The sequence below is a fragment of the Lathyrus oleraceus genome, chromosome 4 (genome assembly GCF_024323335.1).
Source record: "Lathyrus oleraceus cultivar Zhongwan6 chromosome 4, CAAS_Psat_ZW6_1.0, whole genome shotgun sequence".
Lineage (NCBI taxonomy): Eukaryota > Viridiplantae > Streptophyta > Magnoliopsida > Fabales > Fabaceae > Lathyrus > Lathyrus oleraceus.
Genome location: NC_066582.1, coordinates 99,088,295 through 99,160,383, shown reverse-complemented (window position 1 = coordinate 99,160,383; position 72,089 = coordinate 99,088,295). Strand labels below are relative to the sequence as shown.

Sequence of the window (72,089 nt, the reverse complement as noted above, 5' to 3'; positions counted from 1 at the left end):
CCGACTGTCAAAAGGTGCTTCAGTACCCACTCCTAATCGGCGGTATATTCGTGGTCATCGTGTCCGGACTCGGAATCGCAGGATCGCTGTTCGGAATCAACACGGCACTCTACAGTTACCTTCTGGTGACATTCTTGGTTGTGGTTGGACTCGCTTTCTTCACCGTGTTTGCTGTGTTTGTCACCAATAGAGGAGTGGGAAAACAGATATCTGGTAAAGGATATGGTGAGTATAAAGTCGCGGATTTCTCTCACTGGTTGCAACGATATGTTGTGAATGAAGACAATTGGGATGAATTCAAAAGCTGTTTGATGGATGCTCATGTTTGCCAGAATCTCGCCTTTAATGGTGGTAGGAATAACGACTCTCTCATCTTCAAACACTTGTCCACAACCCAGGTTTTTCTAACTTCCATTACTGTATGAGAATATCACATGTCTTAAAATAATTGCATAAAATTTTGTAACATCTATTGTTTTTTGTAGGCCGGGTGCTGTAAGCCACCGGTGTACTGTGGATTTACGATGAAGAATGCTACGTTTTGGGAAGTTCCGAAGTCGGGTTTGGCTTCGAATAACTCTGATTGTGCGACATGGAATAATAGACCAGACAAACTGTGTTATGAATGCAATGCATGCAAAGGAGGAGTGTTGGCTAATATAAGGAACCAGTGGAGACATTTAACTGTGTTTAATGCTTTTGTGCTTGTACTTGTTACTCTCATTTACGCCATGGGATGCTATGCCATCAGGAACAACCGAATGGATTCGCGCATCGAACATCCTTAATTAGTTTATGTGTTAAGTTTGTTATTAGGGAGAAGAGTTGTTATTTATGTTAGTTTTTAAAGTATGCTAGTCTTTAGGATTTGTGTGTGTTTTTTATATGGTGTTGTGTAAGTGCTTTGGTATTTTGGATCTCAAGACATTCAATTTCACTTGACTTAACTGTTTTATTTTTGCATAGATTTGTTTTTGTGCTCCATTCCTATCTTTTTTTCTTCATTTCTAACATATTCTTTGTATTTTAGTTTTGAAAATCTTGAATCTAAGCGGTTATCAATGGTTGATATGATATGACATGAATTGTGTTAGTGTTAACTATATAAAATAAAAAAACCTTTGTTTAAATAACTTTTGAGACACAGGGTTTAAAAAATATTGGGATATTTTTAATAGTAGTGCTATGGTCTATGGTGATGCTATTCTTCCGTGCCTTTGACAGGATCATTAGGCACAAGTCTTGGACAAAATTATTTGCCCACATACAGCCTTGACTATTTTAATGATATTCTTGGTGAAATACCTCTCTAAATATTGAAAATATCTAATGGTAACATTGTTGTGAGTTTTGTGCTCCTCATAAGGAAGTTTTGTGCTCCTCGTAAGGAAATATTTTTATAATTTTACCGATTATTATTAGAAATATACATTGTAAATCAAATATATTCTAGTTATTTCTTAGAATTCTCTTAAGAAAGTTCTATGACATCGAAATATTAACCAAACACTTTTTATTTTATTTTATATTTTCCTAAAATTAGAATTACAACCTTTATGTTCTTGAGAATAAATTATATATTCGACAAACAAATATACACACCCCTAAAAGAATATAAATTTTGATGCTCAAATATAGACTAAATATTTTAAACACTATTACATAAATCGAAAAGCATGATTTGATTTGAGATACAATTTTTATTTTATTAGGATCATGTTATAATTAGTAATACATCTCTTAAACATTAAAATATATATACACTTCCAAATATTTTCCAAACATCATTTATTCAAAATCTCTTATGAAAAAATATTTTTTTTAAGATAATCAATTACGAAATTGTTCTCATCCTATAATCAATTATGGATATGATATAATTGATTATGAGACACCTTATTGAGTAATCAATTATGGTTGTTGCATAATCGATTATGGTGTAGATCTGAAAAAGCATTTCTTAAATCTCTTTAGAATAATCGATTACAGTCATGTCATAATAGGTTATGGACTATGTTCCGTTATGGAATCAGAAATGTAGAGTTGTTTGCGGGGGAGAGAGTATAAATAATTGTCCCACTACTTTTTCGGTGGGAGTTGGTTCTTTTGGTGCCGACAATTCGGGTTTTCGAATTTTTTTTCTTGAGCCACTGTCTTTTGCAGACCTGTTCTTTTTTGTTACCCCCTTCATCCCAGGGCTCACGTAACTGTTTGCAAGATTGAGTCGGGGGTGGAAGGTAAATGTAAGCCATTGTTTTTTCGTTGCTAGTCGGCAGAGCATTTTCTTTTGGAGAATGACTCATGTTTATGGAGAAAGTTAATTTATCGTTGAGAATTCTTTCCATAAGAAGAAGTTGTTGGATTTTGTTAACCACTTAGGTTATGTCAGGGGTGTAGTTCCCTCGGATGAGGCTGATAAGAAGCGACATAAACACTTGATAGATGTCTCCCTGTTGATGGAGTCTCGTTCTCGTGAAGGTTGTCAGATTGCCTTTGGTAAGCTCGGAATTCTTTTTACTCTTCATTGTTGGTTTTCCTTTGTTGTGCTTGTCTTGGAATAACAATGGTATTTCTGTGTAGGTGTAATGGAGGATGAAGTAAGCTTCTAGGTTTTAAACCAGGGAATACAACCACCTGGCCATGTTATGGGTCTTCTTCCTTCCCTTGAACTTTCCTGAAATGTTGCTCTCCCGGGGTCACATGTGGATCTCGACGACTCTCGCCTCTACCCTTCTCACGATCATTGTGATTCACTTTTTGATGATAATTGGATATTCTTTGCTGGTATCTCTGGGAAGTCCTTACGGAAGGAGTTAAACACCATGGACTATTCTGCTAAGAAGACTTCCATCGTTTTATCTATGGCTTCCACTAGAACTAGAGTACTTTAGACAAGCCAAGGGATCGGGAGTTGGTTCTTTTGATGCCGATGGTTTGGGTTTTTGAAGTTTTTCCTAAGCCACCATCTTTTGCGGACCTGTTCCTTTTGGCTACCCCCATTCATCCTCGGGCTCACGTAACTGTTTGTAAAATTGAGTCGAGATGGAAGGTAAATGTAACCCATTGTTGGTTGGCGAAACATTTTATTTTGGAGAATGACTCATATGTTTATAGAGAAAGTGAATTTACCATCGAGGATTATTTTTAGAAGAATAAGTTGTTGGAGTTTGTTAATCACTTAGGTTATATCAGGGGTGTAGTCCTCTCAGACAAGGCTGATAAGAAGCGACATAAATATTTGATAGATGTCTCTCTGTTGAATGAGTCTCGTTCTCATGAAGTTTGCCGAATTTCCATTGATAAGCTCAAAATTCTTTTTACTCTTCCTTGTTGGTTTCCCTTCGTTATGCTCATCATGGAATAAAAATAGTATTTATGTGTAGGTCAATGGAGGATAAAGTAAATGGACAGGTTTTAAATCAGGGAATACAACCATTTAACCATATTGTGGGTCTTTTTTCTTCCTCCGAACTTTCTCGAAATGTTGCTCTCCTAGGTCCACATATGGATCCCGACTCTTGCCCTGACCTTTCTCGCGATCGTCGGAATTCACTCTTCGATGATAACTGGTCACTTTTTCCTTGTCACTTTGGGCAGTCGTTATAGGAGTAGTTGGACACCCTGTCCCGTTTTTCTAAGTAGACTTTCGTCGCTTTATCCCTGGTTGAATCCGACTGTTGGGAGGCTCTTTGGACAGATCATGCATGAGGAAAGGATCTGGCTGGAAAGGAGTGGGAACTGTTTGACATCCCAACGGGATACTTATTTATTAGAACCACAGAAAGCATATGTTTCTCTACATGAGGTACGTAAAGCTTTGGCTTTGTTCAACCTCTCTGGTCTTGTCGTCGGTCAGGTGATGCATGTGCCATGAACGTTGGAGGAAAGGACCAGAGCTCTTTAATCTTCTCAGAGGGAGTTAGAGTTCTTACGCAAACAAAATGCTTCATTGGCTCAAAAATTGAAAGATTATGTCTATGTGAATCCTGGGGAGGTTGTGGATTCTTTTAAAAATGCATTGCAACAAGTGAAGTATTTTCACCGTCTACTGATTGTTTCGAGAGAGCAAATCCGTCTGGGTCAGGTTGTTCAAGATGGTCGGATTGTCTCTATCCTTGAATAGAACTCATGTGCTTGACTCTTTTTTTAGCATTTGCAATTGTAATGTGTCTTCGTTGTTAGTGGAGTTCTTCCTCATCCTTGTTTAAATTGTATATGTTCTGCTTTTAGATGTGGTTTCACCTCGTGGTGTTGCGGTTCACTCAAATGCCTGCGATTTAAAAAAAAATCAACCATAAAAACTATTAGAAGAAAAATATTAAGTCGTAAATAACCTTGCATTGTGCCAGCTATTTTATTTTCGAGTGAACGGTGTTAAGGTGTGTATACTTCATCTGCCAGACGTTGATCTATCTCGTCACAATAATGTTTGTAATTGGGCGCTGAAGAAGGCACTAGGATTTTGTCCTCTGCACCTTAATAACATTTTTAATATCATTGTCTATTTGTCTATTGTTATTGGCTAGCTGGAACCCGGGGAGAACTAGGATCCGAGGGGAGCTAGGGCTTACTTTTGTGCCCTATAATTTGCATAGTTTGTTTGCTACAAAGAATAGAAAACAATATTTGTTTAAATTGTAAATGACCTTAAGTTCTTGTGAGGTTGGGTGTGGTTGTTTCTCTTGAGAGTGTGCCTCATTAAGATGTATGTATTGCCTTGATGGAATGCCGAGGTAGTGGGTGCAGTTGTACTCAGAATGCGCTTGTGTAGAGGGAGCACTGGTGCAGTTTTGTGTGTCCATATGTCAGATCAAAGTTAGTGAAACATGAGCTCGACTCTGGTCGTTTATGCTCATAATTGTACTTGTAAGTATTTCAGGCCGACCAAGTAGGCACAAATATGCCTTAATCATATTTATATGGATAACACATGAATCTAGTTGATTGTGGTTATATTTTAAATTATACTTACATACGAGAGAGATGGAGCCGACTAAGTGTGACCATACTTTGAAATACGCTCTATGTCACAAAGGATCTTACCCGACCAAAGGTAGAGGATCCTTGTCCCTGCCCTCGAGGCAATAGCTCGGATCGAGGTGAGCTTTACCACACTTTCCCTTGGATTGGCTAGATGCAAAAGGGATGCGCCAACTACGCGTGGAAGCGTGTATTTATTGGACATGGGGTATTTGAATGTTGTATTAAGACGTGCAAAGTGTCTCTGATAGCACCCTTAGGGGATTTTAATATTGTATTAGGATGTGCAAAGCGTCTCCGACATCTCCCATGGATTCTGAAGACATACAGGATGTTGTAGGGAATTGATTGTTGTAGTCGGGCATACAAATTGTTTTCGACAGTCTCCTTGAATTATGAAGGCATGCAAGACATTGTGGGGAATTGATTGTTGTATCCATCCATACAAAGAGTTTTTGACGGCACCCCTAAATTTTTGCGTCAGATGTCAACTGTGTTGGTTGTGCTCCACTTTTACAGTTCCTGTCAATAATCACAAAGGAACAAATATTTCAGACTTTTATAACTGTATTATAATGGGGAATTGTATTTCTAACATACACTAAAGCTTATACATATGAGTTTACATATATGAATACAATAAAAGAATAAAATGAAACATAACCAAATGGATATCTCTATACTTGTTTCTCATGATGAGTTTCTCTTTTCTTAGCCACATTTTGGATTACAAATGTTTAAGTTTCAGAGTTTCCATATAAGGGGGGTCATGTTGATCTCCATATTAATACTTTCCCCTTGATCTCGTTGAAGTTAATTATGTATCTTTTTTGCTGCTTTGAGATCAACGAGTAAGATAGCTGGCTCTCCATGAAATTTGTGGTATTTGAGCTTTAGATGCATAGGTGAGGCCATAGCGTCCAATGCTGCAGTGAAGGGCCTACCCAAGATGGAATTATAAAGGCTCATTCGTGGGATGAATAGGAATTGGGTATTGATGAATTAGATATCTCTTCCCTCCCCCACATATGCCATTAGTTCTATATATCCCTAGGGATGAGTAATTGTCTCATTAAAAGCTTATAAACCTGAATCCTCGTACGATATTAGGCTTCCTTGGTCTAAACTAATATTTTCAAATAATGATGAGTAAACGATATCACACGATCTTCATCCATCTATAAAATCTGTGAGATGTTGAATTGTCCCATAGTAGTCGTGATTACCAATGGGAATAATTTTTTGGGAATCCTACAACTTTTCCGGAGTCTCATAACTCCAACATATGTCAGTTGTGGATGTCAGACGGCGAGTTACCTCCGCCCTTGTAAACAGCCAACATATTAACGATTTTCTCTTGACCGTCTCTTTAGAAGGGGGATTTTCCCGAGGTGTCCTGCCAGTGAAGGAGATAATATATGGTTATTTTCCCTTGCTAGCTTATCCTTTTTCACTGACGGGAACAGATTCAGGAACTTTTGCATGGGATTTAGTCTTTGGTGATTCTTCTCAGTCCTGTTTACTGCCTCAGACATATCCGGCTAGCTAACCTTTCTTGACAAAAGATTCAATCGCATCCTTGAGCTGAATGCAACTGTCAGTTCTATGGACATACCACTTATGAAAGAGGCAGTACTTTGACTTATCCGTCCAGAAGAACTCACGTACGATATTAGGGGGTCAGATTCTTGCTTTTCTAAAGTCGGTATTAGCACACTCTCGGTAGATTCTCCCCTGGGAAGTGTTCAAAGGCGTATACATGTCGTATCGACCATATGTTCCTTTATCGGCATCTTTTCTTTGCCTATGTGGATCCTTTCCCAACTAGCGTTCATAGCTAATATCGGAAGATTAGGCTGGATTATCAAAATGAGTGTTCATCTTCTCCTCTGATGTGATGTATGGTTGATCTAGGTTTAATATCTCTTGATTTGTTCTCACATTTTTCTTCCCCATCTTAGTGTAGAAAGGATGATCGTGAAGGAGGTCATTCTCGAAGATTCAGCATTAGAGAGACTTTTTGGTTCCTTCTACCTCTATCGCGACTTAAGTGAATTGATTGATGTATGATCACATGCTTTCTTTTGCTCCTTGCATGATGCAACTAAGGGCGGCTATAGTAACCAGTTGCCTTTTTCCGTGCAATAAAATATGCAGTAAGTCGATTGTAGAAACTTGTCCATGATTCGATGCAAACGTCTGGAATGTCGTTGAACCATAACCTGGTCGGTCCGACTAGCGTCAATGCTAATAACTTTCATTTAGAGGCATCATTGATGAAGTAGTAGTTGAGTCAATGTTTGTTGACAAGTTGCATGTGTTCGTCGGGATCTCCTTTTCCGTTGTATTCCTCCAATTTGGGAGGCTCTTGCATGGATTTGGGGATTTTTCTTTCCAAGATCCAAACACATGGAGGATGTTTAGGTTGTGCTCAGTTTAATTGATGTTCATTACAATTTAGGAATGAAGCGTAACTATCTCGATCCCCACCCAGACTCCGCAGAGGAGAAATACACTTTCGTCCTTTAGAGCGCTCTTTTAATTTCTAGATTTTCCTTTCTTCTCTCGCTACCGACGGATCTAGCCCTTCAGAATGATTTATTGCATTGTATTCTCCCGGGGTTGAACGTGCTGGGTACTTTCTTATAGACGAAGGAACATGTATTCTAATACTTTGGAGTTTTGTTGATGAACGAATTTGTAAATTCCATTTATCAACTCAATCACGCCTTGAGATCCAAGGTTTGCCTCTAGAATGCCAAAATCGCGTGATATCTCAGGTCGTTCCATGGGAATTGGAGATTGAATCTAGAGCGATGACATCTGGATACTCTTTTCCCATGGCGGAGGGAGGAGCGGGTATCGTTGTTGAAGAGCATAGGAATCGAGGTTCACATCGCCAGCAGGAAGAGTTATGTTTGGCCGACTGATGGCTAACGGTGCTACACCAGCATCGACTAGAGCAGCTTCGCGTAAGGTGACAGAAGGAATAACTCTTGATTTTTCCATTTCAATGGATCAACTAAGTTTAGAAGAATTGAAGATCAGAGATCTATTAGTGTCAAATTCGATTTAGTTGAGCGCAACTGAACTTCTTTGATTCGTTGAATCCTTTGTTTCAAAGTTAAAGAGGATTCCACACTAGAATATTGAATGTAGAGATGGAGAATTGTAGAGTACAAGGGAATCAATAATCGATTCCCACAGATGGTGCCACTATTGCATTGCGGAACTAGAAATGTGTAGAGTTGCGGAAGCTACGGTGGAGGAGAGTTTTCGATACGAAGGAGCGGGGGGTGTAACTACAAGGTTAACACTTTAATGCTTAAGTCATGATGTTAGAGTATTCAAATTATGTTTGAAACTTGTTACCTGAAATGGTGCAATGCGAAGGATCGTTCGATGCATTGGAGGTTCAGTGGCCAGGAGAATATCCAAGAAGCTTAGTAGATGCCTGATTTGAATCAGGGACGTAACGTTTTGTGATGGTTGGACTAAAAGGGGATATGAACGGCCCGAAGTAGTCCGATGTGTTTTTGTCTTATGGTGGTTGGATCCCTAGAGATGTGGCTGAATCGAGATGGAAATGGTCGGTCCAGAATATTCTAGATATGATCTTTTTCATTGTTTCATTTTATATGAAAATTTATGACAACTTAGTTATATAAAAGGCTTGGGTGATTATTTGAAAAGTACACCAGATGATTGAAAACCTTATAAAAAGTCTCATCTCCATCCTATACTCTGTTTTATAATTTTCATACAGTTAATATATATTTTTGAGTTAAGGGAGAAACAATTAAATAGATATTATTTATAACATTTGTTGTTATTATGATCTTATTGTAAAAAAGCAAGAGAGACTTATTATCTTGAATTTGTATGATATAAAGGTTGTAAGTTTAATATGTGTTAAAATGTTGGTGTAAAGGTTAATTAATAGTGGAAAATATCAAGGTGTTATTCTTGGGGAGGCCTCGTGGGTTTGGGTCGAATTAGGATAAAGTTTGGTGCATGTTTTTTTATCTCCCTGATCTATTTTATTTTCTTAGTTCATTATCTCTAATCTTACTCCCCACTCTCTTCTTTGTAAAAAAGATAGAAAACCTTTTATTTTTTAATGTTTTTGAAAAGTTTTCTAATACACAATTCACTCCCCCTGAAGGAGAAGGGCGATCCAAAACGCAGCGGAATTTTAAAAAAAAATCTCCTTTAGTGATCCTTACGAATGGGCATGATCAGTGATAGAATCGTTACCTCTTGTGACGATTGAAACCTTTGATGCAGATCTATGAAGCAATCACGAACGTTGAACGATGACAACACGTCTACTCAGTCCACACGAACAAATTCCTTCAATCTCAGTGCTAGCTGCTACGAATGAAGGCTTTGAGTGAGAGAGAGAGAGAGAGAGAGAGAGAGAAACAAAATTGCAACTGCACAAATGCTTCTGCACAAGAGTTCTATTTATAGAACCACTTGTGTGGGCTGCAAGCTAAAAGACCCACTTAAATGTATGTGGCCCATATCTTATAATATGCCAAAATCACTTAAGCGCGTGATACCTTACCATATTTCGTATTCTACTTAAGTACATCGTACCTTACGATGTCCTACAATTCACTTAAGTGCATCGTACCTTATGGTGTTCCTTAGTTACTTTATCTCTCATCAATTCGTCCTTTTGTCTGTGACCCTGTAGGTTTTCGCGGCATTGGCAATTATATTAAATCACGTATTTAACATAATAAATAGTGAGCAGTATCTAACAACACATCACTGCTATCCAAGACACGAAAATGTCATGTGATATGACAAATCCTTTTGTGATAATACTTATGTGTACAATTACCCTTTTGCCCTTATGTCTATATTGAACACAAGGCATAGACCGTGTCATCCTTGTCCAGTTCAATATTGGGCCCATAGACATTTATCCTGTTACGCAGGATGGGAAAATTCCATCTAGGTCACTCATGTCCCTTAGCATGCTTCGTGGAGTATCCATCAACTGTCTTTATGGTCATCCAGTTACGGACAACGTTTGATCAGCAATAAGGCACTCGACTCTACATCTAGGGTCCATAGTGGTTTCAGGTTGAAGGGTGGTATACACCATTATCACCATGAGAATAATTTATGACACTTTGCATAACATTCTATATAGTATTCTCATAGCGGGTTAATCTAGTATAAATATTACTCTTAATATTCATACCTATGTTTAAGACTTGATAACTCCTTATCCATGATCCATGAGATGTGATCATCAGTCTATATACATAATAGTCTTAATGCTTTAATGTTATCCCACTTCACAATAAGGCTTGACTACGGATACTTTAAGAATAGTGTCCTTATGTTTAATGTGATCTCATGATTAAGTCACACTTGATACATTAAACAGACTAGTTATTCTAGGGACTTTATTAAACAACCATAATAAAGAAAAAGTCTTTTATTATTAATAAACAATTCGATACAAGTACCAAAAGTATTGGCCTCTAGGGCTTACACCACCCCCTCCTCCTTGTGTTTTAAATCACTTATTCAAGAAGTGGCATCAAAGCCTAATTTTTGCGTACAAACTAATCATTATAAGAGGCAAGATGATTTCAAACAAATCATTAAACAAACCACCATATTTCAACGGTGAAGAGTATGCTTATTGAAAAGAGAAAATTAAAATATTTATTGACGGGATGGATCGTTGTTTAAAATGGTTCATTTGTCTCCTTTCATCAAGTTAATGATGTACCCATTGAAAAATCTAGAAACCTATGTACCAATATTTTTTTTGAAGAACTTCCGAATTTTAAAAAAAAAAATCTGGAAAGTAGTTAGTAGATATTTGAAAAAAAAAACGAAAACAAAATTAACCTAGTGGATTTTTTGAAAAATTCGGTATGAACCAAAAGTTCTGAAATTTTGAAAAGTCTAGTAGGCAGTAATGAATTTTTTAAAAACATTTTTAACTTTTTAAACAAATTTAAGCAGATAAAAGATATGCATATAATACAAAAGTGAAATTATATCATTACAAAATAAATTATGTCGACTTCCTAGCTACTTCTTCCTAGTTCCTAATACGTCATGCATATGTTGATTTCCATGCTCTTGCGACTTGACTACAATTCTGTCTCCATTAATTTGTGACGGGAGGCAAAGGACAATCGAGTTTCAACTTCACATGCATCAATGATTGTTGTTAACAAAACCAAATGCAATTATTTTGTGTCTACTTGAAACTATGCATGGAGCTATCATTAATGAAAAAAATGTGATGTTAAGGTTCATGGACAACCAAACCAATATAATATTGTATCTATAAGTAATTGGGTAACCCATATCAGAAATCGTCATCCACTTCTCACGACCCTGCACGCCAAAGCCATCAACCCACAATGCACTCCTAACTTTCGGCATCGTGTCATAGAACAAATTGGAATACAGTTGAGGGTGTTGATAAACTTCAGTATCTAACTATGTCTGAATCCAATGCCAAGACTTTTTTCCCATCCAAGTAAAACTGCAATTGACCTAAAACCATAATTTCCATCACTTCTCACATCAACAATGTCATCAATATATTGATACAAGAAAATAGGAAACTGAGACAAATATTTTAGTTTTGAAGACACGCTATTTCAATTGGTTTTATACATGATCTCTCCGTACTCTGACTTCCCTGTGACCCCTCAACATACTCCCACTGTGAAGGATCATGATACATATCACTCTCTTCACCCTTTTTACTCTTCTTGTTTCCATTCCTTGGTTTGTACTTCAACGGTGGTGGACACATGAAAGTTATGGATGGATGTGTTAGTTCTCGCATTTTCTTCTTTATCACTCTCTGGTCTATAATATCCATTGTACTGAAATACTTCTTCAGCTTTTAACACTCTTCTTCTAAATCGAGTTGTATCACATTATCTTCTCCAATTACCTCATGCTTTTCAATAAATAATTTTTTTTCCAAAACACATGTATTGAGTCTAATAGAATAGGCCATCCTTGTATTTGATACCATGTAAGTTCACACGCACAAGGTAACCCATGGGTTATTTTAATGAAGCAACCATATGCGGTTTTGTTACAACAAGCAAATTTTATCCTTTCTAGATAATTTTCAATGTGTTGCATACACTGTCTTGAAACAAAGCCGTGTAATCTGGAGTAAAATTAAGTGTTATATCGATGCTCAATGTTGCATACGCTTTTCTGAAATATCAGCACATACAACTTCAAAATGCTTTAGGTGTACCACAAAACCAGTCTTGGTATTCGAATATATGATGTTGTTCCACATATCCATAAGATGCTAGCATCTGTGTGATTCAACATACTCCTTACACTTTAAAAATAACATTTTTTGAAATATGGAATTGACATGGCAAATGAGTTGAATTTGGAAACACAACTTTCACAACATTCATCAACGCCAGTTCACGATCAGTAACCAAAACATTTGGTAGCAACTTCTCAGAAGTAAACAACTCGTTTAGCTTTTCAAGTACCCACATGAAGTTTTCCTCCTTTTCATGTTCCAGATATACAAAACAACCAAAAATCCCAACTTCGTGGAAATTACATCAACAATCTCAAGTAGTGGTAGTTTGTACCTTTTGTTTTGTACGTGCATTAGATCTTCAACAACCCCCAACAACTTCTGAAACAAATAAATTAACATAGAATCATTTGGCATAAGAAGTACTTGTTTCATTTGTATGTGCAATAAAAAATTAACACAAGATGAAACATGTTCAAAAAACTTCACTGAATCAGGGTGCGTTCGAGAGATATCAACAATAATATTGGAAGAGTCCTTGTTTCTTGTCTAGTACATGTATTTATCTTCATGAATAAGACTCAGTAAATGTTGCATCTTAGTCAATGAACCTCTCTTGCTCGCATTGTATGCAGACCTAGCCTTGTAAACCTGGGTAACGCTCGTTAGATTTTCTATATCTCTATCTTTCAAAGCAACAACTATGTATTTGAGAGCCATATTGTATTTGGTCATTGTCATTCACAAATTTTCTTTCATGGTCTTTTAAACGACCTAATACGTCATTCCGATTTAAGTCATTAGATATCATATGATTGTGAAACCCACATTTGATCGTAACCTTCCAGCCACTTTCACTTGGTATAGATCTCAACATAAATGGACATTTCACTTTCATAGTATAATTCTCTGCAATCACATCCTTCTTCTTGTAATTTTCTCTTGTCTCATAAATCATAGTCAATTTATCTTTCCTCCCTCTCATCCCATTTGCGGTATCGGAACGAATAATAACAACAACAATATCATATTGTTTACCAACGAACTGCGCTCATTCCAAAACGACAGCCCGAGAGAGAAATATCTAATGTTTATATCGTATACAAAATAAATTATCAATGTATGAGATATCAAAAATAAGGAGCACACAATTATGTAAAAAATAAATATTTATTTAAAACATACTGCATCACTAGTGAAAAACTGAGTAAAATCCACTTAGGAACCATCAGAAACATGACCGCGCAATTGGAGCATACTAAACTACCAAATTTTTTATCAACAAAAAATCTGGTGCACCAGACTTTCCAAAATATCCGGTGGGTTTTTCAAAATCTCCGATAAAAAAACTTTACAGAATTTGGACTTTTCGAAAAATCCAATAAAACTACAAACGATTCTAATTGTTTCCCAAAAATACGAAAAAATTAAAGATATTTCTAAATTTTTCAAAAAAAAAAATCAGTAAAACTTTTAGGAATTTCCGATTTCTTAGAAAATTCCAAGTAATATTCAGTAAAACTTCAAAGTATTTCCTGATATTTTAAAAGAATCTGGTAACTCCCAAATTGTTATCCTTAAAACATGTTAGAAACTGTATGCTTTCTTCTAAAAAAAATTGATACACAGTTGACGTCCAAATTATGTTTGAAATCACTTGTGATGTTTGAAGTCACTTATCACAAGGTGACAATTTTACATTCCCATAAATGTAAAGAATAACCAACAATAATAATCACTTCTACATTATTTTAACTCGTTTTTTAATTTAAAACTTCAAAATTATAAATAGAATAAAATTTAAAAATACTTATGGTAATTTTAGTCCATCAAACAAATCCACTCTAAACAAATCGAGATCTAACTCCTAAGAATTAATTTAATTTTTTTCAAAATTAGTGGCGGGTGTCAATTGATGAGCCACTTAATTTTCAAATTCCATTCGTACTATTTTTTAATTAGTTTATAGACTAAATTTTACTAGAGATGATGTGGTGACGTTAGGAGCTTGTTACTCATCTCAATATGAAACAAAATTAGGGCAAGTTAGTCACATCGCTGAGTTCAATAACCGGTGTAAAGTCGCGTATCAAGGAGGATTGAGGAACATGCTCCCATAGCCAACCGAAGTTTAGCCAAAGAACCATGGTTAGTAATATCTATGCTGACAGTAGTAAGTAGGAAACTGAGGCAAAGCCAAAAATATGTAGAGTTTGATAACCCATTAAGAGTACAGTACACTGAATGAAACTATGGAAGAATACTTTCCACATTTCACTTGAAAAAAGTACAACCAACAAACAAGAAAAAATAAACTACTAACGATGTTAAGAGTTCAAGGGTCCAAGTTGGGCGTAACAAAATTGTTGGAATATTGGGTACCAGCAATGAGCCAGAGACCCATCCAGCTACAAGAGCTCCAAACCTACAATTGTTCAATGCAGGAAAATTAATTGTTAATAACAAAAATCAAGCGAAAAACATAAGTTGAAGCAAGTTGTGACACTTACCCAATAATGAATGCTCTAGCCAGACTCTTGGTCTTTTCGTTAAGGAAGTATATGCAAGCAGCCAAAGAGATTGCCACCTATAGCAAAAGAATTGGCATTTTCAATATGCAAATATTCAGGCACATGGTGACAAGGAGTGGCAGAGTGAGAGAGCAATAAATTTGTTAAAATATGTCCTCTTGCGTAACTCCAACAATACATGAAACTTAAGATTAAATAGTTCAAACTTTAGATGGAATAATTTTCAAGTGGCATTATTGCAATTTCTTATATAGTTTTATTTTCAAGAGTTGTGCATTTAATTATACACCGTGTAACAATAAATAATAAAAGAAACTCAAAGCAAACCTGAAAAGCAGGTCCAGTTTCAGCAGAATTCATAATGCTCCAGCCACCCATGAAGGCAAAGAGAAATAATCTTCTGAGGATAATTTCAGTTGGTGGAAATTCAACAATGTTTAGCACGTTCTTAATCCATGGTGGGGACTCCTCTACTTTCTTCTTCAACTTGCTTTTCAAATTAATTTTTGTTTTCCTTCTCTGTATGAAACTAGCCATCAATATTTTTTCAAAAGCAGCTTCTATTGATTCTACACTCCTCTCATGTCCAGCATATTGTTGCAACAGAAAATTTCTTGACCCCCAAATCTCTTCTTCAGAAGCATCACGGCTTACCCCAAGGCGTCGAAAGGGATCCCAAACACTGACTCGGGGGAATTTTGGGACATTACCTGTAGAAAAGGGTGCATGTGTGCACAGATAAATTCATCAATTCCATAAGTTGGAAAATTGAAATAGAGAAGTGTAACTATACAGTAGAAACACAGACTTTATGATTTTATATGAATCATGAAGCAATGATCCAAAAGTCATGTTAAAGCCAAAGATAGATAAATTCATCAATTCCATAAGTTGGAAAATAGAAATAGAGAAGAGTAGCTATGTAGTAGAAACACAGACTTTATGATTTTATATGAACCATGAAGCAATGATCCAAAAGTCATGTTAAAGCCAAAGATATTTCAAAGTTCAAATCACCCAACAAGCTACAAGGAAAGGACATAAAATTAGTAAATGCAATGTTGTATTTGAGATTAAATGCTCAAATATAAGATCTGAATTTTTTATATGGCCATTACTATAGACATCAAATCAAAAAGATCAAACCCTTCTTCAACAGAGACAGTTGAGCGTTAGCTCCAACTAAACTCAGAGAATGAAACTACAATCCTGATTTTTCAGTTGTTCACAACCACTCTCCCTATTGGATGGACTATTATACTGCCCCCTGTTGCCTCCCCATTAACCTTATATAGTCGATGTTGCTATTCTCTGTTCCCTGAAATCCTGCCCTGCTTAGTTTGGCCTTTTGCAACTTTAAGTACTCAATTCCCCTCCCCAAAAAACATAACCTACAGACATACTAATCAAAGCCTCTTTTGCTTCTTGGCATGCAATATGAAATGTTTAGGGAATAATGCTGAATGTTTTATAAATGAAGATAAAAGTCTAGGCAATCAAAATTTCCATATGTATGATAATTAAAACAAGGAAAATATCACTGTCAACTAAAACATTTAAACGCCCAAGGTTGAGGGATACTACTAGTTATATCCTCAAGGGGGAGATTCCGGAGAAGGGAGGGTGAGCAAACGGAGCTTGACTAAGCCATAAAATTCAGAAGCTTGTCAATGGTGGATAGCAAATTTTTTGTCATACAAATGCGGTTGCAACCTAAGGCGCTGCCATGGTAGGTGGTGCTTCACAAATATGCCATGACGACTACTTAACAGCACTGGTGATAGAAATGTGGGGGAAGATTGGGCCAATCATTGGTGGATGAGGGGACTAGGCCCAATGTGTAGAGAAATTACCGTAGGAAATGTTGCAAGGGAGGAAAAGAAGCTAAAATGACAGGGAACGTGGTTATGGAATGAGAAGTTAGTTATATAATGGGGAAGGGAGAGATAGAGATTGGGGTATAAAATAACTTTTGTTATAGAAAGAGTGTTCATCAAGATATTCTTGGTGAGGGAAGCCACTTGGCTATGGGCCTGATACAATATCCTTCTGTCAGATTTTTCTTACTAAATCTGTAATTGTTCATCAGGTAGAGGTACAATTCACAGAGACTATTCATCATTTGTTGTCACTATTCTATCAACTGACTTGAGCAGCCGAGTTATGGGAAAATAACCTAAAGGATAAACAAGTGTTATTAGCGTATTAAGGAAATAGTGATATTTGTGTACAATATATACCGAATAAATAGGGCTTCAAAAGAATTGGTGCAATGTGACATGATAACTTGGAAACTGATTACATGGAGATGTGGAATTAATCATAAATAGCAAACCATAAGAATGGTTGTTTGTTACATCTCGGCATGTTTTTACTAAGAAAACAATTTCACCGCTTCATTGCCATTTTAATAATGAATCATTTCGAAGAAAAAATGTTAAACACAGTATAAAAAGCTCCAACATGGCTCATTTAAGCCTCCAGGCTACGGTGTGTTGTTTTAGTTATATGAATAAACTTGAATAGCTATTGCCTATCAGTGTGCTACAGCCTAGTAGCTTATTACAAACACAGGTTGGTGATTTCCACCTTACCCTCAAATGGTACAGCAACAGCAGAGACAAGACTCTGGCCTCTGGCTACAAACGTTCAAGATAGACCTTGCTTCCATTTATTACCAAGGAAAACCTTTACTGTTTGCTTGCAACTAGTGCAAAACTAAAAACCAATGCATTTTAAACAAAATCTCTCTGTTTTAGATGCAATTCCACTATTAAATAGAAGCGATGAAGCAATGAAACCATAATAATAGCATGCAAGAAACTCTAGGAGGGAAATTGCAACATAAACCGGCACTCTGTGAACCCATAGGATAGAAGCATCATTATATAGTTTTGAGTTTCGACCAACTCATTTGTGGGGGGAGGAGTGGTATAAGAAAAACTCTAGACGAACTCATTAAGAGAGAGTTTCAAATATAAATGGTCTATCTTTGAGTTTAATACATGATAGGGAATTATGACATCTTCTGATTCTTGTAACCAAGCCAACCTAAAGGGATAAGACTTTTTGTTATTATTGTTGTGAAGGTTGTAAATAACCGTGGCAGTCACATAAAAGCTTTTGCAATTTTAAAGGGGTTGCAACATTGATTGTTGTCGTTGCAGTGTGAATTAACCTCAATTTGCTTTTTATCACAAAAATGGTGAATCCCTATTACGGTTTTGTCGCGGCCACGACCTTTTTGCGGAGACGGACCTTACCAATACTGCTTAATTGTTCATTCATACACAGGAATATGCACAATCAGTTACTAATCTTCAATTTCATCGATTACTCAGCCAAGTAGCAATATTCAAACATTCACATAAATTCAAAGATAAAACACGTAAACCATACCTCCATAAGGCGTGTCCACCGCGCATCTAGTACGAAACGAAACATCAGAATTTGTTGTTGGTTTCCGCGTAATTTCCCGGAGGGGCCTGGAGAAAGCCAAGTTCGTTAAGATAAATGGAAATAAAAAACAAATTACGAATCCGGAACCAGTAAAATGAAAAGCAAATTAGTGATTAATCTGAAAATTGAAGCTAATTGAAGAAGTATGGAGAAACGGAGAGAGGGAGTACAGTTTCTTGGCGAGGAAAGCGGTGGCGAAATTGGGAGATGAAAGTGAAAGAGACACCATATTGAGCGTTGTTTATTGAGATGAAAAGAGTGAATTCGAGAAGAGTTTCGAAACCCTAATTGAAAAGCATATTCACCGTCGCCGGGAAATGGAACGCCTTCGTTTCGTTCTGCAAGAGGGAGGAGGGAACAACGATAACAGATTACGTGTTTATTTTAGTGTAACTCGGTTCCACCGCTAGAGTACGCACCCGTGTGCAAAGTGCATACTCCTGCTACATACTACCCATTTTTAAAGTATTCTTATGCGATTTTTTTTACTTAAATTAAGACCATTTTAAAAATGTTTTAGTTATATGTGGTAACAATGTTTAAATATTTTACACGATTTCAATTCATTATAATCGTTAAAAAATTTAAAATATTGACTTTAATTTTAACTATTTTAAAACAATACAATATGCATTGCATGTAAAGCAATTAAAAATTTTTCAAAAATAAAAAAAAATGGGTAAGACACTTATAATCTAGTGTTGGCCGACCTCTCATAGGAAAGTTCAATTTTGCTCATTACATAAATATTCTCTTTAGAGCATAAAGATATATGATTCTTTCATAATTTATTTTATCCCCTTTTATTTAAAATTGATTTAGAGATTGAAGTATTAACTTTATATGTCTAACCGCATTTAAGCATTTTGGACCACCACATCAAGGATCTGCACTAATAATTATGGTTTCATAATAGAATAATGGTGTCGTCGGTGGAAATCGACTATTGCTTCCTACAAATTTTCATAATTAGATTTCTCCTAATTTACTCAGATCTCCTCATATTCAAATCTATGTCGCTTCGTCCAATACGCTAACATGGAAACAATCTTAAAATTCTCCATACTCAGTTCTTCTTTAACTTTCACCAAAAACACGATCGATGAAGATCCGTTCAAACAAACAGAGTCTCCTTCTCTAGGATATGGTGAATCCACGTCCTTAAGTAAGAAGCAGATAAATGATAGATCAATCATAGGTTCAAGGTCACGAAAAAGTAGACAAAATTTCTAATATTACTCTTCCATTGATCATCACTTCTACGATCAATAATCATTGTGTATTTTTTCTTTTACTTTTGAACTTTTGATCACTCGAAGAAAACAAATGACATACGCTAACATTTTATTCGCAAATCGAACTAAATGGTTTCTGTTGAATACAACAGATGTGAGGGGTGATAATACTTTCCCCTCGATAATCGACTCCTGAACTCGAATTTGGTTGCGATGACCATTTTATTTTTATTTTAAGGGTTTTATCGATATTTCTCTTTCCTTTTGGAATAAATAAAGTTAGGTGGGGACTCTGCTATCATCCCGAGCGTGCGAGCGCTCATGGTCATTTTTCACGTTGCGACACTTACGTAACCATATTTTATAGGGATTCATTGTTCTTGACTATGAATCAGTTGGTGAATAACTATTGCGCTTGGTTACACCTTATACTTTTTGACCGATCTCCACTTCATCTCTCACTGAGTCATCTGCTCTTGCTTCCCACTATCATGGTCGTGGTGGACGTAAATAGGATATGATGGCCAATACCATGGTATTCGTTGTAACTATTACACTTGCTACAGTCATATTGAAGTTGAATGTCATATAAAGGAAAGGGGATAACAACGACAACTGAGGGTCGTTGTTATTGCTCAACTGACCACCACCAAAGATATTTACTATTCTGACCACTGATTATAATGAGTTCATTCAGTTCAAAGCATCCCATCAGTCATCATATTCTACCGTCGTTGCTCGGTCTGGTAATCTTGTAGCCTTTGTCTCTACATCCTCCTCCCTCGGTCCATGGGTACTTGACTTTAGTGTCTATGATCATTTGATTGGTAATAAATCTTTTTTTGTCTCACTTGTCTTATTTCGATTCTTTTTCTTTTGTCACTGTGGCGGATGACTCTAAAATTAAAGTTCAAGGTCTTTGTCAGGCACACCCACTTCCAAAATTATCTTTAGATTATGTGTTTTACATTCCTGATTGCCTTTTCAATCTAATATTTGCTAACAAGCTTACGTGTACCCTTGATTTTTTAATTCTTATATTGATACTATTTTTATGTCCAAGATCGACGTATAAGAGGAACGATTAGAACAAGGAGTGAGTTTAGAGGATTATATCATATATCACTGTTGGTGTCACGTGCTTCTATTGCTTCTCAAAATCTTACATATCGATGTTTGGGTCATCATAGCCTTAATAAAACGTGTCTTTTAGTTCCTATTTTTTCTAAGCTTTCGTCATTTGAGTGTCAGATGTGTTAGTTAGGAAAAATACGTGTCACACTTATGGCCAACGAGTAAATAGAAGTGGTGTGTCACCTTTTTCTCTAGTTCATTCTAATATTTGAGGTTCTAATTGTTTCAAGTCAACTTTAGATTATTATTACTTTGTAAATTTCATCTATGATTTTTCCCTATGTAATTGACTATTTTTAATGAAAAATCATTAAGATGTTTTCCATATATTCCAAGAATTTTTTTTTCATAATTAAAAACCAGTTTGGCATTTCCATTAAAATTATATGCATTGATAATGCTCGTGAATATACGTCATCTCAGTTTTAATCTTTTTTAACATCACATGGGATTATTCATCAATCATCATATGCTCACACACCAAAATAAAACGATGTCGCTGAATGGAAGAATCTTCATTTAGTCAAAACCGCACAGACTCTTTTACTTCACCATAATGTCCATTTTCATTTTGTCGTGATTCTCTTCTTATAGTTTGTCACATTATCAACCGAATGCCTTCTTCGGTCCTTCAAGATGAGATTCCATAATCTATCATGAACTCACAATATTATATCTACCTTATTCCTCTTTGTTTCTTTGGTTGCACATGTTTTGTCCATGACCTTAGTCCAGGTAAAGACAAACTTTCTACCAAATATCTCAAATGTATTTTTCTAGGATACTCACGTATACAAAAAGGATCTCGTTGTTTTTGTCTACAACTTCAACAATATAGTGTTTCCTTTAATGTCAGATTCTTTGAAACTTCCCCATTTTTCTCTACCTCTGTGTCACATGATGAGAATAGTGATTCAGATGTTCAAGAGACCCCTTCTATCATCCTTGCAACATTACAGCCCCTACACCTCCATTGCGTGTCTACCAGCGCCGAACACACCGTCCATCATAAGTAAGATATGATATTGATCCCCCAACACCATCTCCTTCTCCAACTTCTCCTTCAGTTATGTCACATGCACCTGAACTTCCAATAGCATCACGAAAAGTATTTGATCCCACCATCCTAATCTTAAACATGTTTGTGTTTTAAACTATGATAGTTTATCTACTTCCTATGTTTCTTTTATTTCTCCTTTGGACTATGTGTTTATCTCTAAATCTATAGGTGAAGTTATAATTGATCTCAATTGGTGTAACACGATGGTAGAAGAAATGAATGCATTACATTTAAATAACACTTGGGACATTGTCTCTTCACCTCTAGAAAAAACTAAAGTGAGATGTCGATGGGTTTATACAATGAAAGTTGGACTAGGTGGTTATATTAATCATTTTAAAGGCATTCGAGTAGCTAAAGGCTACACACGCATATTTGGTCTCTATTATGGTAACATTTTTTCTCTGGTGGCCAAAAATTAGTTCAGTTCTCCTCTTCCTTGTGATGGATGCCATTCATCATTGACTACTTCATCAGTTGGACATTAGAAATTCCTCTTTGCATGGAGAGTTGGAGGAAAAGTTTACATGGATCAACCTTCGGGTTTTACTATTTCTGGAAATTGTAGACTTGTTTGTCAGCTTCCTCGTTCCCTTTATGGGTTGAAATAATCCTCACTTGCTTAGTTTGGTCGCTTCAGCTCTGCCTTCAGACTGTTTTGTATGACTTCATGTGAAGCATATCACTTTGCTTTCTTCTTTCATTCCTCCATCGGTCGGTGTATCTTTCTTGTGGTATATGTTGATGACATTGTTATCACTGGAGACGACCCAAATGGTATCCATCGACTCAAAAATCATCTTTTAAAATTTTTTTAGACAAAAGACTTAGGTCCACTTAGATGCTTCCTAAGCATTAAAATTTCTTAGCCCTTATCAGGAATTTTAATAAACCAACGCAAGTATGCATTAAACATCATAAGTGAAACTAGTATGCTTGATTGTCGTCCTATTGATACTCCTATGGATCCCAACCTCAAGCTTTTTCCAGGTTAGAGGACTACTACAAAAAGTGCTTTTAACGTCGGACGCGAAATGCATTTTACCTCGGTTGCAGTAGTGAGGTAACAAAGGGCGTCATGAAAAGTTGCCACTTATCATCTATGTGATTTAAAAATTGAGGGGTAATATTATATGCACATGTGTTCGAACCTTAGCAGCAACACTTTTATTATTTTCAAAACTAGAGTATCTTATATCTCAGTTTATCTTGAAAACCGAGGGGTAAGATTTTTTTATTTAAAATTGTTACATTGTTTACCCAGAATATTACATTGTTTATATAGAATATTAAAATAAAAAAATCAAATTCCCTAGAGATATAGATAAAAATCAAATTCCCTAGAGATCTTGATAAAAATCAAATTCCCTGAAGATCTAGATTTTAGCTCTTTGAATTATTGAATCTTGGGAAAGATCAAATGTTGGATGCAAGATTATTCTCTACGGATCTTACATGCATTTGATTCTGAAGCAAAATAAAATAAGGGTTAGATAAATAAAATCAATATTCAAATATATAATTTTGTACTCAAATAAATATTTAAGAAAACAAACCTTAAACTCAAGTAATTTTCTCCTCTTGCAATCCATCTTAGAGAACTTTTTCAAACGTCTTAATCTTTCAAGCGTTTCATGTTCCATATAGGTTAGATTTTCAATATTCAACATGCTTTTATAATGGATGTCCCTTAGGTTTCACGCAGATCATTAATGCATATTCTTGAGCACTGATAAAAATTAAATAGACGACAAAGATTTGTTTAAGGGCATTGAATATGGTAAAAAATGATTAATTATCCCCTTGGTCACGAAGAAAACTAAGGTGAATAAGAAATTTTTTTAATTACATTATTTACACATAATATTAAAAATATATTGTAAAATTTGTTTCCCAATGAGAATTTTTATTTTCCATGCCCATATCCCATGCAAGATGCTAGAGATTTGTTTCTCAGTGAGAATTTTTATTTTCTGCGCTTACAATCCATCCTAGAAATATTTAGTAGCAACTTATGATCAAATAGACGGCTGTGAATATCTCTTCCAACAAATATGTAGGATAAAATGATGTTCAATGAATATCTCTTTAGGACGGTTACATATAAGTTAGTCTTAGTGTAAAATTTATTTAACGGGTATTTTTATAGTAAAATATGACTATTAAACACCTCGGTTATAATTTTTTTTTTAAATTACATTATTTACACATAATATTAAAATATATTGTTTACAACAAATCTTCGGTGATATCCAAATTTTGTTGCATATCCTTTAAAATATATTTTTTTTGAAATAAGAATTATTTTCTGCACTTGCAATTTATCAATTGGGTACTCTTCAAAGGTTGAACTCCCTTCTTTAACGGAGGGTTATTCCAAAAATACAAGAATGCTGCTTACGAGTTTGGGGCGACTTCATATTAGTAAGGATTAGGATAAAATATGTTTCACGAGTGCTTTTATAGTAAAATCTTATTATTTATGCCTCAATTAAATAGAAAATTAAAGGGTTAGAATATTTTGTTTACAATTATAAACAAATAAAAATAGTAAAAAGTGTTATGAAAAACCAAAGGAATATATGATTTTTTATTTTTTTAAATAATAAAAAATAGTGCAGCTTGACTTTATACCTCAGTTTTCTATTATTCGAGGTGAAAGTTTCGTTATGAAAAACGTTATTTGTTGTAGTGGGGGAGCCATCAAAACAAACACGAAGATATCGACGTCTTGTGGATAGAATAAATCATCTTACAACCATCAGACCAGATATTACATTTGCAGTGAGCATTGTGGGTCAATTTATGAACGCTCATTGTGATAGTCATTGTGATGCAGTTATTCAAATTCTTAGATATATAAATAATGCACCATGAAGAGGACTATTATATGAATATAAGAGTGATGTTATAATCACTTATAATTCAGATGCCGATTAGGTCGGATCACCGTCGGATAGGAGATTCACTTCTTGATCTTGTGTTCTTATTGGAGAAAATATGATCTCATGTAGAAGAAAGAAACAAAATGTAGTTGCATTATCTAGTACTGAAGTTGAATACCGTGTTATGGCAGCAGTCTCAAAGGAGCTTGCATGACTTACAAATTTGCTCTTAGAGCTTAGACCGGGAGATCTTCATGCCAAAAAACTCATATGTGACAATCAAGAAACACTCCACATTGCATCCAACACGATTTTTTATGAACGAACCAAACACGTAGAAATAGATTGTCATTATGTAAGAGACAAAGTACTTTCAGAAGAAATAACCATATATTTTGTCAAGTCTGAAGACCAATCAGTTTATATGTTCACTAAGTTTCTCAAGGGTTCTCGAGTGAATTATATTTGTAATAAACTCGACTCATATAACATATATGATCCGACTTTAGGGAAATTGTTAAAAATTTGTTAGGATCAATTAGTATGATTAGCTTTAATATTGCATAAATTGTAATGATTACATTATCTATTGCGTACAATCCACATGCATATAAATATACACTAGTGTGATATCATTTGATACACAATTACATCCAGAAATATACTTTCAATACCCACAAAGAACATCTTATTGATATTTCAAATTTGCCATATCTCTCACAAGATTAAATTTTCTTATCCATTTCTTTTCATTCACATACATTGTATTTGTAAATCATTAGACAACTTGATTTTATAAATCTTGTTTTTCCTCAATCCAGTAAAGAGGATATAGCCATCTTTTTTTATTTATAGCTCTATAAAACATTTGATTAAATAGTCTATTATAACCTTTCTCTCTTAATTGACTTATACTCTTTAATTGACTTATACTCTCGTTGTTTATGCATGAGTCCTTTAACTAATAAAACATTATTCATAAAAGGAATTGAACTCTTGCCTATTGTAGCTGAACCTATGGTTTTTCTCTTTTGGTTTCCTCTAACACCGAGGTTGTTTTCATCCTTTGTTTGAGACTTTAGAATATGTGATTTTTCCGTCATGTATCACAAGCATTCATTATCCAATTACTAAGATTGTAATTTCTACCTTCTTGTTAAACACATCTCAGATGTGACATCTGTAGTATATATAATTTTTTCTTTATACTCACATTTGTTGGCTTATCTTAAGTTAGTTCTACGAGGTGTCTTGTTTTTCCATAATTTTAGTATATGATAAGTCTTCTTATTATGTCTTCCCTTCAAACAATAGGAGCATATTGCAGTAGAATCACGAGCATTTATAATTGTCATCATCATCGTCTTTTGTGTCATCTAGAGTCTGGAATGTTGAAAATATGGATTCCATGTAAAATATGGACTTCTTTTTCTAACCAATACCTTTTTTTTTTTTACTTTAGTAATTTTTACCTCTATTAATATATTATTTTGTCATTAAAAAAAATTGTAACCATGGAACCTCGTTATTTTTAGGTGCATCCAATATTAAGGGTCTGACACTAGTTTTAGGTGATTGTGACTCAAGCGAAAGGAGCCACTCAAACCATACACAAGTGGAAGAGGTTAAAAGAGAGATTTAATCAAATGAGTATAATTTGAAGGACTTCATTAATCAAGGCACATATATATTCAAGAGAGTTCAATGTTGAGTGTGAGTAAAAAAAATCTCAGTCAGCTCCTGGAAGAAGCTTCTGACTAGATTGCCTGCTGGATGTTCCAAAACTTTTAACACCTGCAGGAATGATTCTAGATGGCGACAACACCTCTGCAAACGAAAACTTATACGAATCTGTTCCTAATCTACTCTGTAACCATCCTCTGCCTCCAGAAAATCCATCACCAACAATCCATGAGTTCTTAAATCCAAGCCTCGTTAGCGTTCTTGCAACTGTCTTTGCTGAGTCCGAGTACCTATATATTAAGTTTTGTCCAAATATCACAAGTTAACACTAAAAACAAAGTTAGCGAGTATTGATAGTATGCCAGAAACGATATACTGACACGACAATGATAAATATTGTTACATTCAGTACTTCTATTTTCTCATATTATCATGTGTCAATGTGTCAGTATCGTGTCTGTGTTTGAGTCAGTAGTTCGTAGATAATCATCCACCCCTTAGTGAGCTGAAAATGGTTGGTTTATAATAAGATGGATTTGGAAGGAAACTTACGAGTCCAAGATCACAACGTTGGAGCCTTTGTTGATTTTCTTTAGATATGAAATCTTTAATGCTGCTATTTCAGCTTCCACTCTCTTCACATTCCTCACTAGTCCTTTTATCTTGCTTGGCACTTCTTCCAATCTGAGTTCAAATAAAAGCAACGACTGATATTTATGTCATGATTATTTGAAATTGAAAAAATGAGAAAAGTTAATTACAATGACTATTATAGTGATCCTACCTAAGCTAACAACAAATCTTAACGGGTAACTATTTCTAACATATAGATCATCATATAAATAAGCATTTAAGGCTCGTGTTGGATTTGGATTTCTTTCATTCAAGAAATCAAGCATTCACACAATCATGCAATCGACAATATGGACTCAATTTAATGATGTAGGAATGTTAGCTATCTGATCCTTATTTCACAGTCTAAATTGCATGCCTGCATCACGAGGCGTAGTTAAGTACGAACACTAGAGGGAAAGCACTTACGGAATGGCAACCATCTTGTTTTTAGCACTAGACGGAAGGCGGGGGATACCGGCCTTGTCCTTATCTTTCTCCGTCCGTACATCAATCAAAATATAGTTTTGTGTGCATAACATATCAAGCGTTTGAGCTGGTGTCAAGTCTCCTGCACAGAAAGCACATGCATCAGACAAAGAAAATTACGGTTTGACATAAGAAGCTTGGAAAAGCACAAGTCCAATGCTTTGTGTAACCATTAGAGGCACGAAAAAACTGGCGAAAAACACATGTCAAACGTAGTTTGTACCTTTGTAACCGCGAAGATTGAAGGAGATGACAGACCAGATAGGAGGAAACAAGAGATATGCAACAAATAGTGCTCCAGCTGTTCCAGCAATCACAGTGGGATCTGAAGAAGTTATAGTTTCCATGGTTGATGAGGCTATTGGCTTGGCACCTTCAATCACTTTGGTTGTTTGTTGTGCAGCATCTGCCACTGTCTAAAATCAAAGATTATATATTTGAATCAGGTTGATAAACTGACTTGGTTCTCCAAAAGTCAAGCAACTTATCGAAACAGTGATAGTAACTCCTTGAGAGCTGAAATAGACACAATTATGTGTTGAATTCTAAAGTATGAATGTTGGTGGGTGGCCTAAATGATAGGCTCTTGATACAATGTTAGAATTAAAGTTTGGTCTAATTCATCTCTACAAAAAACTGGCTTGTAAGGTGAGGGTGACACTCTGTATAAACCCTTTGTAGTTGTAGGTTCTATTTTTAACTAATGTAAAAATTCGGTTTTTTCCAATAATTTGCACCCGAGTCATATCATGTGGTCTACACCCCGTTGCACGCTCAACTCTCCTAGCCGTAACTCAACAAACAAATAGGCCAAACCCAAAGGGTGGTTGCTCTCGCTCCACCCCGATCAAGCGTCAGCCGGCTTATTACTGCATGAGTCACACTCAGACATCTATTAAACCAGAAACATAAAAGAGAATATATTTGGAACCCAAAAGTTGAATTAGAACATTATTGCTCAATAGGAAGCAAATTCAACATTGCAAAAACTTACAACCCCCTAAATGTTAATTAGCATTGCCATGCAACAGGTGAGTAGGAGTCATCATCAATCAAGAGAAAACTGGTCTCCAATAACATAGAAAGATTCAATTAATTAAGCAAACCTTAGCAGCAGTGAAAACAGGTTGGGTATCAACACCAGAACTTTGAAGTGCTTCTTGAGCCTTCCTGGAGGCCTCAGAGAAAGCTGGTGAAGCAATTTTCAAAGCCTCTTCACCAGCCTGCTGCACAATTGGCAACGCCGTATCGAAGCCAGGCTTCAAAACATTCCCAATAGCTCCAGCAACACGCTGTGCTGTGTCCAAAAAACCAGAACCTACCACCTGAACCTGATCAATAGTCTGCTCCACCTTTATAAAAAAAATGCAATTTTAGCAACTGGTTAGGCATGTTTGTAAATTGATGAAATTTGATAAAGTTTGAAACTTTGGGAGAAAAACTTACTTGGGTGATAGAAGAAACAATTTGGTCCTTGGAGATTGTAACAGCAGCTCTGGCTTCATTTGGAGGGGTGAAAAGAGCGAGTAGTGAAATGGTGGTTGAAGTTGGTAATGATATGTTGTGGATACGTCTATGTTGAGGCTTGTTGAAGGTGGAAGGAGTTGGAAGAGAGGGTCTCGTTGATGGTGATGCCATAGCAGTGATCTCCATTGCCATTGTTAGTTGCTAGTGGTTGGTTGTTTGGTGATAGAGCAGTGAAGTGGAATTGTATGATGAGAGATGTGTGGATGAAATCCTAAGATTCGACCACTTTTTGAGGTTACAAATACAATCATCAATCCACGTGGCATTTGTGTTTTGGGGGAAAATATAATTTCCAACATTCTCATTAGGTAATCCGAAGTTCAATCTATATGTGTGATTGTAATTCATCTTTTTTGTATGATTTGATGTTTGACATTGGAATTTTAAGACTCTTCTTCTTTTTGGTTTTATCTCACATTTGCTAAAAAGTAGAAGATGTAAATTAAAAAAAAGGGTGTTATTGACATTTTGAAATATTGACATTTTGAAATTATATTGAAATGTTAATTAGTACATAATTTTAGGATTGTAAATATAATTCTCCTATCAGCTAGTATTAGAATATCACTTAGAATAGGCAGAATACACTTTGTATAAGGTGTTACTGGCAGCTGCCAGTTTAGATATAGTGGTGACCTGCTATCACAGGTCACTCTGTTTTGCATCTATATAAGGCAAACAGTGTTCAAGCTTGTGTAACTTCTTCAAAACAGAATTCTGTTATCAAAAGAATGAAAAGCTCCATTATGATTTCTATGAACTTTATCATGGTATCAGTTTAGTTAGTTACGATCCATGGCGTCATCCTCGTCGTCAGGTTCGCCGTCTTCCGCTCATCTTACATCCCCAACCTCGCCGTCGGCGGCGGCAGTGATTGATGAATCGCGCCGCTTGCAGTTCGCTCTCAAGATCGCATACAAGCTTGATGAGAAAAATTTTCATCTCTGGCGCCAACAAGTGGAGCCATATATCAACGCGCACAACCTCACAAATCTTGTTATTTGCACTCAAATTCCACCGAAATTCGTGAACGATGAAGCTCGCCGTCAAGGTACGGTAAGTCCTACGTACTCGTCTTGGCTTCAGAAGGATCAATTGCTCCTGTCTTGGTTGCAATCGACGCTTTCGAGCGAGATCCTGTCACGTGTTCTTGGATGCACGCATTCACATCAACTTTGGGATCGGTTGTTCAATTATTTCCAGAAGCAGACTCGCGCGCGTGCACGTCAACTTCGCGTTGAATTGCGTGCTTCATCTCTTGATTCGCAATCGGTTTCTGATTATCTATTGAAAATTCGTACGATTGTGGATGCGTTGGCATCGATTGGTGATTCAGTTCCAGTTACGCATCACATCGATGTCATTCTTGAAGGCCTTCCTAGTGAGTATGCTTCTGTAGTCTCTGTTGTTGAAAGCAAGTTTGGAGATATGGATTTGGATGAAGTGGAAATCCTTCTGATTGCTCATGAATTGAGGCTGAACAAGTTCAAGAAGCAATCAGTCCCTGATCTGGCTTCGCTTAATCTCACTCATGCCACGTCTCAACCTACCTCTCCTGACACTACTCAATCTGGATACACTGATTCTTCTCCTTCCAATCCTCCCTCTCATACTTCTGAACCTGATTATTCCAGTTTTAGAGGTGGAAGGTCCAATAGAGGAGGTAAAAGTGGAAGAGGTAGAGGTGGCAGAAACTCTGGAATACAATGTCAGGTTTGTTCCAAAGTTGGACACTCAGCCCTCAACTGTTGGCACAGGTTCAACCAACAGTTCCAGCCTCAGTCTTATTATGGAAGTCCTTATAACACTGCTCATTGGTCCACTCCTCAAATGCCTTATGGACAATTTCCTGCAAATGTGTGGACAAGGCCTCAAGCAAAGCCTGCTATGCCTTTGGCTCCCAGCACTTTCATTGCTAATGCTGCTCCTTCAACCTCTGCTGCATCCTGGTATCCAGACTCAGGTGCTTCATTTCATGTTACCAATGATGCTAATAACATTCAACAAGGCACTTCTTTTGAGGGACCTGATCAGATTTATATAGGCAATGGGCAAGGTCTACCTATTGACTCTACTGGTTCTAGCCATTTCCTCTCAACTTATCAACCTCACACACCTCTCACTCTTAAAAATCTCTTACATGTTCCATCCATCACTAAAAATCTTATCAGTGTCAGCAAATTTTGCAGTGATAATCATGTTTATTTTTTATTCACAGCTGATACTTGCCTTGTCAAATCTCAGGTATCTAATGCTGTCCTCCTGGTTGGCAAAGTTGGCTCAGATGGTCTTTATCAGTTCCCTCTGCTTAATGTCTCCAGTCCTGCCATGCCTTTAGTTTCTACAAATAAAGTTGTACCTAGCATTAATGCTACTAGTATTTCTCCTAGTTTGTTCAATGTATGGCATTTAAGATTAGGCCACCCTAATGTCAATACTCTAAAACTTGTGCTTCAAAGCTGTAATATTTCCTTTAATAATAAAAGTCATGATCATTTCTGTTCTGCTTGTTGTGCTGGCAAAGCTCATAGACTTCATTCCCCATCTTCACATACGTCTTACAATTTTCCTCTAGAACTTGTCTACTGTGATATTTGGGGTCCCTCACCTCAACCATCTACTCAAGGGTTTAGTTACTATATCTCTTTTGTGGATGCCTTTTCTAAATTCACTTGGATTTATCTACTTAAATCCAAAGCTGAAGCACTCAGTATTTTCAAACAGTTCAAAACTTTAGTGGAACTTCAACTTGGCCATCCTATCAAAGCTGTCCAGTCAGATTGGGGTGGGGAATTCAGACCCTTCAGCAAATTCCTCACTGAACTGGGAATAGTACACAGAGTTATATGCCCTCATACTCATCATCAGAATGGGGTAGTTGAACGAAAACATAGGCACATTGTGGATTTAGGCCTTACACTGTTGAGTCAAGCTTCATTACCTCTAACCTACTGGGATTTTGCTTTCTCTACTGCAGTCTATTTAATTAATAGACTTCCCTCTGCTTCCATTCAGTCTCAGGTTCCTTATTGCCTACTTTTTAAATCTATGCCAGATTATAAATTCCTCAAAGTTTTTGGTTGTGCCTGCTTCCCTTTGTTGAGACCTTATAATGCTCATAAACTTGAGTTCAGATCTCATGAATGCTTATTCCTTGGTTATTCTGCTTCTCACAAAGGTTATAAGTGTTTGTCACCTTCTGGTAGGTTGTACATCTCAAAAGATGTACTCTTTAATGAGTCAAGATTCCCATACTTGGAGTTGTTCACCACCAAAGTTGTACCTCCTGTTTCAATTTCATCAAAATTCAACTCTGTGTCCTCTTTGCAATCTCTGTTACCTCAATCAGGCCTTCCAAAACCAATTCCTATTTCTGCCATTCCCTTAACTCCCACTCAAAATGGTCTGGCAGCTTCTAATGAATCTAGTCAGCAGGTTTCCCTTGATAGTCCTGTTCTGGAACCTGAGCCTGCTATGCCTGCCTCTACCCCTAGTCTTATTTCTAGATCTGACTCTGTATCCTCATCCGTTGTTGCATCTAAGGCCTTAATCCCTTCTAATGCTGTTCCAGTTTCTAAGGTTCCTGTAAATGCGCATTCTATGCAAACTAGAGCAAAGTCTGGGTTTATTCAACCTAAAGTTCTTCTCACTCACGCTGAACCTAAATCTGTCAAACAAGCTCTTGCTGATGTTAAATGGAAAGAAGCAATGCAAGCAGAATTTGAGGCGCTTTCTCATAACAAGACTTGGTCCCTTGTTTCCCTTCCTCCCAACAGGCAGGCCATTGGCTGCAAGTGGGTTTTTCGCATAAAAGAAAATCCTGATGGCAGTGTTAGCCGTTATAAGGCTCGCTTGGTTGCTAAGGGTTTTCATCAAAAGCAAGGGTTTGATTTCAATGAGACATTTTCTCCGGTTGTGAAGCCGGTTACCATCAGGCTGATTCTCACTATTGCACTCACTAAAAGGTGGTCAATTCAGCAGCTTGATGTTAACAACGCCTTCTTAAATGGTCTGTTAACTGAAGAAGTGTACATGGAGCAGCCACCTGGATTTGTGGACTCTAATGCCTCTCTTGTCTGCAAACTGCATAAAGCCCTCTATGGCCTTAAACAGGCCCCCAGACAGTGGTTTGAACGGTTGCAAACTGCCCTTGTTAACCTCCATTTTAAACCCAGCAGGTGTGACCCTTCTCTTTTCATTCTTCGTTCAGCTGGCCACACTGTCTACATTTTAGTATATGTTGATGATATAATCATCACTGGTAGCAGTCCTTCTCTTTTAAAGGACATTATTGCTAAGTTAAATTCTGCTTTCTCTCTCAAGCATCTGGGTACCTTGGATTACTTTCTTGGCATTGAAGTTAAAGCTGCTGCCCAAGGTTCATTACTGTTGACTCAGTCCAAGTACCTCAGAGACCTACTGCACAAAACTCACATGTCTGAATGCAGTTCAGTTCATTCACCTATGCAATCTACTTGCAAGCTTACTAAAACTGGCTCTCCAGCCTTGGCAGATCCCTTTATGTATAGGTCTGTAGTAGGAGCACTTCAATATGCCACTATTACTCGACCTGACATTGCCTATGCTGTAAACAAGGTTTGTCAGTTCATGTCTCATCCTTTGGAGCCTCACTGGGCTGCAGTAAAAAGAATTCTCCGATATCTCAAGGGCACTATCCATTATGGGTTACATATTTCTCCTCACTCACCTAATCAACTACCTTCTCTAAGGGTGTTTTGTGATGCTGACTGGGCCTCAGACCCAGATGACAGGAGAAGCACTTCTGGTGCTGCAATATACTTTGGCGGTAATTTAGTTTCTTGGTGGTCCAAAAAGCAACAGGTTGTAGCCAGGTCCAGCACGGAAGCTGAGTACAGAAGTCTAGCTCAAGCAACTGCTGACCTTCTCTGGCTGCAAACGCTTTTACAGGAATTATCTATTCCTACTCAACAGCCCCTTGTTTTGTGTGACAATCAATCTGCTATGTTGTTAGCACACAATCCCATATTACATTCAAGAACTAAGCATATGGAGATTGATCTTTTCTTTGTAAGGGAAAAGGTTCTAGCTAAACAAATTACTGTCGCCCACATTCCAGGCGTTGATCAAATTGCTGATGCCCTCACCAAGCCTCTACCTTCAACCAAGTTTCTGGAGTTAAGGCACCAACTCAGGGTTGCAAGCTCCCCATGAGTTTGTGGGGGGGGTATTAGAATATCACTTAGAATAGGCAGAATACACTTTGTATAAGGTGTTACTGGCAGCTGCCAGTTTAGATATAGTGGTGACCTGCTATCACAGGTCACTCTGTTTTGCATCTATATAAGGCAAACAGTGTTCAAGCTTGTGTAACTTCTTCAAAACAGAATTCTGTTATCAAAAGAATGAAAAGCTCCATTATGATTTCTATGAACTTTATCAGCTAGTATCTATTCGTTATAGGGCATGACACCAAATCACCCTTCTCTTTCCATAAATTTAAACTAATAGTAAAAGGATAAATGACTAATTAACTATTAACTATGTATCAAATAATTATTAGTTTTTAGATTAAAAATAAATAATTGAGATTAAAAAGTTTATTTAAAAAGTATTTGTGTCCCTTTCATCATTTATTATTCATAAGAAAGAGTCACATATGTTCTTTAAATAAATATTTTAATTTCAACCATTTATTTTTAATCTAAATATTAATAATTATTCTTATCATTCTCATATAAAAATAATATTCTTATTAGATATTATTTTTAAAATACTGTTATGACAATATAAAATATTTTGATGGGATGTCAGTGTAATATTTCTTTACACCGACAATTCTCTCTCTCTCTATATATATATATATATTTGTTTTAAAAGTTGTCATTTAAAAAAATATATGTATAATGCAATTGTTGTCTAAAACTGTGCATCACTGAAATGTAACATTGTTTACCAAACGTCATCTTGCAGTTGAGGCCAAAGAAGAAGATTAAGTAGATTATGGTTTTGATGGGGTTCTTCTTGTGTCGTGAGTTGGTGGCAAATTGTTGATTAATTCAGTTGATCACTTGCTTAGTATGGTTGGTTGATACTAATGTTTGAATAATTTTAGTTTTGTTTGATCCATTCAACTTTTACTTTTATGACATTTTTATATCTTTCATGTCCAGGTTTGAGTTTTTTAGAATTCATTTCTTATATTCCATTAGCAACAGATCATAATAGAAATGCTAGGTTATGTTTTCCAATTGATTTTATATGGGAGATATTAGAGATACGAACAACATAATTTGAAATCTTCTGTTAAAATATGATTCACACATGATTAAAATCATATTATTCCTTCGCATCTGTTAAAATATCTTCTGTTATAATATTGTTAAAATATATTTACACTTGTTAAAATATCATTTTCAATAAATAAATTCAAATGATTTTTGTCATTTATGAGATTATATATGTGGACTTAACTTTGTATGATATAGTCTAAATCATTTACAGACCATTCGGCTCGTGAGAAAACTTCCAATTGGCGATGGTGATGGCAATGTTAGTGCATTAAAGGCTATAACGATTGTCATACCCTCAAATTCACCCTACCCCCATATCACCTTCTTAAACCCTAATTCATGATCATACATCCCATATATGTCATCTCATATGCATCTATACCTAATGATCCACAAGAATCCACAAATTCAAGGCATGAGATTCATCTATGAAGCTTCAAGATCCTCTGCCCATGTTGAGGTGTGCCCAAGCCACCTTAACCCTAATCTCATCCTCAAGCATCCAACAAAGATTGGAGGATTACTCAACTCATCTCACTCACTCTCCAAACCCAATTTGGATGGTGAGTCCCCTTTGAAGATGTCTAAAGATTCATCTGGTCACCCAAGGACCCTAACCCTAGCTCTTGACCCTCCTTGGCTTTCACAAGTCATGATTCATCATGGATCTTGACCATGTCATCGAGGACCCCTAAAATCCAAAGTTTGTTCATGCCCCGCACCTTTGAAACATCTCAATATGACCATTACATCACCAAACCCTAATTCATCTGACTTTGGTTCTTTACAAAACTCGTGGCTTAAGAAACCCTAATTTGGGCATCCCTTTATCATTGACCTTGCTTCATTTTGATCATCCAATCACCCCACCACTCATTCGACATCAATTCATGTCCATTACCATCAAAATCCATCCTTTAAACATCCATTCAATTAATGTTACAAGTACTTGGTTTGGTCATGGTTTTTCAACTTTCAATGCATTTGATCCATCCATGAATTTGACCTAAAACCATACCAAAAATCTCTAAATCTCATTTCCCATCATGGTATGATCATATGAACTTAAAACATCCACCATTGTTCCTTGGAAATCAAGAAATCACAAAATCACATTTTTAAGTCATGTTGGTTGGTCACATTTTGGCAAGAATGCCGTATAGGAAGTTCCAAATATCATAACTTTTTCATTTCACAAGCTTTTTGAATTACACTTCAAGCCAAATGTCCTAATAAATTCCTCTCCAACTTTGTTTCAAGGTCCAAGACCTAATTCATTGAGGAAGGATCTAAATTTTTGCATTGGCCAAGCTAGTCCAACATGCCTAGCATGCCCTAAAACATGACCAAGACCAATACTTTACCACATTTACATTTCCAAACCACAACTCCTTTTGACCTGGTTCTTTTTGCATTCAATCAAGGATATGGTAAGGAACATTTGACATAAGTTTTGGACGAAATGCACGAGCCAATTTCATTTGGCCTTGGTTCAAACGTTGATGATCATCCTGATTGGCAAACCAGACATGTCAAGTCAGAATTTGCATTTCCATTCACCAAGCCCTAAAAAAACTTTGACTAGATCCCAATGGTCCCAAACATATTGCATATGGTAGTTTGGTGTATTTGGAAGAAAACTTAGATGTCAAAACCTCCCCAATTGTAAAACCCGATCCTATGTACAAAATCATATTTTTCCCAAAATGGTAAAAAGTGGAATCCATAGCATGTCATACCAAGCCCTTTGTCTGTTCCAAATCGATGTTAAGGACCAAAGCAAAGTGATCTGAGGTACAAGCAAGGTCAGAATGCAGCCATACTTGTCTCCCCAATTCCAACCTTAAGCATGATTCGAGCCACTTATCATTCTGAAGCAAACCTTCACTTCCTTCCCTCCAAACCATCCAAACACCTTCCCTATAAATAGGGGAAGGTGTCCCCTTCATTTTCCAAGCTTGAAAAGCCACAAAATACTTGTTGCACGTTCGAGCTGAAGCAACCAAAATAGAGTTTCCCTTTTCGAGTTTCAAAGTGTTTCAACCCCAAATAGCCACCCAAAAATTATCACTGACCTCCACTCAAACTTTTACAAGTCCTAACTAACCTTCCCTGAGCCTCACCTGAGCTGAGCTGAGTTAAGTCATCAGAACTTCACTCTGAGATCAATTCTGATCAGGTAGTTCCCTTCACCCTCATCATCCAAACGAGTTACCATTCAACTCGAAATCCCTTTATGATCATTAATCCTAAAATTTTAGCTTCGATTAATCCATATTCACCATTTAATTTTTAGATTAGGTTAAGTTGGTTCTTCTAGTTCGTGGCAAAATACCCCATACTCAGAACCAACCAATGGCTCATGAGTGTGGAGGTTAGTTTGTTTATGTGTTTGGAAGATGAATCCATGAAAAAATATGGTTAAAACACGTATTTTCAAGTTTGTATTTATGAGGTTAGAGGTTAAAGACGACCGTTTGTGCGTTATATGGTTAACTTGTGATTTCATCTGATACATGTCATTTATTTTGGTTTATACTATCCCACTAACCCTTTATACTTACTTGTCTATATTGTACACTAACCTTTACTTTTGTGTTCATATTATACCTTGATCTTATACCTTGCCTAAATTAATAACTTAATTAAACATTAACTTTCAGCCTTGAGTTTTGTATAGTCTTCCTTTTGTCAATCTATTGATAGATGAACTTGGGGTAACATAACTTTCATTGTTACAAATCTATTCCAAGTTGATCCTTTGATCACCTTCAATAATTTGCATCAGTGATAAGTTATCCCATGATGCACCATATTTTGAATCTATTGACCTAAGGATAAATAATCCTCAAGTGTTGGTCCATTGTTCATAATACTAACTTAACTTAACTTTACTAACTTTGATTACCATTAACCATTGTTATTATCATTGTTATTTACTTTTATATCATTTACTTTGTAATTTACATTTAACTATTCATCATTATCATATTTATTGTATAAACTCATCATGCATGTTTATTATTGTCATTTATCTTTATTGTTATCATACATTAAAAACAACAAAAACATGATAAAATGATAAGACCAAAAACAATTTCATTTCCACTTAATCAATTTGGACTTAGGGGATCTCATTCTAGGACCTTTTCTTGGAGGCCTTTTCCATTTACTTTGTGATATTTTTGTTAACTTTGGACTTCATCTGTAACTTGCATACTGGTTGTAAGAATGACATCACCTTAGGGGGTCATGTTTATAAGACCATTATCCTTTGTTTAGCTTAGGTCTCTTTTGCACACACAAGGCTTTCTCTTGGGCTACCTTACAATGAGACTCTTTATTTTCTTATCGGTTACTTTGCATAGATGTTGCATTACCCAATTTCATTATCAAATAAACAAACCCTTGATTAAATTTCAAGTGGCATTTTCATAATCAAACTCAAAACACAATAAAACTATGATTAGTATTGTGCACCACGAGCCTTAAGTGGTGGAGAATGAGTAAGAATGAAGCATTTCTACCCTTACTCTGATTATTTTGGACGCAAGACGCTTGACTTGTTGTCTAGAACATTCACCTCCACCCATATACTTTAGTGCAATCTAATTACGAACTCTTTTCATAAACCCTTATTCAAGATAAAATCAACTCAACCCATCAAACCTTATTTTTGGTGCCTTATGACACCACTCTGAAAACCCTTTTCTCAAAGGTAAAATCGACCAACACACAAACATTTTCTACTTCGAACTACGAAGCTCTGATTCCTCATCGCCCGATGAGTGATATGTAGGCACAAGGGCCACAATCTTTGGCGAGCACAATAATAAAAAATCCCAGAGTCCCATCACTCTTTTTACACTCTTTTGAAAAATAAAACAATAAACGAGATAAATACCCACGTCCATAAACAACCCAAATGGTTCCCATGGAGTACCATGGATGTGAGGGGTGCTAATACATTCCCCTTGTGTAACCAAACTCCGAACTCAAGTCTCGGTTGCAAGACTGATTCTTTATCCTTTGCATTACCCATGTGCATATTTTTCTTCTTCGAGGGTTTTATCGACTATTTTCCCTCTCCTCTCCTCTCCCATAGAGGTAATCTAAATAAAATTCGGTGACGACTCTTCTGTTTTGCCTTATCCCTTCTCTTCCAATCGGGGATGCATCCTTTAGTTCAAGTCCCGGTTTTTTTATCCCGGTAGCGATAACCGGCGACTCTGATGGGGATTCGGTTTCCCTAAGCAAGTCTAGCCTAGTTTTTTTTATGTGTATGTAGGTTTTTATCCATTTATTTATTTATTATGTGTATATATTGCTTTTTATTACTAACCTGTATATATATTTTCTTTGTTTGTTGGTCTGAAACCATGGCTCTGTGACGAAGAAAAAGGAGGTTACTATAATGATTGCAATGAAAAACCTTGTGTGAAAGACTCTCCACCCGAGTCTTAGAGCTTACTTGAGATATGAGAGGTTGAGTAGTATGGGTCCCCGAGGTGCCTTCCTCGTGTAGGGTTGTACGAGAACCTCACTTAATGGTATACTCTCTTAAGGGGATTGATGACCTTCATGCTTTCGGCGCAAGCATACTTTCCTTTATTAGAGTCCGTGACCCTAAGACCCCCTTTTTAGAACATTTAACCTTGCCCGACCTAGACCGATGGTCGCGTAGTATAGGTCCCCGAGGAGCTTTCCTCGCGAGGGTCAATACGAAGATCTCACTCAGAGTAGATTACCTTAATGGAGTTGTCGCCTGGAAAGTAAATTGACATTAGCGGCGGACAGTGAAGGGATTCCATGACTCTAAGGACAGTGTCTTACACCAACTTCAACAGTCTATCTAAGGAAAGGCTCAAAATCCATGACAAAATCGACAATGGAGTCAAGTGTTTCTTGTTTGTTCAGTTTCGATAGTAAACCATGCATCTCAAAGAGGGCAATAGGTTTGTCTTCGATGGTCTAAATGAGATCCATGTTGACAAGTTTTGACTTTAATTGCTACAACAAGTCAGCAAAATCATCACAAGAAATCCATGTGCAAGTATCAGGCAAAGTAGGAGATTTTCCACCAAAGGTTTCCTGGTGATTCAGAAGTCTCTTGAAAGCCTCAACTGGGTTTTCTACCTGATCATCCTTTGTTTTTGTAGATTAAAGGTTGACCCAGAAGAATTAAAAGTTGAAGTAGTTTTAGGGATCTCAAGCTATTTAGACTGGGATTTTGGAGCAGGAGATGAATGCGTGTTCTCTTACCCACCCTCATTATATTGAAACCCATTTGTGTCTTGAACTTTCTCAGGTTGACCCACATCTGAAATCCTTTCAAATGAAGCACCTTCTTGGTTCTCTTGCATATGGCCAAAGTGCTTAGGGATCTTTGATGTTGGAGCTCCCACATTAACACCAGCAGATTGGTGATCAGGAATAAACTATTCGGGCTGGATAAGAGCTTGTTCATGCATTTGTATGTTTTGCCTTTTAGACGTGGTTCCACTTGTTTGAGATTCAACCGTTTCTTCAACATGGTCTAAGTTCCTTATAGTTACTTGTTCCAACCGATTGAGAATTGTTTCACCATTTCCAGCATCAAAGTTTAGCTGAACTAATTGTGAGCTAGTTGTCACAGAAGTCGTCCACTTCACGTTGTAGAAAGAAGCACGGGAGCAATAATTCTTCGACTGAGCTTGTAAAAAGATGAGAGTTAATATAAGAGATTAAAGATAGATAGAGGCAGAAAAGGATATCATAATATAGTAAGGTACCTTAAAATTTTCAGGGTTTGGACTCGAATGGGCACTTCCTAGGCTCGAGGTAGGTTGGTGTGGCGTTGTTCGACCTCTTTTCTTCTTTACTAGTTTGGAGGCTTCATTTTCTGTATGTTCTTCCTCATCAAAAACAATAAATTGCTCCACTCTAACCTCTTTTGCATGATCTTCAGAAATATGTTTCTTATCCTTATTCTTCTTCTTATTCCGTTGAAGGCGAGAAGATTCAGCAGGGGCCTTGTCTTTTCCTTTGATCTTTTAAAATTTCAATGACAACCCTAATAGTCATATTAGTAAGATGGTTTGGAGGAATATGCGGAGGAGTCTACAGAATTTCATCACCGCCAATTTTGAAATTAACCTCTTTTTATGGAGACTAGGATATTTCGAAAAGATGTTAATAAGATAAGAGATAAATTCAGAGGAGTCAAAAATACTAAGAAGGTAATACAAATCAGGGTTTCTTCACTAATAGGAGCTTCAATGTCTTTTCTCTTTTTGCTCTTCTTTTTTAAGGCCTTACAGCAGAGGAAGTGCTTCCCCTCTTTCGACCCTGAAGAAGTAGAACAAAGGTTAGAAAATTGTTAAGAGATTTATAGCCTAAAGGAAAGATATGATGAAGATGACTGAAACACACGGTTCTTCATAAAGCTAAAATAAAAGGGTTTATGTAGAAATACTAAGGGTTCACACGAGGGATATCTTAGGGAAAACATGTTTCAAAACTTGGGGTTTCCTAATGTGCCTAAGAAGAGGGCCCATAAAAATGCAAGTAAATCCTGAAATGGAGTAGGGAATCGGTACATGAGAATCCAGAGCTTCCTCTTCTCTTTGCCCATGGAAGGCACTAGAATATATATGCGATTATCTATGAGGATAAGGTTTGGGATGTCAGTAGCAAAAATGATGCGTGGAGTAACCTTGATGACATGACCAAAAACCATTGATGGGTCTTCAAAGCTTTTTTAGAAAATAAGTGGTTGAGAAACGAAAATAGGAGTTGTAGAGTTGTTTCAAAAGGTTGTTTAGGGTTTTCGGAGAAGAGAATGGTGAAAGAAAAGAGAAGATGTTGAAGAAGCCTATAAATAACGAGGAAGAAATTTTTGAGTTTCCCTCCCAGAGAGTTGGCACAAGTGACACGTCCGAATCAACATATGGAATTTTAATTTATTGGGAAATAAAAAAATTAAATGAATTCTTTTAAAATTCAGTTAAGTTAATGACTCATTAATGTCTTGGAAACTCTGAGTAATGATGAGGGTCTGCACACACGTTTCTGACGTGACAATTTGATAAAAAGTGACCATGATGACCATGACGTGTACAAGTTGTGGTAAATAGTGTCAGACAGTTGTAAAAACACCACATTTATTCCATATGATCTAAAATGATATTTTTGGGGGTATCTGTTAGCCTGAGATTTTTAGCTAAGTGAAAAGTCAACGAATTGATGCTCATAGCCACGTTGACCTTACTAAGTGTCTAAAGCTTAAACAAAAAGCTTCGACATACTGACTGTATCAACCTGTTGGTTCGATTGACCAGTAAGTGAAGTCGAGGTCAAGAACGGTTTGGAGGAGTCTCAGAAACAGATCCATAAGATTATGATCACTCTCTTCCAAACATGTTCAGAAGCTTGAAAGATCACATAGCAACCCCTCGACACGACGTCAAAGTCGACATTTTTTGGGGTTAAAGACTTAGAATATGTTAAAGTCCAAAAACTATGTGATGTTGAGATGTTTCAGCCTTCGACGAGGACAATTAAAGCATTCAGAAACGGTTCTCAACGCAGTTTTCACCATGCTTTGTGTGGTTTTCAGCAAGACATGTGGAAGAAAGTTAGAGCAAAGCAATCCCACGTAGTAAGACATGCGTCGAACATGTAATCAACAACTGATGTCGATGATTATTTTAGGACTAGTATATAATACATGCTTATGCATTGTAGTCGATGTTGCAAAATTCTCATTCATTCTCTATAGAACTAGAGTACCCAAGTCATCGAGCGAAATAGTTTGTGAAAAATGTGAGTCTGCGTCCACTCTTTAGATTCTCTGCAACTCCTTTGCATTTCAAACATTTAAAATTAATGTCATTTACTTAGGTTACTTTGTTTATTTCCTTTTATATTTGACCAAAGTTTACTGTTCGCATTCAATTGATTTATTACCAAGCGCTTTAAATCCAAATCACATATTTTTTTATACAAATTATATTTGATATTTTTCGAGTTAATCTTTTAAATAAATTAAACTCGTGATTGTTTACTAAAAATACTCGTAAACAATCCGACAAGGATATCCCATTAAATTTAGAATTAAATCTATTTAAACATATTAACTAAAATTTTAAGTATATTCAACAAATTCCAACAATATTAAATAAATTTCTAAGTAATATGGAGGTGGTTAGTGATTTGTTTTTCAATTAATTAAGTTAGTTAATTTTCTATTAAGTTTGTTATCTTTACCAGTGTAAGACCCCTATTTTGACCCTAAGATCCCTCATGTTATCTCACCATATGCATTGGCTTTGGGATCACACATTGGCATCCTCCTTACCCCTCATTCATTGGGTTTGCATTGGGAGAGATCACCAAGCATATTTGATTGTATCATACATTTTTTTTAATTATTTACTAACAAAAATACCAAAAATATGTCTATGTATAGCTTTGTTTCTTTTGTAGGTAGTGTGTGCATCTACCAATGCCTCATCAAGCCCACATATAGGGTTTAAGACCCTCAATGCAAGGAGATCAATCAAGAGATGGTTAAAATTGGTTCTAGACATAATATATGGGTCCCCATGATCTTCATTTATCATTTTGATCAAGAATTCATCAAGAGTTTGAAACTTGTTTGCCATGGAAGCCCTAATTCATATGGGTATCTTGTGTGACTTCCTCAACAAGTTTCTTCAACATTTGATCAAATATTTCAAGGGATACTTCATTATACATCATATTATACATATATGATCCTCCATGAGTCCCAAAGATCAAGAGAAATTCAATTTTGCAAGTTGGTTCATGGTGGTTGACCAGAGAAAGTCAACTGGTCAAAACTGGGGTTCCCTAGACCCTATCTCCTATAATTTTTGTCATATGAAAATGATCCCAAGATAAAATTTACTCCTTATGACATTACAAACAACTTTCATGTTGAAGTCAAGAGCTATGTTTTCTTGGGAAGTCATTTTTTATGGTGAAATATTATATGTTATTTTGTCTGTGCCCTAGTAAGGATGTCAACTTCCAAGGACCATAACTTGCTCAATTTATATAAGATGAAGTCCATCCAAGTTTCATAATCAATTTCAAGATGTCCTCTCCAAATTTTATTCTTTGATAAACTTCAAATTCAACTTTCAATGGCATGTGCCAAGAGGAAACATTATAGGTCATTTTGGGCCATTACCATTGAACAAGAGATTTTTCTCAACTTCTAAAATACATAACTCCTTCATGAAAAATCCAAATGAGGTCAAATTTGTGACAAATTGAATAGGTTTGAAATATATTCAACTTTTATGAAGGAAATTTTTTCGTTTAAAGCCTATAGAAAAACTTATTCAAGGTGGAAGAAGTGAACATTTGACTTGGGACTTAGAAAAATTTCAATTAGGTTTGATTTCCCAAACTTCCACCTCAAAATTCATCATGATCCAAGCTTCAAATGGGAAAGTGTTCAGCATGAAAGTTTTCCCCCTTGATCTGACCTATCCAAAAAGTCCAAGATAACTTTATTTGGCCAAGGATTGGGTGACTTGCGGATGGCTTTTCTTCAAGGTTCCATTTGGATGAATCTCATTACCATTTCCTAATTCCAAATGCATGACTACATAACACACTTTCAACATCCCTCATGATCAACTTTGGACCTTTTGACATAATTTAATGGGCATATCACACGCCTATGCATTCATGCAAGTGAGAATTACTATTTTTGGCATTTTGATGGAAGTGTGTGGAAATGAATTGTTCAGCCTATAAATACATTACCTCATGCTCAGAATTAGGGAGGCTCTGCCCAAGCTTTGATCCTACAACCCTACCATTCACCATTAGAGGATAAACTGGAATGGTTTCAATTGAAAATCGAGTTTCAATTTCACTTTTGTTTTGAAGTTGAAACTCCAAGAATCCAATCCATTCTTTGATCCAATTCAACTCCTGCAAGCTTCTGAAGTTAAGCCAAGGCCAATTGGAAGCAAGACCAAGCAATATTCAAGCTCCTCGAAGGTGATTTTTCAGAAACTTCATCTCTTCGATTCTCTCTCAATTATTCACCATTCTCTTTAATTTTTGGTTGGCTCAAGTCCTACCAATGTAGGCAACAAGATTGAGTTGCTTTGAGGTCAAATCGAAGCAACTCAGTTCATGATCCTCAAAATTCAAATCCATGTTTCTTTCTATATACTTGGAATATGAGAAAATTGAGGCCAGATTCGAGCTCCTGAGCATTTTCTCTTTGAAATAGTGTCCTTGTTTTTCATTTTTCATTAAGTTGAAGGTGGACCAATCCGGTGAGGTCCACGGGAGAAGATGGCCAGAGCCCTAGCTCCGGTGATGTGTTGGCATGCCTCACAACCATTTGATCATGTTAATTTGTTTTAATTTGAGTCATTCCTTTTAAATACCAAGTGTGTGTTGCATTGACTTGAGTCCACCATGGATTGTACGCACGTGACCATTAGATCTGACACTTCAATTAATGAGGGAGATCTGATGACCCTTATTTTTTTGAATTTCTTTTTAGTTTCTGTTTTTTTATTCAATTCATAGAAATTTCTTTTTTAATCCAAAAAATATGAGACTTTCACCAAAAATCTTTAAATTTTTTTTGTTCCATATTCTGAATTAAAATTATTTTTTGGCTTGATTTTGATATTTTTCATGAATTAAATGTTTTTGTGCATATTTTTAATTGTTTAAAAATACTTCTGACTTTTCAAAAATAGTGATTTTTTTTGTCTAAGGTACTTTTACCTTGTTTGACCTAGGATAAATCCCTTGGCCATTTATTTGGTGTTTTGAATGGATTTTAGGTTTTGACCAAATTAAAATGTATTTTAATTCATTTTTAATTGGATTTTTAATTTATTAATTGTTTAAAAATATTGTGGTGCCATTTGTATGGTCTTGTGATGTTTGACTTTCTGTTTGGGCCTTGGTCAAGGTTGATTTGACTTTTGTTGGATCAAAACCATTGGATTTAGGGGATTGATGAAATGTACATTTCATCTCCCAAAATGAATGGATGGTTTTGATTTGATAAAATTTCTCCCATAACCAATTTATGTTTCTATCTTCCCATCCCTCTTCATCTTCATCCATATTATTTCCCATTCTCTTATTTAACCAATGAAATCTCTATTGTCTAAAGGCTAATTGATTCATCAATGACCTTGTGTCAGATGAATCAATACAAGTATGACTGAGATAGATCCTTCGCTTTTGACTTTTCTTTTAGTGTGTGATATGTTTTAAGAGTTTGGTTCTTTATACCAAATCTCTAACATGCATTAACACCTAAGTTTTTATTGCGTGGCCTCAGATAGTTGTGACTTCTACATAAGTCCAATTATGATTGCTTAACATAAAGCTAAATTTAACCCTCAAGACATAGCATTCTAGTAAGTGGGATTGTAAGCCTCCCATTCTTCATGGCATTGTGTGGAGACTTGACTTTTTTTCCTTTCATGGGAGCTAGTGGCATACTTGTTGAATTATCCAAGTTGGAGCCCTTCTCATGGAAAATGTCTTGGTTCAAGGATCCATACTTGTGAATGAGTGGTTGAGTGTTCTCCAAAGAATGACTTAATCAATTAAAAATCACCATTAACACTTGACTAACCTTTGACTAACATTTGACTAATTTTTTTTAATATTGTTTTATTTTCAAGTCATTTACTTTATGAAATTTAAATTTCATTCATTTCCATTTACATTTCATATAATTTGTTTATGTTGATGTCATTTTCACTTTGCTCATTTGAGCCATATCTTGTGATTGTATATATATTGTTTGTGTGTTTTGGTTTTGTTTGTGGTATTAGGACCTTAAAATACATAATAACAACAAAAACCCTAAAAAAACACCTGGTGGACTGTTGAACTTGATCTGAACTTTTGGACTTAGGATTAGGCAACATGCTCTGTGCAAAAGGACTTGGCCAATGCCAACATTCTGAGACTGAACTATTATAAGCCGAGCCTTCATCTGATGCAAGCCTTGGGATTTATTTGAATTCATTTTCTACTATGTCCTTGTGCTAATTGTTATTTGGATCTTGTGTCTGATGCTTTGTTTTGAGTTGATCAAGGAATAATTCACCTGATACATGGGAAGACAAAGAAGACTGCTAGTTATGGGAATTGGTTACTTGGATGTGGCTACCTTTATTTGATGCCTTAATATTCATGATGTCTGGATATTGCTAGTTGCTTATTAATCATTTCTTGATTCAAAGTCCAAGGGAAAATGGGTTTCTATATGACATTCTTGTTTGTTGGATTGCATCCCATTGGTCAGATCTTTTCAACTCTCAACTTTTAAATTTTTGCTTAGGATAACCTCTTCGTCTCCTCCCACTTCTTTAATTTCAAAATCTCTCCCCCTTTTCAAAAACTTTTTTTGCTTGTGATTTTAAACTTAGACTTGGTTTTAATGATTAGAAACTTTGGCCTTATGCCATTGAATTTTCAAACTTTTTCTTAATCAAATTTATAAATAAACTTAATCATCTTGACTTAAAATTTCAAAAGAAAAAAAAGAACTAATAACCCCATTTAAAGCTTTGGCCTTTCGTGCCCTTTTACTTAATCTTTTTGTTAAAAGCAATTCACCAACTTCTTTGAAATTTTTACCACGAACTACGAGATTTTGATCCCTCATTTTTATGTTGGTACGTAGGCACAAGACCGAAGGTCTTGTCAAACACAAAAATATAACCAATGAATTCTTTTCTCATCCCCACACTTTATTTTTATCAAACATATTTTATACTAAACACATATGCACACATAAAAAAGGGCTCCCTAGGAGTACCTAGGACACTTTGGGTGCTAACACCTTCCCTCTATGTAACCAACCCCCTTACTTGTAATCTCTGACATTTTATTAGTTTTGATTTGAAAACTTCTTATCCTTGGATTTTGTTCGTACTTTTCCCTTTTTCCTTTGGAAACAATAAAAGCGCGGTGACGACTCTGGTTTTATTGATGTTAAGCTTATCCATAGCTTGGTGGTTATGAATTTACCGTTACAGAAATTGAGTGACGACTCTACTGAGGAGTAGTCCTCAGTGGGTTTAGCCTACTTTTTTTTATGTGTATATATTGTTTGTGTAATATAATATATCTGTTGTACTTGGTGATCTCTGAGTGGTGATATAAGTTCTAACCCGAACTTGAGTGAAATTAAGATAGGGGGATGGTATAGTCATGTTCAACTTGTGTGGAGTAGTCCTTAACAAGTTGGCTTGATACCCATCTACTAAATGGAGACCCTTTTGGAGTTACTGATGTCACACAAGTCATTTGTGGACATGGATTACTTTCTCTGATTTGGGGTCCGAGAAGCCGAGGATCGTAAAAAATTTAACCCAACTTGGCCTATTTAGGATGTAGTGCAGAGACTGTTCAGGTGTAGACTTGATCACAGTTGTTACGCGATACTACACTCAGGTGAGTTTCTCTTGAGAATATCATGGGTTGATGAGTCAGTCATTCTAACCTATAATATCCGATAGATGAGATTAAGACTTTGGGAACTTTTTAGAACATGATTTGCAGGCTTTTATCCTTAGTACACTCCTTTAGGTTGGTTCTTAACCTGACTCCATGCTCGTGACTCACAACAAACCCTTTGATTCTCAGTTGATCCGATCAAGTCTTGTCAATATCAATGGAACTTGGGTGTTGATAAGGTGAAAACCATAATCTACCAAAATGGATGATTGATCTTGACAATGACTTGATCCATCCCTTGACCTTTGTTTGTGTTTGCCTTGTGTGTGATCCCTTGTGTGTGATTGTTGCATTCATGCATACATGCGTATCATGACATTCATCATAGAAAATAAATTTCAAGGAACTAAGGTCTTATTTGCAAATATTTTCAGACCATGGATTGTGGACGAAGGAACACTAATAAGTACAGTTTCAGATGTCCTGATTTGAAGGAACTAAGGAAGCTGTCATCTTTTGTATTAGATCCGTTGTACTTCAAGCAACATCATGGAAAGCTTTTGCCTGTATTATCTGCTGATGTGGTTGAAGGACTTCTGAGTGTTTTGGTTCAGTTTTATGATCCTCTCTACCGGTGCTTCACGTTTCCCGATTATCAGCTTGTACCTATGTTAGAGGACTATGGCCATCTCTTGGGTATACCCGTATCTAGCAAAGTACATTTTAGTGGATTGGAGGAGATTCCCAGATCTCATATCATTGCTGAAGCTCTTCATTTGAAGAAATCTGAGATTGGTGTGATCGCTCGACTGTGCGAGTCGAGAATGGGATACAAACTGCAAGTGCACAGTTCTATCGCGTAGTTTTAAAAGATATCGATCCCACAGGGACTTATGAATCGATGTACCGTTATCTAAGGTTACTACGTAAATCTAAGGTGAAAATGTTTGATTGTTTGGGGAAAAGGGAGCTAAGAGCTAAACTAATATCTAGATTAAATATTAATAAAACGGATATCGGTATGTGGTTCGTCAAAACTAGGGAATCAATTCCTTGTCGGTCTCTCGGTTTTAAAATAAATCGTTTCGACTAACTTTATTGGTTAAAGGTTTTATCTCAAACTCTCGCTCTGTTGAAGAAACCATGATCTTATGTTAATGTTGCTGTCACTTATAATTAAGTCAAAAATCATATTTTGAAAACAATAAAGTTGCAGAAACTCTTTTTAAGAAAATACTGACCGTTTTAAACACCCTTATCTCAAACTTTCGCTCTGTTGACTTAGGTTATACAATTAAATCTAAATGCTTAACTCTCGTCCTCACATTCAACCTTTAAAAATACTTTTGGAAAAAGGTCAGAATTTAATTAATTCTAAAACTTGCTCTCGCCCTGAGATAGATTTAATGACTAACTTACACTGTCCAGTTAAAACCTCAAACTCTCGCTCTGTTGGTTTCAACTTCTTTATGTCTTTTACCTTTGTAAAAAATCTTGTTATTAAACCTGTAAGTTAAGACCGTAAAAAGATTGATTCTAATTTTAAGTTTGAATAGACCGACTTAGTTTTGATCCCTCTTTCTGCTTACTTTACATACCGATACCTAGGCAAATTAGCCAGACATGCTTACTAAATAATAATTAATATCATGCATACACAGACTCATTTCAGGCAGGCAATGCAAATAAACAATAGAATAAAGCATAAAAATTAAATAACAATTAAAGAACCTGAATGCGTAATACAATGGTCTTGAACACTCCACCACAAGCCGGTAGGATTTGTTCTTCGATTCTTCAATTAAACAGTAAATTAAATCAAGGAAATAAAAAAACTCGAATATAACGTAAGGTTAAATCCGGTATAAAGTTGCCCAGTAGTTTCCGGTGTAGAAACTACTACGCGAAAAATATCTAAAAGCTAAGAACGGGGAAAATAAATTGCAAGGGAAAAAGAAAACAAAGCTTGCAAAATAAAATAAATAAAATGGACGATGCTGGAAAGGAAGAAAAATAAGCAAAGGCGTGAAAAAAATAAATTTGGCAGAGCTTCCGCAAAACTGAGCGTGCAAAAACTGTGTGTCTTTTGGTTTGTGAGACGGCTATTTATAATAGCCTTGGTAGCAGCATTCCGTTTCTCTCCTTCTTCAGCGTGGCTATATCCACGGCGTGCATATAGGAGACCAATTCCTTAACGTTATTCTTCAAGTCCTTCTGAGGGCGATACTTGCGCCACAAAGGTAGTGGGGTTGCGTGACGCTCGTCACGCTATGTGTGACGTCCGTCACAAGGCTCCTTCGCGTGACGCTCGTCACGCGTCCTGTGACGTCCGTCACAGGCACAGCATTGGTGACTTGTGCGCTTTGGGCTGGGCTTTGGCCTTTGGTTCCTTTTCTCTCCTTTTGTTGCTTTTTACACCTCCTTTTCTTCCCTTTTTCACTTTTGCTTCAAAATGGGTACCTGATATAAATAGAAGAGAAATACTGCATAATATCTGATAAAATGGGATAAATTAGTGTAAATGATAAAATAATTTAATTGAATTAAGTCTTAAAAAGCGATATAATTTCGTGTTATCAAACTCCCCCATACTTAAATCTTTGCTTGTCCTCAAGCAAAATTCAGTATAGAACTTGTTAAAAGTTTTAGCCTGATGAAATTTTAAAGCACACATCAATTCGTACTAGGTTGCCAATGGGTTTTTGTTTAGGAGGATTTGAGTTAAATCTTGACATCAACAACTACCGTTACAACTTAGATAACCCTACCTTATGCCAATCAGTTCAAGTACCCTATGATAGCTATCCTGGTTCCTTTAGTCTTATTTTGCCCGTTTTCATTCTAGCGAAATCACATTAAGCCCTTTATCCTTTCGCGCACATAGTGGAGTAACCGGTTAGTGTCTATGATCCGCTTTTAGCTAGAAGTTCTGGTACATAAGTCGGATAACTTCATTATTCAGTCCATTGCAAATTGCGGGGGATCGAACCGTAGTCCGCCCTACCAAGTTCAGTACCAGATTCCTACTGAACCAATTCATAATGGATCTTTCGTATTGTGCTTTTGCATGATTTGCAACCTTTAGATTAAATGATCCGGTAAGGGTCACCTAATTTAATTATCTTAGGTTACTTTGGGGATCATTCACTTATATTCATCGGCTCTCCACGTAGTTTGCTATTAAGATGGTGCTGACTTCTGTATAAACTACTTGGGGTTGCCATAGAACTAAAAGTTCGAGGAATCGGTATGATAGGTACTTATCCTGATCTAACATATTGAGGTTCTCAGAGCGTTGTTATGGTAATGATTTTGTTTTGATTTCACTCAAATTTTATAAAGTAGGCGACCTTTATACTTATTGGGTGTGTTAAATTTTTGTTATGGCTCAAGAAAGTTGAGGGAAATAGATAATAGAAACTTTTTCACATTCAGGACTTAACTTAAAAAAAAATTTTTGTTTTATAAGGAAATAACAATGAAAAGGGAGAGTACAAACTTGAAACAAAGATGGGAATGGAAAGAATAATTTCCCCCCCATACTTGAACTAAACATAGTCCTCGATGTTTGAAGGGAAAGAAATACAAAATGGACAGGAAAAAGAAAAATACAACTAAGGCTGCCTTCCACCTCTGGTTCTTGGTCCTGGTGATCTTTGACGTATGTCTAAGCTGTCGAATCTGCTAAACAACTCAGTAAACCGCTGGTCGGTTATGGCATTCCGAGCATCCTGTTGCTGTTGCATTTGACGCATCATCTGCATCATCTCTGTATTCTGTGCCTGCATTCCATCGATAGCATCCATAATGTCATCGTTGGTCGCAGGCCTTCGTCGTCGACGACGTTGGGAGGATGGGCCGGCTGCATTACTGGAAGGGTTGAGCGGGACTGACGGTTGTGTTGGCGGATGATCGCCTTGTTCCATTTCTTCAAACTCATCTGTTTGTTGGTTTGTTTGTGAAGGCTCGGTGGTTTCAGGAGCGCTAAGATCGTAGAGGTGGCGGTTCGGGTTTGTGACATCGGTTAGGGTGGTATTGGGTAGCACAACACTTGGGACTGCTTGGTTGTTCACCATCAGATAATAGCCTCCGCCTACTCTGTTTTTAATCAGGCGGCTGGAGCGACAATAGCCGATATCCATAGACAGGGGTGGAAGGGATTCTAAAGTTTGGAGTTTATCCCCTAGGTTCAGGCCAAGTGCTATGGAGGTTATTAATCCGCCAATTATGAATGGTTGCCGGCCTCTAGCACATAAGGTGCGGATATGATGAAGGAGAAAAGAGGCGGCGTTTACCGTAGTATCCGATTCGAAAACGCACTGGAGGAAAAAGAGTTCTTTTGAGTTGACCTTACTGTTGTTTGGTCTTCCAAAGAGTGTGTTTTGCAGGATACGGAGAAAATAACGGATGGTGGGGTTATGGATGTGGGAGAGAAGGAGTTCTTCCCAGTTGTTGGTATTTATACCGGAAATTTTCTTAAAAAGGTCGAAAACTAGAACTGTGTTCCAGTTTGAGGTTGGGGGAATTCTGGCATGGAGCAGACCTTCTGTGGGAAATTGTAGCATGGCACTCAATTGGCGTTGGGTTAGAGAGTACTCGGTGTTAAACATACGGAAGGTTGCTGTACCGGTTAGGAATTCACCTTCACCGGCGGGAGTGGTGTAGTCGTAAGAGCTTAGGAATTCTAAGGTTAGGGAAGGATAGGTGGGTTGGTTATGGGTGCAAAGGAAGGTTAAATCGGCTCTACGGAGCATCCACTCGATACCGTGGAGTAAGCCCAATTGTTGTAAACAAGTTAAATCGGGGTACCTGGTGGGAGCGACGCCTCGCTGTTGGAAGCGCTCGAATTGCTCTTGCTGATAGTTGTCATCTCCGGATCGGAAGATGATATTTCCGAAGTTTTGACTTCCCGCCATTGTGATGGATTTTTGAATGAGTGATTTGGAAAGGAAAAGAAGTGTATATTTGATATGAGAGAGTTGTTTGTGGTGAAAGAAGGAAGTTTGGAGGGTATTTATAGGTAAAATGTGGGAGGTGAAAAGAAAGAGTGGTTGAAAAGTAATTAATTGTGGTAAATGAAAAATGAATGGGGAATGTAAAAAGGTGGGGGGTGTAACGTTCGTCTCCAACGGCTCCCTAACGTTCACATATCTGAGAGGCGTTACGCTCGTCACAAGGCTGTGACGCTCGTAACAGGCACTAAGTGTGCCGCCCGTCACGGGTGGTGTGACGCTCGTCACACTTCCTTTTGGAAAGGCTTAGTAGCGCTTCACAGAATCACTTGGTAGCGTAATTAAATATTTTATTCTGCTTATGAACGTTTTAGTCTGTAGCTTAATTTAGTATGCATGCTTACTTGCTTTGTATAATAATAATAATAAGTAATAACCGTAGAGCATAATAGGCATTGCAAAATAAATTAACTAAACAGCTTCAATAAAAAGGATCATAATGTATTACAGGAAGGGAAAATAATAAAATGAAATAGAAATAAACATGAATTCAAATAACATTAATGAAAAAATCTAGCCTAAAACTAAATAACTTAGAATGAAGAAATAACTAAATTCCATCTATCTTCGGATCTCTGGCCGGAGGAGTAAAAGAGTTAACAATTTGGCCAAATGCCGAAAGAAGAATAGAATTATTATTATAATATATAGATATATTTTTTTTCTTTTTGAATAAATCAATAATGAATACTAAATAGAAATTAAAAGAATAATTAAGAGAAAAATAGAGAAATGATAATAATAATAAAATAATAAAATAACAGATTAATTTGTGGGTTGTCTCCCACTAAGCGCTTTGTTTAAATGTCGCAAGCTCGACAAAGAAACTGTTAAATATAGTCTATGAGTCCTGGGGGCGTTTCGTCTAAGTGTAGAATTTGCGAATCCTCGTTGGTTTCCGCATAGTGATAATGTTTCAGACGTTGCCCGTTTACGGTGAACGGTTCTGTAGATTGTCCTTTAATTTCTACCGCTCCACTGGGAAAGATTTTAGTGATATGGAAAGGTCCTGACCATCTGGATCGTAGTTTTCCCGGGAATAATTTTAGTCTGGAGTTAAATAAGAGTACTGCGTCGCCTTGCTTGAAGATTTTCCTTGATATACGCTTATCATGCCATTGTTTTGTTCTTTCTTTATAGATTTTGGCATTTTCATAGGCGTCTCTTCTGAGTTCCTCTAGTTCGTTTATGTCAAGGATTCTCTTTTCACCGGCGGTTTTATAATTCAAATTTAAATTTCTAATAGCCCAATAGGCTTTGTGTTCTAATTCTACCGGGAGGTGACAGGATTTTCCATAAATGAGCTTAAATGGGGTCGTCCCTATGGGAGTTTTATAAGCAGTTCGGTATGCCCATAAAGCTTCTGGTAATTTCAATGACCAATCTTTCCTTGAAGTGGCGACCGTTTTTTCTAATATTTGCTTGATTTCTCTGTTAGATACTTCCACTTGTCCACTGGTTTGAGGGTGGTAAGGTGTTGCTATCCTATGTCTCACTCCATATTTAAGTAGTAGTTTTTCGAGTATCTTGGATATAAAGTGCGATCCACCATCACTGACTACTATCCTTGGGATGCCAAATCTCGGAAATATTATATTTTTAAAGAGTCTAGTTACTACTCGGGTGTCATTAGTTGGAGAAGCTATAGCTTCGATCCACTTTGATACGTAGTCAACCGCCACGAGTATGTACTTGTTACCGAAGGAGGATGGAAACGGTCCCATGAAGTCTATTCCCCACACGTCAAAAATCTCTACTTCCAAAATACCTTTTTGTGGCATCTCGTCACGTCTAGATATGTTTCCCGTGCGTTGACATCTGTCACACTCCTTAATAGCCGCATGTACGTCCTTCCATATAGTTGGCCAATAAAAGCCAGCTTGTAGGATTTTAGAACAGGTCTTGGATGTACTTGTGTGTCCACCATAAGGCGCGGAGTGACAGTGTTGGATTATATTTTCTACCTCTTCTTCGGGTACACATCGACGGAAAATACCATCGGGACCTCTTTTGAAAAGTAAGGGATCATCCCAGTAATAGTGTTTTATGTCATGGAAGAATCTTTTCTTCTGCTGGTAAGATAAAGTAGGTGGAACTATTCCGGCAGCTAAATAATTGACTAGATCAGCGTACCATGGTATGGCAGATATAGCTAAGGTGGTTTCTACTTGCATGTCGGAGTTGTTCTCTTCCAAAGTAGCTATGAGTTTGTCATACGAGAAATCATCATTAATGGATGTTCTTTCTGGTTCAAGGTTCTCAAGTCTAGAGAGGTGGTCTGCTACTACGTTCTCAGTTCCTTTCTTGTCCTTGATTTCTAAGTCGAATTCTTGTAGTAACAAGATCCATCTTAGGAGTCTAGGTTTAGCATCCTTTTTTGTTAGAAGGTACCTGATAGCAGCGTGATCAGTGTAAACTATTATTTTGGCTCCTACCAAGTAAGAACGAAATTTATCTAGCGCAAATACTACTGCTAGGAGTTCTTTCTCGGTTGTGGCATAATTCATCTGTGCTTCATCCAGGGTTCTGCTAGCGTAATATATAACATGAAGCTTTTTATCCTTTCTTTGTCCTAAAACAGCACCTACAGCATAATCACTGGCATCGCACATTATTTCGAATGGTTCATTCCAGTCCGGTGTCTGCATAATGGGTGCGGAGATCAATGCTTGTTTAAGAGTTTGAAATGCTTTTAAACAGTTATCGTCGAATATGAATTCAGCATCTTTCATTAATAGTCCGGTTAAAGGTTTAGTTATCTTAGAGAAGTCTTTGATGAATCGTCGGTAGAAACCGGCGTGTCCTAAAAAGCTTCGTACTTCTCTCACGGTTCTTGGGGGTTGAAGATTTTCGATTACCTCTATTTTGGCTTTGTCTACTTCAATTCCTCTGTTCGAGATGATGTGTCCTAAAACAATTCCTTCTTGTACCATAAAGTGGCACTTTTCCCAATTAAGTACTAAGTTTACTTTTACACATCGTTCAAGAACTCTTTCCAGGTTTTCAAGGCATTCTTCGAAACTTTGTCCGTATACAGAAAAGTCATCCATGAATACTTCCATGATGTTTTCGAGAAAGTCGGCGAAAATTGCCATCATGCATCTTTGAAAAGTTGCAGGGGCATTACACAGACCAAACGGCATTCGTCTATACGCGAAGGTACCAAAAGGGCATGTGAATGTTGTCTTTTCTTGGTCATCAGGGTGAATTGGTATTTGAAAGAAGCCTGAATAACCGTCCAAATAACAGAAATGTGAATGTTTAGCTAGTCGTTCTAACATTTGGTCAATGAATGGTAAAGGGAAATGATCTTTTCGGGTTGCTTTGTTTAGTTTCCTATAATCAATGCACATTCTCCATCCCGATTCGATTCGTTTAGTTATAGTTTCTCCTTTTTCGTTTTCAATAACGGTTATGCCTCCTTTCTTTGGTACAACGTGTACGGGACTGACCCATTTGCTATCAGATATAGGATATATAATACCTGCTTCTAATAACTTGGTTATTTCTTTCTTTACTACCTCACTTAGGATCGGATTTAGTCTTCTCTGGTGTTCCCTAGAGGTTTTACCGTCTTCTTCTAACATGATGCGATGCATACAAATAGAAGGGCTTATTCCTTTAAGATCGGTTATGTGGTATCCTAGTGCGGTTGGATATTTTCTTAAGATATGTAGGAGTTTTTCTGTTTCGAGTCTTCCTAGATCTGCATTGACTATCACAGGTCGTTCAAGTTCTAAGTCTAGGAATTCATATCTCAGATTTTTGGGAAGTGTTTTCAAATCAGGGGTTGGTTTGTTAAGACACTGCGTAGGATCTGGTGTTATTGCTAAGCATTGTTTAGATTTGTCTTCTAAAAGATAGTCTGATGATTTGTCTTCTAAAAGATAGTCTGATGATTTGTCTTCTCCTGACTCTGCTTCTTTTATGCATTCATCGATGATATCCATGAAGTAACATGTATTTTCTATTGCAGGTGCTTTCAAGAATTTGGAAAGAATGAATTCAATTTTCTCTTCACCTACTTCGAAGGTGAGTCTTCCTCGTTTTACGTCTATGATTGCACCGGCAGTTGCTAAGAATGGTCTTCCTAGTATAATAGGTGTAGTATCATCTTCTCTAATATCCATAATTGTGAAGTCAGTGGGGATGTAAAACTGACCTATGCGTACGGGAACGTTCTCAAGGATTCCTACAGGATATTTGATGGAACGATCTGCTAGTTGTACAGACATCTTGGTCGGTCTTAATTCTCCCATTTCCAGTCTCTTACATATGGATAAAGGCATAACGCTAATTCCGGCTCCTAAATCGCATAAGGCTTTGTCGATGACAAATTTTCCTATGTGACAGGGTATAGAGAAGCTACCTGGATCCTTGAGTTTAGGGGGCATGTTTTGGATTATAGCGCTACATTCGGCAGGGAGTGTAACGGTTTCACTATCCTCAAGTTTCCTTTTATTAGAAAGAATTTCTTTTAAGAATTTAGCATATGAGGGCATCTGCGTAATAGCTTCGGTAAATGGAATTGTAACGTTTAATTGCTTAAGGAGATCAACAAATTTTCTAAATTGACCTACATCTTTGGTTTTAACAAGCCTTTGAGGGTAAGGTATAGGTGGTTTGTAAGGTGGTGGAGGTACATAAGGTTCCTTCTTTTCTAGGGTATCCTTATTACTCTCTTCCTTTTCCTTAGGTTCACTTTCCTCAGTAGATTTCTTAGGGCTTTGGTTTTCTATCCTTGGATCAGACGGTCCTTCCACTTCCGTTCCACTTCTTAATATAATTGCATGAGCTTGGCTTCTCGGATTAGGTTGGGGCTGTCCAGGGAATGTACCAGTTGGTGCAGCAGTAGGTGCTTGTTGTTGAGCTACTTGAGATATTTGGGTTTCTAACATTTTGTTATGGGTAGCCAAGGCATCTACTTTGCTTGCTAGTTGTTTAAGTTGTTCGCCAGTGTGTATGTTCTGGTTTAAGAAATCTTTATTGGTTTGTTGTTGGGAAGCTATAAAGTTTTCCATCATGATTTCCAAGTTGGATTTTCTAGGGGTATTATTGTTAGGATTTGGTTTCTGGTACCCCGGAGGTATAGATGGGGTTTGATTCGGAGACTGTCCAGGTGCGTATAAAGCATTATTACTCTTATATGAAAAGTTTGGATGATTCTTCCAATTTGGGTTATAGGTATTCGAATAGGGGCTTCCTTGAGCATAGTTTACTTGCTCTGTTTGGATTCCAGTCAAGAGTTGACATTCCGCAGGAGTGTGGCCTTGGATTCCACAGACCTCGCAATTCTGAGCTATAGCAACCACGGCGGTTGGTGGTGATACATTTAAACTTTCAATCTTCTGGACCAAAGCATCCACTTTTGCATTGACGTGATCAAGGTTACTTATCTCGTACATGCCAGTTTTCGGTTGAGGTTTTTCCACTGTTGTTCGTTCGGTTCCCCACTGATAGTGGTTTTGGGCCATGCTCTCGATAAGCTGGTAAGCATCAGCATAAGGTTTGTTCATTAATGCACCACCTGCAGCGGCGTCTATTGTTAACCTTGTATTGTATAAGAGACCATTATAAAATGTGTGAATTACTAACCAGTCTTCCAAACCATGGTGTGGGCAAAGTCTCATCATGTCTTTGTATCTTTCCCATGCTTCGAAAAGAGACTCGTTGTCTTTCTGTTTAAATCCGTTTATCTGGGCTCTTAACATAGCTGTTTTGCTTGGCGGAAAATATCGGGCAAGGAAAACTTTCTTCAACTCGTTCCATGTGGTGACTGAGTTGGAAGGTAGAGATTGAAGCCATCTTCTAGCGCTATCTCTTAATGAGAAAGGAAAAAGACGAAGTCGAATTGCCTCTGAAGTGACACCATTAGCTTTAACAGTATCAGCATATTGAACAAATACGGATAAATGAAGGTTTGGATCTTCGGTAAGATTTCCAGAGAATTGGTTCTGTTGCACAGCCTGCAGCAGTGAAGGTTTAAGTTCAAAGTTGTTTGCTTCGATTGCGGGCGGAGCAATACTTGAATGCGGTTCATCTTGCGATGGAGCGGCGTAATCTCTAAGAGCACGAGCTGGTTCTGCCATCTCGGTTAAAGAAGGAAAAATGTTTTTGATATCAGGAAGGTTTATAGGAGGGAGATTGTTTTCAGCACGATATTCCCGAATTCGTCGTAAGACTCGGAGATATAGTTCGATATCGTTGATTCGTAAATAGAGCGGTTCGCCTTGAGAGCGAGTGCGTGGCATACAAATCAACGAAAGAAAGAATAGAAGGAAAAGAAACCTTAGTCTCTACAGCGTAACGGAAGAGTTACGATATCGATTGAATAAAAGTCCCCGGCAACGGCGCCAAAAACTTGATCGCTCGACTGTGCGAGTCGAGAATGGGATACAAACTGCAAGTGCACAGTTCTATCGCGTAGTTTTAAAAGATATCGATCCCACAGGGACTTATGAATCGATGTACCGTTATCTAAGGTTACTACGTAAATCTAAGGTGAAAATGTTTGATTGTTTGGGGAAAAGGGAGCTAAGAGCTAAACTAATATCTAGATTAAATATTAATAAAACGGATATCGGTATGTGGTTCGTCAAAACTAGGGAATCAATTCCTTGTCGGTCTCTCGGTTTTAAAATAAATCGTTTCGACTAACTTTATTGGTTAAAGGTTTTATCTCAAACTCTCGCTCTGTTGAAGAAACCATGATCTTATGTTAATGTTGCTGTCACTTATAATTAAGTCAAAAATCATATTTTGAAAACAATAAAGTTGCAGAAACTCTTTTTAAGAAAATACTGACCGTTTTAAACACCCTTATCTCAAACTTTCGCTCTGTTGACTTAGGTTATACAATTAAATCTAAATGCTTAACTCTCGTCCTCACATTCAACCTTTAAAAATACTTTTTGGAAAAGGTCAGAATTTAATTAATTCTAAAACTTGCTCTCGCCCTGAGATAGATTTAATGACTAACTTACACTGTCCAGTTAAAACCTCAAACTCTCGCTCTGTTGGTTTCAACTTCTTTATGTCTTTTACCTTTGTAAAAAATCTTGTTATTAAACCTGTAAGTTAAGACCGTAAAAAGATTGATTCTAATTTTAAGTTTGAATAGACCGACTTAGTTTTGATCCCTCTTTCTGCTTACTTTACATACCGATACCTAGGCAAATTAGCCAGACATGCTTACTAAATAATAATTAATATCATGCATACACAGACTCATTTCAGGCAGGCAATGCAAATAAACAATAGAATAAAGCATAAAAATTAAATAACAATTAAAGAACCTGAATGCGTAATACAATGGTCTTGAACACTCCACCACAAGCCGGTAGGATTTGTTCTTCGATTCTTCAATTAAACAGTAAATTAAATCAAGGAAATAAAAAAACTCGAATATAACGTAAGGTTAAATCCGGTATAAAGTTGCCCAGTAGTTTCCGGTGTAGAAACTACTACGCGAAAAATATCTAAAAGCTAAGAACGGGGGAAAATAAATTGCAAGGGAAAAAGAAAACAAAGCTTGCAAAATAAAATAAATAAAATGGACGATGCTGGAAAGGAAGAAAAATAAGCAAAGGCGTGAAAAAAATAAATTTGGCAGAGCTTCCGCAAAACTGAGCGTGCAAAAACTGTGTGTCTTTTGGTTTGTGAGACGGCTATTTATAATAGCCTTGGTAGCAGCATTCCGTTTCTCTCCTTCTTCAGCGTGGCTATATCCACGGCGTGCATATAGGAGACCAATTCCTTAACGTTATTCTTCAAGTCCTTCTGAGGGCGATACTTGCGCCACAAAGGTAGTGGGGTTGCGTGACGCTCGTCACGCTATGTGTGACGTCCGTCACAAGGCTCCTTCGCGTGACGCTCGTCACGCGTCCTGTGACGTCCGTCACAGGCACAGCATTGGTGACTTGTGCGCTTTGGGCTGGGCTTTGGCCTTTGGTTCCTTTTCTCTCCTTTTTGTTGCTTTTTACACCTCCTTTTCTTCCCTTTTTCACTTTTGCTTCAAAATGGGTACCTGATATAAATAGAAGAGAAATACTGCATAATATCTGATAAAATGGGATAAATTAGTGTAAATGATAAAATAATTTAATTGAATTAAGTCTTAAAAAGCGATATAATTTCGTGTTATCATGGTGCTCATCTTGTGAAGAAGGGAGGAATTCTTGGGTTGACTTCTGAGTTTCTCATAGGTAGAGCTACTATTTTGGCTCAAGCCGGTAGCATGGATGCTTTTGAAGCCATCTTTGTGTTACTCATCTATGGTTTAACTTTGTTCCCTAACATTGACGATTTTGTTGATGTTAACGCCATTAAAGTCTTCTTGATTGGGAATCCTATTCTGACTCTATTGGGTGACATGTATTTATCTTTGCATTTGAGTAATTCTAAAGGTGGTGGGACTATTATGTGATGTGTTCCTCTTCTATACAAGTGGTTTATTTCGCATTTGCCTCAGACGCCTGCTTTCGTGTAGAACAAGCAATGTCTACGGTGGTCCCAGAGACTCATGCCTCTCACTAATGATGATATTGTTTGGCATGATTCTGCACTGAGTAGCTTGGAAATTATTGATAGTTGTGGTGAGTTCTCTAATGTGCCTCTCATTGGTACACAAGGAGGAAACAACTATAACCCTGCTTTGGGTCGTCGTCAACCTGGGTTTCCCTTGAGAGATAAACCTAATAACACTCAATTAGAAGGTCTATTTTATCAAGAGGGTAAAAATCCCCAACATTTGAAGCAGAGGATGGTACATGTGTGGCATAATGTGCATAGGAAAGGAAGATCCGAGATTGGTCTGTGCAACTGTGTAGATTTGGAAGCTTACACTATTTGGGTGAAGAATAGAGCTTTGGAGCTGAAGATGCCGTACACCTATGAAAGACCTATGTCTATGGTTATGGATGAGCCATAAACTCTATCTAACCAAGATGTAGAGGAGTTGGAAGACACACTTGCCTAGATGAAGCAAGAGAAAGATATGTGGGAAGAGCGGTTCCATGCTTTGAGCCGAAAGCATGAAGAGTTGCAACTTGAGTCGAAAGACAAGGATACGCTTATTGAGATTCTTGAAGACCGAGCAGTAAAGAGACAGAGAGAGCCATAGGGTCTACTTTCCTCTAGTATGCCTCAGCCTTCCGGTGCTTGGAAGAAGATTGTTAATCAGCTAGTTCTTGAGAAGGCTCAGATGAAGATATCCTTTGAGTCTGAGATTTTACACATTCGAAGGAAGTATGCACCCATAGCCAGATCAGTTGATGCAGTTGTTAGGGATCCTTAGGATGATAGTTTCCTTTTCTCTTGTATTTGTATTTTGGTTTTTGAAATTGTACTCAGTGTAATCCTTCCAAATTTTATGAATAAAAAGAGATTTTATAGTCAATTGAATTGTTATTGTTATTGTTATTTGAATATATATTTGCAAATAGGACCCCATATGTTCCTTGAAATTAAAAACAGTCAAAAAACATTTCATTTCATACATCATTTGCTCAACAGATTTCTGTCGCCAGATGTCTTATCAGTTCTTCTTCTGTGCATCAGCCAAGCTGACTCACCGCTATAATACTTGCGCTAATCAACTAAGGATCATGAAGCATCTATAGCAAGAGAACCGAGAGCTGAAGGAAGAGATTGCCAGATTAACAACACTGATGGAATCTGTCATTGCTGCCCAGAATCAGTCTTCACCAACTCCTGCAACTCCTCCTCCTCAAAGAACTATTATTTTTGAGGTTGCTACCTCAACTGTTCCTGTTGCTGCGGCCAGTCAGTCCATGCCTGCTGGATTCCCTTGGGGAATGCCACCAAATTTTATGCCAGAAGGGTATGCGCCCACCTTTGTTTCTATGTCGACATCTAGCCCGATCATGTCAGTGCCTCCTCTAGTTGTTCGCACTCTGACTCGTGTTGAGGATATTATTTACCATTCTGAGCCGTCTGAGGGCCCATATGTATATGAGAAAATGGATGAGATGAAAGATCAATTCCTCGAGCTGCATAAAGAGTTGAAGACTCTGAGATGGAAATACCTGTTTGGGAAGAGTGTTGTTGAACTCTGCTTGGTCCCTAATGTTAAGATCCCGGTGAAATTCAAGGTCCCCGACTTTGAAAAGTACAAAGGGAATACCTGCCCACTAAGCCATCTTCTGATGTACGCCAGAAAAATGTCTACTCAGACTGATAATGATCAGTTGCTGATTCACTATTTCCAAGACAGTTTGATTGGAGCTGCCTTGAGGTGGTATATGGGTTTAGACAGTGCAAGCATTCATACTTTCAATGACTTAGGTGAGGCCTTTGTCAAGTAGTATAAGTACAATGTGTATATGGCGTCTGATAGAGACCGGTTGAGATCCATGTCTTAGAAGGATAAAAAGACATTCAAAGAATATGCTCAGAGATGGAGAGAGCTTGCTTCCCAGATAAGTCCACCTCTTGAAGAGAAGGAAATGACAAAGATCTTCTTGAAAATGATGAGTTCGTTTTATTACGAACGTATGATCGCGAGTGCCCCCAATGACTTTACCGAAATGGTAAACATGGGGATGAGGCTAGAAGAAGGAGTCTGTGATGGACGTTTGTCTAAAGAAGAGGCATCAATCAACAAGAAGTATGGTGGAAGTTTCTCTAAGAGGAAGGAAGGGGAAGCTAATTCAGTGTCAGTATGGAGGCAGAGGAGGTCTCATGTCAGAAAAAGTTCTCAACCCCGTCAACATCAACACCAAGTTTCTTTAGTAATTCCAATTTTTTCCAACAATTTCAATCAATCAGTTCCAATTCAACAACAACAACATCAACAACCGCAACAAAGAACCAACAACAACAACAACAATCATCATCAACACAATTTCAAGAGGAAAAAGGTCTCCTTTAATCCTATTCCTATGACGTATGCAGAGTTATATCCATCACCGGTTCTCAAGAACCTCATTCAACCAAGAAATCCTCCGCAAATTCCTAAGCCACTACCATGGTGGTTGAAACCTGACCTTCATTGCGCTTTTCACCAGGGAGCCCCTGGCCATGACATAGAAAACTACTATCTATTAAAATATGAAGTTCAAAATCTGGTAAAGAGTGGTATGATGTCCTTTAAGGACAGAGCACTGAACGTGAAAGCTAATCTATTGCCTGCTCATGTTAATGCTTTTATCAACATGGTGGACAACTGTCCAGGGAATTTCCGAGTATTTGATGTGTGACGTATCCGTAGGTCGTTGGTGGAAATGCATAAAACTTTATGCTTAATCAGTGACTATGAACATGACCATGATGGTTGTACAATCTGTAGTGTGAACCCCTGTGGGTGTATGGTCGTCAAGAAAGATATCCAAAAGTTGATGGATGAGAATGTAATCCAGATCCAATAGTCGAGGAATATAGATGATGTGAATGTGATTGTGCCAATATTCAAGACCCATGAGCGGGTAGTTATTCAATTTGATAGTATCAGCAATAATAACGTTAATAGATCAGTATCGTCGTTGGTTATATGGTTAGCGGGCCCTATCCCTTATAGTCAAGAGGTTCCTCTACCAATCACAGATTCAGTGTTGAATATTGCAGATATTGCGAAGGTGACCCGTAACGGTCGTGTGTTCAGTCCAGTGTTTTCAAAAGTTGTGGAAGATGTGATAGTGAGTAAGAAGGTAGAGATTCCAATAGTGAATCTGGTTAGTGCTTCAACATGTCAGTCTGGTGAGTCCGGTAAGTTGAAGACTAGTGATGATGACGAGGTGTTAAAGTTGATAAAGAGAAGTGAGTTCAATGTCATAGAGTAGTTGCTCCAGACTCTGTCAAAGATCTCAGTGTTGTCACTGCTGATGAATTCTGAAGCGCATAGAGAGGCATTGCAGAAAGTGCTAGAGCAGGCGTATGTTGAGCATGATGTGACCATGGATCAGTTTGACCATATAGTTGCCAACATTACTTCTTATAATAATTTGAGTTTTTACGATGAAAAGCTTCCCGAGGAAGGCATAAATCATAATCATGCACTCCATATTTCTATGAATTGCAAGGAGGACGCTTTGTCCAATGTGTTGGTCGACACAGGGTCATCTTTGAATGTGCTGCCAAAATCAACTTTGTCCAGACTCTCTTATCAAGGCTCCCCAATGAGGTATAGTGGCTTAGTTGTTAAAGCATTCGACGATTCTCGTAAAACTGTCATTGGAGAAGTGGATCTTCCAGTAAAAATAGGTCCGAGTGATTTCCAGATTACTTTCCAGGTAATGGATATCCATCCGACCTACATTTGCTTGCTGGGAAGGCCATGGATTCATGAAGCTGGAGCAGTGACGTCTACTCTTCACTAGAAGCTGAAATTTGTGAAGAATGGCAAGCTTGTCGTTGTTGGTGGAGAGAAGGCATTGTTAGTAAGTCATCTGTCATCTTTCACATATGTTGATGTTGAGGAGGAGGTTGGAACATCGTTACAAGCATTATCTATTGCTGATGAAATGAAGAAAACTGGGGCACCTATGTCTTCTTTGAAAGATGCATAAGAGGCTATTCAAGCTGGCAGCATTGACAAGTGGGGCCGTGTTGTGGAGATCACCGAGAACAAGAACAAAGCTGGACTAGGATTTCAACTAGGATCATTCAACGCCAAAGCCAAAGTTATGCAACTAGTGTTCCGCAATTGAGGGTTCGTTCCTGAGAATGATCAGCACTCAGCTGCCATTATTGAAGATAGTGGTGATGAAAACGAAGCTTGCGCTAACTTTGTGACGCATGGCCAGACTTGCAACAATTGGGTTGTTGTTGATGTTCCTGCTGTCATTCATCGTTCTAAGTAATTTGTTTTCTATTGTTTTGAGAAAAATCCTTCTCCTATGCCTAAGGGAGAAGTGAACATTGTTAGACATTTTTATTATTATCATCAATAAAATACAATTTTATTCATCCACATCTATGATGTTTTATTTTCGCTTTTTCTTTTTCTGAAAATGGTAATCACAAAAAAAAACATAAATAAATAATAATCTTCCATCTGCATAATATTTGATCATACTCCATTTCTCTAAAATCAAAACATCAAATCATTATGCAGGTTGGTTCTCAAACCCGTTGAATACAATGATCCTACTTCTTCTCCAAACTTTGATTTCCCTATGTTTTAAGCTAAGGAAGAGATTGATGACGAAGAAGTATCTGATGAATTATCCCGTTTGCTTGAGCACGAGGAAAAACTTTTCATCCATTCGAAGAACATATTAAACTAGTCAATTTCGGTTCCGAAGATGATGGGAAGGAAGTCAATATTGGGTCTCAACTGTGTCCAAAAGCTAAGAAAGGGTTGATTGATCTTCTTCGAGATTATTCTGATGTGTTTGCTTGGTCCTATCAAGACATGCCTGGGTTGGATTCTGAGATTGTGGAGCATAGATTGCCATTGAAGATATAGAGAAGACCACATTCATTACACCCTAGGGAACATTCTGTTATAGAGTGATGTCTTTCGGTTTAAAGAATGCTGATGCAACGTACTAGAGAGCTATGACCACTCCTTTTCATGATATGATGCATAAAGAGATTGAAGTCTATGTTAATGATATGATTGCCAAATCAAGTGATGAAGAAGAGCATGTTGAGCATTTATTGAAGTTATTCCAACGTTTGAGGAAGTATAAACTCTGCTTGAATCCCAATAAGTGTACTTTTGGTGTTCGTTCTGGTAAGTTGTTGGACTTTATTGTCAGTGAGAAGGGTATTGAAGTTGTTCCTGGCAAGGTCAAAGCAATACAAGAAATGCCTGCACCCAAAACTGAGAAGCAAGTCAAAGGTTTTCTCGGCCGCTTGAATTATATATCAAGGTTTATATCGCATATGACTGCTACATGTGCACCTATATTCAAGCTCCTTCAGAAAGACCGGTCTTGTGATTGGACCGAAGATTTCCAGAAAGCTTTTGATAGTATCAAAGAGTATCTGCTTGATCCTCCGATTCTGTCTCCGCCTGTTGAAGGAAGACCATTGATCATGTATCTAACTGTGCTTTATGAGAGTATGTGTTGTGTTCTTGGTCAGCAAGACGAATCTGAAAAGAAAGAGTATGCAATTTACTACCTTAGTAAAAAGTTCACCGACTATGAGACTCGGTATTCTATGCTTGAGAAGACATGTTGCGCATTGGCTTGGGCTGCTAAGCGTCTGCGCCAGTATATGTTGAATCATAATACTTGGTTGATATCCACAATGGATCCAATCAAGTGTATTTTTGAGAAGCCTACTTTAACTGGAAGAATTTCCCGTTAGCAGATGTTGTTATCAGAGTACGATATTGAATACCTATCTCAAAAAGCAATTAAAGGTAGTGTCTTGGCTGACCATTTGGCTCACCAACTGATTGAATATTACCAGTCAGTGCAGTATGATTTTCCTGATGAAGAGATTTTGTACTTGAAGATGAAAGATTGTGATGAACCATTGCTTGAAGAAGGGCCATAACATGGTGCTTGTTGGGGCATGGTATTTGATGGAGCTGTTAATTCATATGGTAATGGAATTGGGGCAGTGATTATTACTCCTCAAGGCACTCATTTTTCATTTACAGCTAGATTGACTTTCAAGTGTACAAACAATATGGCTATGTATGAAGCTTGCATTATGGGGCTTGAAGAGGCCATTGATCTTTGAATTAAATATCTTGACGTCTATGGAGATTCAACTTTGGTTGTGAATCAGATCAAAGGTGAATGGGAGACGAATCAACCCAGTTTGATACCCTATAGAGATTATGCGAGGAGGATTTCAACTTTCTTTACAAAGGTTGAGTTTCATCATATCCCTCGAGATGAAAATCGGTTGGCAGATGCTCTTGCAACGCTGACTTCAATGATTATGGTGAAATTTTGGAATGAAGTTCCCAATTTGACTGTGATGCGTCTTGATAGGCCAACTCATGTATTTGCTATTGAAGAAGTCAGAGATGAGAAACCATGGTATTTTAATATCAAATGTTTCCTCCAAAGTCAGATTTACCCGTCAGGGGCATCTTTGAAAGATAAGAAGACTTTGAGAAGATTAGCTGGCAACTTCTACCTCAATGGTGATGTGCTTTACAAGAGAAACTTTGATATGGTTTTGCTCAGATGCATGGATAGACACGAAGTAGACTTATTGATGACAGAAGTCCATGAAGGTTCCTTTGGTACTCATTCCAATGGACATGCTATGGCAAAGAAAATGTTGAAAGCAAGTTACTAATGGCTGAAAATGGAATCTGACTGTTGCAAGTTTGTGAAGAAATGCCACAAATGTCAAAATCATGCAGATAAGATTCATGTTCCTCCGAAACTATTGAATGTCATTTCCTTTCCATGGCCCTTCTCCATGTGGGGAATTGATATGATTGGTATGGTTGAGCCCAAAGCTTCAAACGAACATCGTTTCATTCTGATGGCTATTGATTACTTCACAAACTGGGTCGAAGCAGTATCGTATGCGAATGTGACCAAGCAAGTTATTGTAAGGTTTATCAAGAATCATATTATATATCGTTATGATGTGCCAAGTAAGATCATTACTGATAATGGATTGAACTTGAACAATAATATGGTGGAAGCTCATTGCAAAGACTTCAAGATTGCACATCATAATTCTTCTCCCTACAGACCCAAGATGAATGAGGATGTTGAAGTTGCGAATAAAAACATCAAGAAGATTATTCAGAAGATGGTTGTGACATACAAAGATTGGCATGAGATGCTCTCATTTGCTTTACATTGGTACCGTACATCCATCCTCACTTCAATAGGGGCAACCCCCTTTCTCTCTTGTTTATGGCATGGAAGTTGTGCTCCTCGTGGAGGTTGAGATCCTGTCACTACGTGTGCTAATGGAAGCCAAGTTGACAAAAGATGAATGGTGCCAGACCAGATATGATTAGTTGAATTTGGTTGAAGAGAAGAGATTGACCATCATGTGTCATAGTCAGTTGTATCAACATCGAATGAAGAACACATTTGATAAAAAGGTCAGGCCTTGTGTGTTTAGAGAAGGTGACCTCATGCTCAAGAAGATTCTATCTTTCAAACCTGATGCTAGGGGAAAATGGACTCTAATTATGAAGGCCCGTATGTTGTTAGGAGAGCCTTTTCAGGCGGTGCTTTGATTCTTACAACTATGGATGGTGTAGAGTTCACTCGTCCTGTGAATGCCAATGCAATCAAGAAATACTTCACCTAAAAAGAAAAGAACAACTCGCTAAGTTGAAGACCCGAAAGGGCGACTTAGGCAAAAATGAGCGTCTCGGTGGATTGAAAACCCAAAAGGGCGACCCAGGAAAAAATTAGAGACATAAAATAGAAAATTTATCCCGGTAGATTGAGTACCCTACTTTGGCGAAATCTAGGCAAAAATTAGGGATTATGGCAAGTAACTGCATTCGGTTGGTCCTAATCATGGAAGCAGTTTTGAGCAAGTCATTTGTTTCTGATTCATCATTCTCAGCCGAGGACAAGCATAATGGATATTGAAGTTGTTTCTGATCCCCAACTTGGTTGATAAGTTTCTCCCCGAATATTTCGTCATCCCTAGTGGAGCCATCTCCAGTAGTCGAGCTAATGATCGGTCCCCTTTACAAATTCATGTTCCCTGGCTGAGGTGCTCATGTTTTGTAAAGACCCAGTTAGATTGGACTCTGAGATCCGGAACCTTTATTTGGTTTCCATTTGCATGACTATGTTGCATAAATTCGGCAGTTTCTCTTTTTTTGTGAATCAAATCCGGTTATCTTGGAATTGGTTTATTTTGCATTTTCCAAGAAGAATTTGGTGATTATTGAGGAATGCAACGATCTTGGTCATATCATCCTGATCGGGAAAATTACAAGTGTACTATTTTGTCTTTTATAGTAATAATGGGGAAATTTCCCGAATGTCGATCTCAAGGACTGCAAGTTAATATTGAGTTTAAATTATCATTCAATTAAACAAAAAGTATTAATTTGGTTTTTAGGTGTAAAAATATAATAATAAAAGTAAAGGTAAAGAAGGATGAAAAAAAGGGTTTATAGAGAAAAAGGAACAATGCCAGGGAAGGTGTATGATTTATCCCTGTAACAACTCTGAGTCACTATTGCATCAACAAATATCAATTACTACCAGTTCTTAAGGGTATTTTCTCCCAAGTCCTTGGTGAGAAAACCTTTAATCAATCTACCCTAATTTCCATGTCCATAGCCAATTACGGTGAAGTTAAGCTGTATAATATCAAGAATACTCTAGTTCATACAGGGTATCCCTAGTCCTAGGTGATATCTACTGTAGAGTAACCTTATGAAAACCTTATCAATGGCGATCCAGCCTAATTGATAACCAAAAATCAATCTTGATTGGCCCGAAAGAGAGAGCAATAAACACATCAAAAGGTTACCGTAAAAATAATATTATAAATGCAAATATAAACTCAAATTCGTTACAAATCTAAATCAGGGACACCCCCTAGCATTGGGGGGTTTAGCTACTCATATTGTTTAAAACAAATTCAAGATAAAAATTACACGTTACAAGTAATTGGATGACTTTGATCTTTAATCGCTCCCGCTCATGAAAACCTTCAGTTCTCCGAATGCCTTGATCTCTGTAATACTTGATTGCTTCACAATACTGTATTTTGCCGTATTCCAAGATGATTTTTCCTTTGGCAGAAGACCCTCTTTTATAGTGAAAATTCCAAGCAGCAGTTAGACATGTCCAAAAATATCTCTGAAAAAGCCCAACGAGCAAAAGCCCGAGAAAACTGAATTTTTGGGCTTGGGCTGACACGGCCCGTGTCAGTTGAGACAGGTGGTTGTGTCAGCCTACTGTCCTGGATGACACGCCCCCGGCATGGGGTGACATGGCTAGAGGAGGCGCCTGACGCGACTCGTGTCAGCTGACACGGGTGGCCGTGTCAGGCTACTGTTTTCTTCACACGTCCTTCCTTGCCTGGCACGGCCCGTGTCAGCTGACACGGGTGGCCGTGTCAGGCCTCCTGTACTGGGGTTTTCTGCTTCTATGCTTGCCGGAATCTCGCATTGTCTCGTTCTGAGTCCCCTGGTTCTTCTGCTTGGACCTGTCGGACAAAAACACAGTTATCCCACGCATAAAATCACTAAAATATAAGTAAAACATAACAATGATAAAAATGCTTAAATAAAATGACGGAAGTAAAACTAACTCGAAACTTATCATAAATGCTTGCACAGTGTGTCAAAAGCCTCAGTTTCGTGTCGGATTAGTAACGAAAACTCAATCAAATGGTGACTGATCACAACCCTAAACTTAGCTCATTGCTTGTCCCAAGTAATGTTTCAGACAACATTGTCACTCCCCAGAATTCTTTATGTTTCCCACCACTGCCGAGATCATTCGCTAACGTCTTCCCTTTTCCTTCCACAAGTCCTGCTTTTCTTTGTAAGTCTTCCTTCGCACTTCCACTTTAAA

At 37.2% G+C, this 72,089-nt stretch overlaps 3 protein-coding genes and 1 pseudogene across 3 annotated transcripts in view; 2 read left to right on the top strand and 2 right to left on the bottom strand.

Annotated features, from left to right (window-relative positions):
* LOC127135244 (tetraspanin-11) overlaps positions 1-861 on the top strand; it is a 973-nt gene extending 112 nt beyond the window's left edge. The window contains exons 1-2 of the mRNA XM_051062013.1: positions 1-398; positions 486-861. The exon at positions 1-398 is cut by the window's left edge and continues 112 nt beyond it. Coding sequence (XP_050917970.1) covers positions 1-398; positions 486-788 — 701 coding nt within the window. The 3' untranslated portion in view covers positions 789-861. The remainder of the gene's footprint in view (positions 399-485) is intronic.
* Positions 862-14,463: 13,602 nt separating this feature from the next.
* Positions 14,464-18,700, bottom strand: LOC127073677 (protein CHAPERONE-LIKE PROTEIN OF POR1, chloroplastic). The gene is made up of 5 exons (XM_051014854.1): positions 18,432-18,700; positions 18,202-18,287; positions 15,130-15,512; positions 14,782-14,858; positions 14,464-14,696 (listed from the first exon to the last, which is right to left on the bottom strand). Exons 1-5 carry the CDS (start codon positions 18,488-18,490, stop codon positions 14,546-14,548), a joined length of 756 nt encoding a protein of 251 aa, XP_050870811.1. The 5' UTR covers positions 18,491-18,700; the 3' UTR covers positions 14,464-14,545.
* Positions 18,701-26,222: 7,522 nt separating this feature from the next.
* On the bottom strand, positions 26,223-29,108 carry LOC127073676 (calcium sensing receptor, chloroplastic). The gene is made up of 6 exons (XM_051014853.1): positions 28,806-29,108; positions 28,466-28,711; positions 27,583-27,775; positions 27,300-27,441; positions 26,811-26,942; positions 26,223-26,548 (listed from the first exon to the last, which is right to left on the bottom strand). The coding sequence occupies exons 1-6, from the start codon at positions 29,016-29,018 to the stop codon at positions 26,305-26,307; spliced, it is 1,170 nt and encodes a 389-aa protein (XP_050870810.1). The 5' UTR covers positions 29,019-29,108; the 3' UTR covers positions 26,223-26,304.
* Positions 29,109-59,244: 30,136 nt separating this feature from the next.
* Positions 59,245-59,344, top strand: LOC127077171 (uncharacterized; annotated as a pseudogene).
* The last annotated feature ends 12,745 nt before the right edge of the window (positions 59,345-72,089 follow it).

What these genes read in the sequence shown, in the direction of transcription:
- LOC127073677 (XM_051014854.1), bottom strand. Translation starts at nt 18,490, where the DNA reads ATGGTGTCTCTTTCACTTTCATCTCCCAATTTCGCCACCGCTTTCCTC. An exon ending in GCTTTCCTCGCCAAGAAACT is followed by an intron (nt 18,288 to 18,431) that starts GTACTCCCTCTC and finishes GGCTTTCTCCAG; the next exon opens with GCCCCTCCGGGAAATTACGC. An exon ending in AAACTGGACCTGCTTTTCAG is followed by an intron (nt 14,859 to 15,129) that starts GTTTGCTTTGAG and finishes CTTTTGCTATAG; the next exon opens with GTGGCAATCTCTTTGGCTGC.
- LOC127073676 (XM_051014853.1), bottom strand. Translation starts at nt 29,018, where the DNA reads ATGGCAATGGAGATCACTGCTATGGCATCACCATCAACGAGACCCTCT. An exon ending in CTGTTTTCACTGCTGCTAAG is followed by an intron (nt 27,776 to 28,465) that starts GTTTGCTTAATT and finishes CTTTGATTTTAG; the next exon opens with ACAGTGGCAGATGCTGCACA. An exon ending in AACAAGATGGTTGCCATTCC is followed by an intron (nt 26,943 to 27,299) that starts GTAAGTGCTTTC and finishes ATTTGAACTCAG; the next exon opens with ATTGGAAGAAGTGCCAAGCA.